The sequence below is a fragment of the Rhinolophus sinicus genome, chromosome 16 (genome assembly GCF_057876585.1).
Source record: "Rhinolophus sinicus isolate RSI-liver-muscle chromosome 16, RSI-T2T, whole genome shotgun sequence".
Taxonomy (NCBI): Eukaryota; Metazoa; Chordata; class Mammalia; order Chiroptera; family Rhinolophidae; genus Rhinolophus; species Rhinolophus sinicus.
In genome coordinates this window covers 185,158,295-185,230,383 of record NC_142516.1, presented here as the reverse complement: position 1 = coordinate 185,230,383, position 72,089 = coordinate 185,158,295, and the positions used below count along the sequence as shown (strand labels likewise).

Genomic DNA, 72,089 nt, shown 5'->3' with positions numbered 1-72,089 from the left:
CCAGATCTTTGATAGACAGCACTACACAGGATTTCAGAATGGACTTTGACCCAACCCCTGGGCAGCCAGAAGGAGGACGCAACTGCCTGGGATGCTCTGGACAAGGTTGTCCTGCTCCTTAGAAAGCGATATGTGGAGGTAGTTCCTTTCTTTCCCTGATCACTGTTGGATCTGGATTTGAATCCTGGAACTGCTGTGACTATTTCACTAACATCAAGAGGGTGGCGCCAACACACGCAGGAGAACAGGTCAAAGAGAACAGGAAGTTCAAGTGCCCCGACATGTTACACCTGTCCCTTGATTGAGTGCTCGATTTCTTAATGTGCAAGAAAAATGTCCTCATTGTTTAAGCCACCTTGAATTGGGGTTGTCTGTTACAGATAAAGCCTCCTAAGTTATACCTCCCAAATGTACATGGATGCAACACACACACACACACACACACACACGCCAAAACATCTCTTCTCTCACCAACCCTTGCGTCTGAAGGCTTCTCTCTAGTAAGCCATTCTTCTAACTGGGGAATTTTCTTTCTACTATAACACACTGTCATGCAGGGACTCATGCAGAGTCTCTGGTCCTGCTTCCCGCATAAGAACGCAGGAGATGGTAAGGCCAAAAAGGAACAACTACGGAGCCATAGATAGGGGAGTCATACCGCTATATTCTCACTGGCAGCTGGGTTGGAGACACAGAAAGCAGGAGCCACGCTATCTGCAATCTGCCGTCTGCTTCTCTGCCAACCGACCCCACTTGCTAACTGCAAAATGCGCGCTTGCTAGCTTAGCCACGAGTTATACCAGTGGCTAATGGCTAACCAGTAACAGCTGATGGTCAACTAATCACAGTTGATGGCCATCTACTACCCGAGCCAGCACTTTTCCACGTGAGGTCGAGAGCCTGGAAACTGCTCTCTGGGGCTCTGTCCCCACACTCCAACCCTAAAGGTTCTCGCCTTACAACCTACGTGACAAGCATCTTCCGCAACAGGCCCTGTGTCAGGAACCTGGAGGTGGATGCAATATCTTGGGCACAGCCAGGCTTTCTGGGCACATCCAGGGTTTTCAGGGTACCACCAGTCTTTCTGGGCACAGTCAGACTTCCTGGGCACAGCCAGGGTTTCTCATAAGTAAGACTGCAGTCTGCACCGATGTCAACTAGGGCCAAAACGCTATGCACATTAGAAAGGGACCAATGTGTGGACAGTTCCATGTGGGGCCTCCAGCCTCCGCTTGTTCCCTGTGACCGGGTACCTTGGCCCCACCCCTAATCAAGCTGAAAGTAGTCAACCTCAAGTGCCCACATGAAATCCTGGAGGGACACAGGTCGCACTTTCCCAGACTTATCCTTTAGATTTTGCCAGAATTGCCGTCTGGATGCAGCTGTTTCCAAAGTTCCAACAAGAGTGCATTGGGTTGTCGGTCTATTTTTTCCTGATCAACTGCTACTGCCACGAGATCACGCCACATCTGTGCACGTGTTACTCTCTGAGGCCCACTACCTCGCCCCCTTACTTTTGGCTTGGGCTTCTAGGTCTTAACTTCTTGGACCTCCTGTCTTAACTTCCCTCGCAGCCAGATTTCAACATCCCCCATGGTGGCCATGGCAATGGTAACTTCATGGATCTGCCACCCCACATAGGGCGTAAGAATGGTAACCAAGAATCCAAAAGCACTTACAGGGGCAGTATCCAAACCCAGATCTCTCATGCTGGTTGCAAAATGCTCATGTGGGGACAGAGCCAGGAGTGCAGTTTCCAGGCTCTCAGCCTCACGTGGAAAGGTGCTCACTCGGGTAGTAAATGGCCATCAACTGTGATTTGATGGCCATCAGCTGTGGCTAGTTGGCCGTCAGTTGTACCAGTGAGCCATTGGCCACTAATATAACTGCCATGGCTTCGCTAGCAAAAAATGGGGGCTAGCAAGAAGATGGTGACTGAGGTAGCAAGCACGGATTGCAGCTAGCACAGTGGATTGCAGCTAGTAAGTGAGGTTGGCTGGCAGAGAGAAGTGGACGGCAGGTTGTGGATCATGTGGCTCCTGCTTCCTGTGTCTCCAACCCAGCCGCCAGCGAGAATACAGTGGTATGACTCCCCTGTCTATGGCTTCATGGGTGTTCCTTTTTTGCCTCTCCATGTCCTGCATTCTTGTGTGGGGAGCGGGACCAGAGACCTCGCAGGCCGCCCCACATGACACTCGTCGTCTGGCCCCCCCATATTAAGGTTGAACGTAGCATGTCTCATACCCATTTCACGGATGATTTGAGTAAGTTCAGTACACGATTGCCATTTACTCACAGTGTCTGGCAGCTCGCCAGCCTCTCCCCATACTGTGCGCACCGCAGCAGTGAGCCACTCCATTAGAGTGTGGTTGCCCTGGTCTTGGGCCAACCTATGGCAATTCTATAACCTTTGTCACAGGGAAGGATGCACTGTCATGAAGGCTAGTTTTTCCATTTTGCCTGGGGAGCAGAGAATGCTGTCTGCCCCCTCATCCCATAACGCAGTAGCCAAGCTGAGACTGGCTCTCCAGGGTGCTATCGGCACTGCTTCCCCAGCTCCTGCAACTCAGTGGGAGTGTAAGGTTGTGAACTCAGTCACAACTGGGTTACCAGCAGCAACACTCCCAGGGCCCAAATGTGTTTATGCTTTACCTTTTGCTTCACTATGGGCTGGGTATGGGGGTTGGGAGCTACATTGTCTCCACTTGCGTCCACCGCCTCTGCCTCAGAGTTTCCACTATGGGGTTCCTCCTATAATAGGCAGACCCGAGCTTCCAACGCCTCCCACCGGGACACCTGGTCCTGCACCTGGGCTATTCCAGCAAGCGCTTCCTCCGAGTTACGATGCACCGCGGTGAGAACCTGCTCCAACCGGCGGTCCGGAGCTTCCAGCGCCTCCCCCCAGGGCTGCTGGTCCAGCACCTGAACTATTTTATTAAGCCCGTCCTCCATGTTACGACGCAAGGTGGTGAGGAACATCCAGCCCACACAGCCTGCCGTACCCTTTGCTTCCTCTGGCAACCACTCAGCCAGAACCTAAAGGACCCTCTCCATGCTGGCTGGACAGCCATCCATGTGCTCCCACCCTTCCTGGGGGTCCAACTTCCGAGAACAGTGGCCACCGGGCACCACACACTGTGTGGGGGCCACATATCCTCCTGCCCAGTGTCAGACACCATTCCTACCTGGCTGGAATCCTGCTCGCCATGCCAGGCATCTGATTGGGTGGAGGCCTCAGTGTGAGATGTCCATAATCCTCGGAGCCTACAGCAGCAGCAGATCAACAAAAGGAAGGCCACACCTTCTGTGGCCAAGAGGGTAGTGTGCCGTCTGGAGGCTCGAGTATCCCGGGCAGACCACGTGTCCTGTGCCCAGCGCCGCTCCTCATGGGCCTCCTGAAGCTGAGCTTTCAAATGTATAATCTGCTCCATTACCCTTCTGGGCATTCTGGCCAGTGCCATACCCTGCTTGCTACGCCATGTGTCATGCGGGGTGTCATGCAGGGTCTCTGCTTCCACTCCCCGCACTAGAATGCAGGATATGGTGAGGCCTAGAAGGAACACCCATGGAGCCATAGATAGGGCTGGTATATTCTCGTTAGTGACTGGGTTAGAGACACAGGAAGCAAGAGCCACACTATCCGCAATCCGCCATCCACTTCTCTGCCAATCAACCTCACTTGCTAACTGCAATCTGCCTTTCTAGCTTAGCCATGGCGATTATCAGTGGTGAATGGCTAACTGGAAACAGCTGACGGCCAACTAGTCACAGCTGATGGCCATCTACTACCTGAGCCAGCACCTTTCCACACGAGGCCGAGAGCTGGAAACTGCTCTCTGGGACTCTGTCCCCACACACACATATCAGTGGGAGATCTTCTTAAAGTGTTTTTATTTAAAAAATAAAATTGGTTTAAATTTTATTCAGTGTTTCATTGAGTTCTGACCAAGTGCTAGACTCTCTACTATGAGGATTTTAGGTTAAGGAAAGGGGCCAATAAATAGGGGTGGCCTTGAAAGAACTGTATTTTTAAAATGAGGAGAATTACATAGGCCACCATCTTCTTGGATTCCCCTCATTTCATCACGAGGTACGCCATGGCTGATTAGCTCTACCCAGCTGAGAGAGGAAAGGTATATAAGGGCTCGCTGGAGAGGGAGAAGAAGACAGATTTGGCTCTGAGAATCTACTTCATTGTTACTTCAAGGGCATTTTTATTTTGCCTGCAGAAGAGAGAAAGCGATCCATAGCAACTGTGACTGAAGTGTGCCCCCTTTCTTCTTTCCCCTTTCTCTTCTCCTGCAGGAAAAAAATGGTTGGAAGAGGTATTAAGCTCAGTCTACAGAACGTGAAAACAGAGTTCAATGGGAGAAAAAGCACTTGAACTGTCCAATCAAAGTAGAATTCCTTTGAAGAATTAAGTCTTCATAAAGTCCAGAGCATGAGTTGATCCTACTGACCCCGAAAACCTTCCCCAGAAATGATTGCTGATGTGGGAAATGGCACCAAAACGGGTATGAATGAGGTAGAGCCAGGAAGGGGCTTCAAGAAAGCTTCTAAATATTGGTCAGGTCAAAGGGTAGCTGGTCTGACTGATTTCAAAAATAATGACACTACTCAATCCGTGTTGCATCTTTGTGACACGTTGCATATTTATTGTTTTACTTAAACCCTCAACCACACAAGATAAGTGACAGAGTTATAATTATTTCAATTTTATGAATTGAGGGTCTTATCCAAAGTTATGACACAATCACTGAAGAGACAAGACTAGATCTCTGATCTCCCCACATCAAAATTGCTCATCTTTCCCATCTGCCACATTCCCTGTGATGGGATTCTGTGTAAAGGCACTACACCTGAAAAACTCAGAATGCCTAAATGGTCCCTTTGGCTCCATTCCCCCTCTCACCCCTCACACAACTCCTTATAGTCCCTGTGAGAATTTGGGATGAAAATTCAAGGGGCCCTTAAGAGCCACACAACAAAAGCTGGGCTGTGGATGCTCAAACTTGACCGAGGACACAGGTGATTTCATCAAGCATGTATTCGATGAGCCTGTATGGAGTTCTCTGCACCCATCATCTGCCCAGCACCTTTGGGAATACAAGAGAAGCACAGAAAATGGACTCTCCCTGTACTGAAGCAGCTCCCTGTACTGTCGCAGAAAGCAACACCGATACTCAGGGAACAATTATGAGATGGTAGAAGACAAGAGACAACTGAGTCTTAGATTGTGTGGTTAAAACACAAAGGACGATCGGAGTTTACAAGGGATAGGTGACTGATGGGTTCATGGGGATGGTGGGGCTTACAGATGGATTTGAAGGGTGGTGAGAATCTGGCCAGGCGAGAAGTGGGAGGACATTTCAGGTGGAAGTAACTATATTAGTCACATTGTCTGAGACAGCAGGAGTGCAGAAGAAAGCACTGGTAGTCTTACATTCAAATAACACACACATACACACACGCACGCACAGTTAAATAGCTATGCCCCAGGATACTATCTATACCCAAGCAGCTTGCATGCTAAGGGGACATTTCAATTAACTTGTCTCTGTCTGTCAAGCTTACTCCATTGTTGAGGGCAGAAAACAAGGTGAACAAGTTGTCAAGTCATCTTTAAAAAATTAACTCTGAGCCTCTTGGATTTGTTTGAGGTGTTCAGGAAAACATTCTCCTGCTTGGAAACTGTCCTTCTTCTTTGTCTTGTCTTCTGAAATGAGGAAGAATGGTGCGAAAGCAGTGTTCAGAGGGAATGAGGAATTATGGGATGCTAAGCCTGGCTCCTATGGGGGTTTTTAGCCCCTATTTCAGACACAATCTAAGTGAAAGGCTGGGAAGAGTGAAAGGCAATGCCCTGGGGAGCAGTCCCTTCCTCACTCCTCCAGCTGATGCACTCTCCCAGCCTCTAGGATATTCTATCTCAGAGGCACACGGCTTCACATCAAGGGCCCAAGGTTCATTCAGCGCCAAAAGCTGCAATGTCACCTCTCTATTGAAAAGATCAGTTTTGATGCTCTTTATTATTGAATTCAATGGCAGTAACAATAGTCAGGGAATTTTGAAAACACCCATAATCCCATTTCTCTAACACAGCAACATTCTCGTATTGGAGACCCCTTTGTGGTCTGTGTCCAGGCATTCGCAATTTTAGCAAATCACAAATCTGAGGGTTCTGTGATATTCAGGACGCAACCTAGTAACTGTTCACCCAGTCTCAGCTTCTTCTCAGTGCCTTCCATTTCCCTCCTTGGAAGGCATAGTCCCAGAAAGGAGGTTATCAGGGGCACTGGCCCTATTAATGGTTGGGATTTGGAAATGGCTGCTTGGAAAGTAGAGTAGGTTGAATGGTGGCTCCCACACCCTAACTCCTAGAGCCTGTGGACGTGACCTTGGTTAGCAAATGGGTCGTTATAGATGTAATTAGGGATCTCGGGGTGAGAGCCTCCTGGATTAATCAAATGGGCCCTAAATCAATGACAAATATCCTTATAAGAAATAGAAGCTGAGAAGACACAGGGAGAAGAGGAGAAGGCCACACAAGACAGAGGCAGAGAACGCCATGGAGTCACCACAGGAGACTCTGGAAACCACCAGGAGCTAGAAGAGGCAAGGAAGGATTCTCTCCTAGGACCCGCAGAGCAAGTGGGGCCCTTGATTTCAGACTTCTGGCTCCAGAACGCTGAAAGAATACTTTTGTTTGTTTTAAGCCACCAAGTTTGTGGTAATTTGTTACAGCAGCTCCAGGACATTAAGGAAGATGACACTAATGGTTTCAGGGATAAGATTACATGGCAACTTCCCAAGTCTACGCCACAAGGGAGTCGTCCGCCCATCCGACCCATTCTGCTCAGGGACCACTAGCACTCAGGGTTCCTTCCCACTTAGGGTTCCCTGTATCTTGGCACAGAACAGCGCCCACACCCCCAGGCACCTGTGTTCTGACCCGCTTCTGTGGATCCTGCCAGTCTTCCTCCAGGGACACATTCTTCTTGAGCCTCTAGCCACACACGACAGTCACATCCCTGAACCGACAGGGAGTCTCACCCCCAAGTTTCACACCTATTCCATTCCCTTGGGCCCGACTCTCCTCACCTCTCCTGCACTACTGACCTGAGCATAAAATTGGATGGAACTTGCCTTTTGGATGATGGGCCACCTGTGTTGGCGATTTTGTGGACGAGAAGGAGATAGAACATGCTGTCCTATCTGATGCCCTATGAATGTCTCTATTCTCCTGCTATTAGAGATAGTATCGCTCTGAACTTGGGACCTAGGCAAACTCCTGTAAACACTCCTCCCTTATTTCATGACTTCTTTTCCTGATCGAGGTATTTTTGATAACTTTTGTTTATTATTTGTGTTGCCTCAGAGCTGAGTGTGGACTTTTCTCCTTTTATTTATTAAGGTCTAGGATGTTTTCCTTCTAAATTTGAATGAGCTACTTGAAACCTGTCCAAGTATCATCAATGCAGGATTCCTGACCCAGAGAGGGTTCAAGGTCACCACCTCAAAGCACAAGCATGTCTACCTTGAGGTCACGGCCGTGGCCTCGCACTTCCCTCTGCTTCTGATTCTGTAGACTGCTCTGTTCTGCATCTCGGTGTCTGGATAAACACTTCCCGTCCACACGCTCCCAACCAAAATGCAATGACAAACTCATAAGGATGCTGGTCATGTTACCAGAGATGTCATGGTCACAGGTATGGTTCTGTCCTCTCAACCCCCCACCCTTCCTGCCACCACCCACATGACCCCCCTACAGGCCCTGGCACACAGGCCCACCCTCCAGACACCCTCAGAAGGCTCCATCAGGCTGCTCTGCCTTCCTCTGCACTCTGGAACTTCAGGAGAGTATCATTTTTCCATCTTGTTCCAGGTTCACTAGAGAGATTAACTCTTTCAAACTGGTTCCTTTGAACTCCTATCCTTGAGCAAAACCACATTTACCATTAGAACCAAAGAGCAGGTACAATTCCTGGTAGTGGCTGTCGCAGAACCAGGATGCCCTGGTGTGGAAGGGGTGGGTTGGGGGCGGTGGCGGGAAGACTTCACAGGGAGGGGATGTATAAGAGAGCACATAACAGCCTTGTCCTGGACCTAATGGGATCCCATGAAAATACACAGCCAGCATAGACACATCACAGTTATTCAAACCCAAATATGATTTCATTCTTATTTCAATGGAAATAAGCCCTCACTTGGTTAGGTGGGTTTACCAGCACATTGCTTATGCTTCTGTTGTGGTGTGGATTTCCTCCTAGTTTAGTTATGGTTCGATTTTCAGATATTTATTTTATTCCTGGACTGTGAGTCCCTTGATATCTGTACTGGATTGAACAGTGTTGTCCAAAACTCCATGTCCGTTCTGAACCTGTGACCTTATTTTGGAATAGGGTCTTTGCAAATGTCATCAGGTAAGATGGGGTCATACCAGATTCAGGCAGACCCTGAATTCAATGTCTCGTGTCCTTACGAAGAGAGGAAGATCTGGAAACACACAGACATAAAGGAAGAAGGCCATGTGCAGAAACCGCAATATGACAATAGAGATTAGAATGCTACAGCTACAAGCTGAGTAACACCTAGGATTGTCCTCAGACATACGGAGCTGGAAGAGGCCAAGAAGCATCCCTTCCTAGAGATTTCTGAGGGGGCATGGCCCTGCTGACACCTTGATTCCAGACTTCTAGCCCCTAGAACTGTGAGAGAATAAATTTCTGTTGTTTTATGCCATCCAGTTTGTGGTGTTACCTCGCCAGCCCTAGGAAATGAATACAGTGTCTACCCTGGTGTCTCCCATAATACAGAGCACACACAATGCTTTGCTCAGTACAGACCCTGCACAGCAGCTAGAGACAAAGAGGTCAGACCGTGTGCTTGACCCTGGGGACTGAGGATGTAGAAAATGGGAAGGAAGGCCCCCTAAGCGTGGCTCCTACTTGTTGAGCCCCTCCCATGTGCCAATGGTCACAACTCTTTAACACAGATGGGGTGATTTCTGCTTCACAAGGCAGGAAAGTGAAGTCCAAAGATGGCCGCCTGCCCAAGGTTACCAGGCAGAGGAACTTCGTATCCAATTCTGGTTGATGCCCAAATCTATGATTTTTCTCCCAAAAGACGTTTGTGTCTCATGAAGAACTTTCATTCCACCAACCTTAGATTGTTGAGATTAGACTTTTGAGAAAATGAAGCTTCTGCAGAATCTATAGGAAAAGGCAGAAAATGGTTTTTGCCCAAGAGAGTGACATCTCATGATTTTAAGACCCTTATAAGAGAACTTGAAATATTTTTTTATTATTTTTTTAAGAGAACTTATTGTTTCTGAAACCAACCCTGTTCCCCAGTTAGCTCTGGGTGCTACTAATGAAGTAAATAACTTCTAGCTCATTCTTTGCCAACAGGAAAGGACATCTCTTCAAATTTTCAGAACAAAATACTCCATTTTGTTTTGTTAGTTCTGTTTTTTTAGATTCCACCTATCAGTGACTTTGTACAGTTTTTGTCCTTCACTGTCTGACTTATCTCACTTAGCATAATACCTTCTAGGTCCATCTGTGTATAATGATAGATGGTATCTAGACTTGGTGTGGATAACATTTTATAAGGAATATAAATGTTGAGTAACTATGTTGTATAGCTGAAACTAATACAATATTGTATGTCAACTGTACTTTAATTTTAAAAAATTACCGAATTTCTCTACAAACATTAAAAACCAATAGCAATACGAACAATGCTATGACTAGTCCACATCTGGTAAAATCAAAAGAGATTGTCATTACAAATAGCGAGAGTGCTTGTCAAGATGCAATAAAACAATCCTCTTTAAAGAAAATCAGTCAACAAAGGAGAGGGGAGGTGAAGGTAGATGATTAGAAAATAGGATTTTTAAATTACAAGAATAGAAGAGCAGAAGCATAAAAGTGTTATTAATCTAAAGGATAGATTTGTTTTATAGCTAAAATCTAACATTCGCAGTGTACAAATTTTTTATTGTAAAAAGTGACACAAGGCTAAATCGTAATAATGTGAATCAATAACTAACCAGCATTTACACATGCAGCTACTGGGAAACATATTTCAATTTCAGGAAGCCAGGAAGCAAGAGAATCAATTAACAAAGTCAAAAGTGAAGCAAGGACATGCTTGGCATGCCCAGGACACCACAGGCTAAATGAGGAACTGCAGGTTGAATCAGATTTGTGTCCCCAAAATGTACAAGTATAAGCCAATGCCACTATCTCAAATCAAATAACTGGACACAGAGAGAAAGGGGGAGGCATGAGGTGCCCAAGTTCCCACCTATGTCACTGGGAAAATAGATCATCTTCTCTGAATATTTTTCTAGGATAGCCTGAGGGATATGAATGACACAAAAGAAAGCAGAAGAAAGAGTGGGTGGGGGCGGGAGATGTAATCTCACTAAACAAGAATTGCCTCCTATGTGGTGTTTTGGAAAGGTGCAAGGGACCCTGACTCTGGTATAGTTTTGAAAGTTGACTCAAGAACATAGATGACTTCAAATTCTGCATGCTTTCCTTCCTTCAGATTTGGCATGTGTTGGGAAGAAGATTGAAATGGAATAGATAAAATGAGATAAAAATCATCTTACCATAGCATCCAGTGTGTGTTGGTCTCCTGACATGATTTTGTCACTTCTCAGCACATTTAGTGAGCTGGTTCTCAGGGTGTACACGATCTGGTTCCGTCTCAATCAAATGCAGCAGCCTCCTTATTCTCCAAGGGCACCAGAGAAACTAAATGGTCCTCCAAGGCAAGAGCCAGGGATTAGGGGGGAAAGGAAAAGCCAAAAAAGGAAAGGATTAAAACATATACAGAAGAGTAGAAGTGGAACAAGGGATGAGTGAGAAGAAAAAGCAGGACTAAAGAGCAGCATGTGAGTGGGAAAAGCAGGGTTTGATCCTGCCACTCAGCTCTAGGAAAGTCTTAAGCACCACTAGGAAAAAGACTTTTCCACACCTCCTGCCATGTCCACTAGCTACGGTTGCCTCCTTTGAGGCACAGACCAGTTTGCACCCACATTTCATTATGTCCTACATTGATTCCAGTAAAGCTCCGAAAATCCCTTTAATGTACATAAAATTCATATTACAGTCAAGGTCTTCTGTAGAGGATCTCCCTAGCCTTGCAGACCATCTGCCATGTTCGTTCCCCAGTCTGGCTGCTGCCACCATGTATGGTCTCACGAGATTCCTGGTTCTTTCCATCGCCAGACTTTGGGTTTTAGCTCATCTTTGAGAGATTGCAAGTCAGTTGACTCTCAGTTAAAAGAGTCAGGCTACCTCCTGTCCAGCCTGACTTCATTTCTAGGCCTTCTGTGAGCCCCAAGATTGGGTTCAATGGCTTCCTCTCTGCTTCCACGGCATGCTCCACATGGCCATACCCCAGAGCTCACCACAGTCATCCAAGATTGGCTGCCCACTAGAACGAAAACTCGTCAAGGGCAGAAAGAGAGCTATCGTATCCCCAGCGCCCAGGACAGTGCCTCGCATGTGGTTGGTGCTCAATACATAACATGGAACAAATGAGTGAATGTCATTCACCTTTGGGAATGACCGAATCATGTTATAGGAATCAAGGCAGCTAATACGGCTCTTAACACAAGACTTTGTGCCAGTGGAGAGTAGAGAAATTCTCCAATTGCTTATCAAAACGAATGTTCCTTAAACCAAGGCGCGGCCACTGGGTTATGCAACACCGACATCATATTTTGTACCAAACTGCCTCAGATTTACTGATAATTGTAAAACAATAGGTGGAGTTTGGTCAATGATTGAGTCCCGCCATCAAAGCCCTGCTGTTTCACATTTACAAGTTCTTCTTGGTAACATCTGCTATTTCTTTTCTCCCTCCATCCTGTCACAACCATCAAGAAACATTTATCCACAAATGGCCAAGTGCCTTAAATTATGGCTTCCTGTGCCTCCCAAAGCTGCTGGTTTTCTTATACCTCTGTCATGTGAGTAACAAACTGGGGTGGGACAGCTGCCTACATACGTTTCCATGAGGATGAGCCTCCAATCTGCTGTTAATCCTCCTTCACTGCGGTTAAGATATAAGATGTTCAGGGGGTCCTCCAGGTCAAACAGTTGTTCTAGAAGGAATTACGGACTGTTACAAAGTACTGTTTTCTCCTCCCAATCAGCAGAACAAAATTTTCTTTTTTGAGTGAAGAAGCCTGTTTTCTATCTACATTCTTGCATACAAATCCCTTGCAAATTACTTTTCACATTCCAATGTTCATTAATTTAATTGAATCTGTTCCTAATTTTTAATTAAATCTGCATTTCTCTCTGTAACTTTTGGAAAGATAGATGCCACATTACCATATTGGAGAAAAGGAAGGCAGATAGAAAAGAGAAGTACAAAATCACAAGGCAGGTTTTCTTATAAATTTATTTTTGTACCAAAAAAATTAACATTCAAAGGCAACATTTTTATTGTACAGTATAAAATAACTTCCACTAAATGAAAGATGGGACTTTTTTTTTCATTTTTTTGCTGATTAGCCACTGACAATGTCCATTCAAAAAATATATAGAATTTACAATTTGCAGCACTTGTAGAAAAAAACACCTGTTCAATAATTCTATAAATACTCTTGACAGATTCCAGTAGCCCATTATGTACCCTTTTTGGCAATGCCAGCTTTCTAAAGTCAATTAGCTTCTAAATTTGAAAGGCACCTGGTGGCCAACATCCTGCTTATTATTCAAGGCATCCATTTAAATTTTTGTGCACAAACTTGACAAGTCTCAAAAATCTATTAAGTTAAAAAGAATGAAGAAAACATAATACAGTTGATATTAGCAAACAACTTTTTTTTTTTTTCTCCTCAGCTGCAAATTTTCCCCAGGGGATTTACAAAGTGCACCAGTTAAATATGTCTGTACATTTAAAACATTAAATATGTCAACAGCAAGACATTTTTAAATATTTTGAATCAAATACTATAGCACAAATATAATTTACAATACTTTGCACAGAAAACATTACATCTGAAATATAACTTTAGATATTATATAAAAATACATATATTTTTCTCTCCTCATTAGAAAAAAGTATCTATTTGCAGGTCTAGCATGATGTAACAATTCAAAAGAACGTAACCCTTCAGGTTATCATCCATTTGCAATTAGATGACACCCTCCCTACTTCAGCTGCCTAGTGGCGCATAACCAAGGGCTACATCCAGAGAATTGACCCCTCCCATAGCCCAAATGCAGTTTTCCATATAGGCAACCACAATTGCTCCAATCAGGTTTAATTCTAAGAATTCATTACAAAATTTAAAAACCATTGTGTAAGAAAGACTTCAGACTGTAACACACTTTGAGTCCAACATCTCCCTTTGGCTGTAAATACACATGATGTCTACAGAGTCAAAAGCTTGGAGAGAGTCTTCTTATACCATTGTGGGTCAAACCTCTTAGTAGTCTCACACACCTATGTACATCTTTCTTGGTCTATTTTAGAAAAAGTTTCCATACATCAGGAAATACATTATAACACTCCACAAAATGGAGGTCAATCTATATCTCGAACTTTAAAAGCCCCAAAGTACGTTGCGTCTTGATCTGGATCCAGTAGTGAAGGGTTGGATACCTCGAGGCTTATTTCCTCACCAGACCGTAACTTAAAAAACCCTCCAACATTTATGGAGTAAAAATGGAATTCAGAATTCCCTGACCAGTATTTGGTACTTCCTCCTTTCATCAGGGTATGCGAACTTGGGATTTTCATGCTGGTTTTAGTGACATACACCATCAGCTGGAGATACTCCGTGGCGAGGTCTCCTGAAGTTTCATGATGTCGAAAGCAAATGTTGGCGTACAGGTAATAAAAGCCATCTTGGTTGACAATTAGTTTTCCATTGCTGAAAGTCATGTTGGAGATCTTGGCCCAACCTCGGTCATGGTACCAGGAGGACAGACTCACTTTGTGGGAACCTGAGAAGAGGAGAGTCATGTGATTTAAAATCCACCCCTTCAATGAGAAGGACAGACTCCTAATTCTACGAGGTTGGGGGGGGAAAAAAAAAAACCAACATAGCATCATAGCCATTATTCCAATAGGAGAATAACTTTTTAGGATTTATTTTTTAATACATTAATATGTACTCAGTGCTCTCTGATAGGCACCTGAGGTGGTACAAAGGCAAAAACTCATCTTTTCCTGCCCCCAGGGAACCTACAGAACACTAGGCATAAGTATGGTAGTTGTTCAGGTAAGAAGCAAGTCACGAACGCCGGTAGGAAATTTGCAGATAATTGCTATGGGAATTCAAAGGACGGTGCAATGATTTCCTCCCAGAAGGAACCAAGAATGACTTTGTTGAGTTGCTACTGAGCCTGAGCACTTAAAGGAAGAAAAGGATGCAGCCCACAGAAGCAGAAAGGTCATTCAAGGTTGAAGGAAGAAAATGGGCCAAACGCAGTTGAGACGGGAAGCAAGAAATAAGTATAGGGAGAGAACTTCCATACTGCATGACTCCACCTTCCCCTTGAAATCATGGAGAGGGCTATGGAGAAGGAAGGAGAAGAAACTCTGGGCCTCAGTAACTTTGCCCAAAAGGTCAAACTCCTAAACCTTGCTCTCCTCACCATAGATTTGCCCCTCCTCCAACAGCACAAATGCCTCCAGGCTCACACAACTGAAAAGTGGCTCCCAGAGAAGTTCACAAAGAAAATATTTTTGGCACTGCCCTCCCCAGCTTCACAACCTCACACAATTCTTTGTGACCAAAGTATCACAAAATCCCTCCCAGATTGACCAGAATTCTTTTTTAGCCCCTTCTCACCCTGGAATCGGATGACGACTATCCTCTGCCTACTGCTCAGGAACAGGGAAAGCTTCTAAAGAATCTTCGACCAGCAGTTGAGTCCAGTGATTTTAACATTTCAGGTCTTTAGTATACCTTACTAGGCCTTTAAAAAGTGTCACTACCCCTAGGGGATACACCCAATTCATCAATCATGTGTGCTTATGTGGACACCTATTAACCAACTGGAAAAGGTATCAACCAGTGGGGGAAAAGTTGTTATACTCTGAAAAATTAAAAAACACATTTTTTTCCTCCAGAAAATATTGTCAATACTTATGCTAAATTAAGGATGTCATCTGTTAGGATTTCAACAAAGCAAAACAGAGCTAAGGCATCTAAGACTAGCCTCTGCAGCCAAGGGGAAGTTCTTTGCTGCCTGCCTCCCACAAGAAATCATCCCAAGGACTTAGGTTTGAAGTAGATTCCAGGGATCCAACGTAGCTGACAACCCTCTGGTTAGAGTGGGTCCTTGGAAGAGCCTTATGGAACCAGAAACTAATTGTGGCGATCTTCCCAGACTGGGCTGAATCCTGGGGAGCCTGGAGTACCTGCAGCTTTCTGAAGAGAGCCACAAACAGGAGAATGCTTTACTGTTTCTGGAGGGTCACTAGGCAGCCTGAAATATGGTTTGGGGACCTCTGTGCAAGCTGTTCCAAGAACCACCAGGTGGTGGGGCAAGTGAGGAAAAAAAATGCACAGAGGCGGACCTACGGTGGGGAACCCATCACGAGGTGTGTGGGACAGTATATTTACTGAAATCCACATCTCATTCACTAGAGGGCGCTAGAACGAGCCGGAGAAACCCGTTACAGGCACTGCTGCCTCTAGGACCCACCATAGCACACGTCCTTTTTCATCGGAGGTCCTGCCTCAGGTCATCCCAGATCAAAGCATCCCAAATGTAAATGTCATCCCATGGTCCCAACTAAGTCAAGACGAGACTACAAGACTATTCATCACATCCTCATAAATACTAATAAAGTAATTCCTCCAGGCTGGTAAATAGCCACCCAATCCATTGACAAAGCTAACGAAATTCAAGATGCTTCCCATCTCAAACTACCCGATGTTTCCTTCCTTCCCACCCTACTCCTGCAGTCAGGTCTTTATATGATCAATTATTTGTCTTATAGTTCATCTCCTATGATGGCTCTTAGAGGGGAGCAGAATGACAAAGGTGCAGTCTACCCTCTCAATGGGCTAGGTCAGCTAGTGTTAAACCAAGGGCTCAGAGACACAGCCTGGGAAGGCAGGGAAGGAATATGAACTAGTGAGGGAAGAAGACAGGAACCTTGATGGCATGCCACTCCCATTGTAGGTTAAAGTCAAGTCGAGGGGGTGTCCTTATTGACTACAAAACATACTTCTGCTTTTATCCATTCACTCATCCATTCCCTGACCAATTCAGTTGATCAGTCATTCAACAAACGGCTGTTGTGCTTTCTATGGGCATTCCCTCTGCCCGTAATTAAGAATTATATCAAGCAGTGTACCCTCAAGGCACTTACACTAGTAGCGGAGAAAATAATTGGGCATAGACAATGAAAAATATAACATTTCCATTTCTGCATGTCACATAACCCACGGCTGAAGGTCAGTTAAAGCAACTGAAAGTGAAAGTTGCAGAAATTAACAGCAATCAAGAGAGCTCAGCCAGGGGAGGGGACAGAGGAACCAGATGACAGGAAGTACTTGGATCAAACGTAGGGGACTGAGAAAACAGAGAGTATTGCCCGTGAGGGAAACTGCTTGAGCAGAGGATGGAATGAATGCACACGGCACACAGAGCACAAAGGGAGGAATGCCATCTGCCTGAACTGGAGGACTTGTGAGCGGACAACAGTAGGAGACAAGATGAGGAGATTATGATGCAGTCGGGTTGAAGGGTCTCTCAGGGCAAACCTGGGTTTGCATCACGAATGAGACATGCGAGGACCTCTTACCTCGGCCCTCCCAGCCCGTGGTGATCACTGCCAGATGCTGGCGAAGAGGCCTCTGCAAATATTTAGCCTGAGGTTCCCCCTAAAGAAAGCCATGTAGTCTGACCTCACAAGATACTTCCCAATGCATTTTATTCAAGAAGCTTTGCCAATGCATAAGCTAACACTCACTGTAAGGCCGATTCTCATTTCTTTCTTATGTGCAAATAAGTATCAAACAGAGGCCCGAAATGAACATGGAAAATTAAAGCCACCTTCCTCTGAAGTATCAGCACTGGCCAAAACTGGAAGATAAATGACTCAAGGAGTTGTTGGTCCAGCCAGAGAAGCAAATTCTAGTTCCTTAAACAGAAGCATACACTAATTCATTTCACTCAGTCTCAAACTCAATAACCGTTGGAAAATAACCAGGAGTTTTGCCTTGTTCTTTGGCAAGGATGTGATGCTAGGGTGCCTGGAGAGAAAGCGTGGTGACTAAAACATGCTTGCGATTGCCAAACAGATTTTGGCACACAGTCTAATGCAATATTTATCATATGCCCTTTAAAATGAACTGAAAAAATAAATGCAGAATACATTTGATTGCCTTTGCTAAAATGCAAATTAGTGTTTCACTCAGAAAATTAGTATAGCTCTACCGTAAGGCACACAGACACAGAGAAAATTTGTTTATGAAGCAAGTACCTGGGACAGGAGAGATAGTTTAGGGAAATCTGAAAACCGAAGAGTTGATTTTTTTCCTTTCTAAGTCAGGAAAAATCCCTCCAAAATTGTTTACTAATACTTGGAATTTTTTAACTCCAAGAAAAACATGCATTATCATTTTTAGAACAAAGTGCTCTATGCATAAGTATTTCATTAAACTCAATAATAATAACAAATTATTGAGTTTGTAATTATTGGGTGCTTAGTGTATGCTGGTTTCCATAGAGGAATGTGAGTTCCTTCCCTCATTAAATCCTCATAGGTACCCCCGTCTATTAAAACTGCACTAACCACTTGTCTTATTGGGGAGACCACTTCAGGGAAGGTGTAGATGCCTGACCACTGCAGTGTACACCTGAAGCTGAAGCTGAATAATACTGAATGTCAACTATAATTTAATATGTATGTGGTCACAGGATGTGGAGTCCAGCATAGGGAATAGAGTCAACGGGATTGTAACAGCTGTATTCGATGTCAGAGGGTAGTAGATTGGGGAAGGGGGGCTATCACTTTGTGAGGGGTGTAAATATCTATTATATTGTTTTGTACACCTGAAACTAATAAAAAAAAAAACTGCATTAACCTACTTCTTGCAGAAAAAGAGGAATATAAGAGCTCTGAACTCATTTCCCTCTGACAAAGCCAACTGACCACAAGGTACTTATATGATGACCTATAGTATAAAAAGCACAGACTTAGGAATGAACTAGAGTGAAATTCAACTTCTAATCCTGCCACCATTGTGACCGTGAGCAGGTAAACTATGTGGACCTCAGTTTCCCTGTCTGCAAAATCAAAATCGAATGACCATCACTTACCTTGAAGGGTTGTGGTAAGGATTAGAGATAAAAAACAGAGCGAAACGCCTGATACATAGTGTGTGTTGAATAAAAGGCATAATAATAAGAATACTGTGCAATTGTCACTATCTTAATGTTCTTTGTAATTATTTCGATGCTCACATAACCAAGATGCACAAGCAGTGGGGACGTGTCAACTTTAGTTTGGGCAACTATAGATGAGTGTAACAAGGGACTGTCCTTCCCAGTTATGTAATCGCCACTGGCGATCATTGAAAATAAATGCGCTCTGATGCCCTGAAAGTAACGTCCTTTCTGGGATGACTGAGAATCAGTATTTCCACAGTGTGGGTCTTCACTGCAGACTAAATGCTCTTTCTTCTGATCTAGAAGTTAAGGGCTCTCAAAAATTTAGTAAAAGGCTAGTAATAGGGTTGAGTATTCAAAGGAGCTGATAAATGACGTGTGACATATTTTTCAGGCTGGATGCAAATGGAACTCACCTGATGGGATGTCAGTGGCATTAATAGTGAGATGAGCAAACGGTTGAGTTTCAGACTTGCCCCTCCTTGCCAGCTCTAACCACGAACCTTCTACCATAGCTGGAGATGAGAGAAGCCATGTTAGCCCAAAGAGTAATGTCCCCACAGAGACCCTACGGGGTTTCTAATACTCAAACAGATCCATACTTACGTTTTTCTGCTCGGATATGTTGGGATCTGACAATATGTTGTAATTCCTGAAATAAAAAGGACAAAAAGGGTCTTATTTATACACTCGTTCTTTTGATAAAGCAGTAAGAATTCAGGACTGCTGGACATACAAGAAATTAATCCTCTTTCCTTCAAAACATGAAAGAAGTACATATGGAAAAATGAAATTCCTTGACATTTCAGGTAGCTCTCAAGAGAAATTCGCCCCAAAGAATGATGTTGGTGTGCTTAAAAAGCAGACTGCACACAGTAGACAGATGGTAATCTAACACAATACTTTGGACAGTAAGAGGAAATAAAAGACCATGTAAATGATAAAACATGGAATAATTGAACATAATTTTAAAATTGTAGCAGGTAAACAGACGGAGAGGGAAGTTAACTAGGAAAATGACAATTACCACAGCATATAAAGGAACATGGTAAATATATATAAATTGCTGTTGTGAATGCAGGAGAAACCATACCAGAAAATTCCGGAAATCAGGGTACCACTGGGAATCCAAAGGTCATGAGAAGAGAATCTTTAGAGAGTCTTGTAAATCTTTAGGGAGGCTCTTTTTTGTGTCTGTTTCATTAGTAAATCCCTATTATAACCCTACAGCTTACAGGAAGAGAAGGAGGCCTAGATCCCAATGGTCAATTTTTTTTTACTTTAAAAAGTCACAGTGGGTTTAAAGTACGCCACGTATCTAAGAGCTTTTAGAGTACCAATATGTAACTTAAAATATTGCAGCAAACAGAGGTTAAGAAGCACGAGCCAGAAAAAGAAAGAACATGAAAAGCATAGGCAATTGCGTATCTCGATTTGAGCCCTGAGAATGACGGATCCAACAGGTAACTGCATTCCCACCTGAATCAAGACCTTAGTTATCATTAAGTAGTAAGGCAGAGTGGATGAAACCTTGAGCTTTGACCTCAGTTCAAACTTACTCAGCCCCTAATTATACCGAAGATATTAATAGATATCAATACTGAGGATATTAAAGATTCAATAAGATAATGCATGTAGGCACTTAGCAGAGTATCCGGTAAATTCAGATGTCTAAATACTAGAATAACCTGGAGCAATTCCGAATTTCTGTTATTGGGATGATCGTGCATGCTAACCATCCCCCCTCCATTATGTTTAAAAGATAAGCCATATAGCTTATGTTCTTTGACTGTCTGGAGAGAAGTGCTTTGAGATAGATGATGATAGATGATGACAGATGATAGATAGATAGATAGATAGATAGATAGATAGATAGATAGATAGATAGACAGATAGATGCAATAACACTTCAACTGTTAACAGTTGGAAAGATTCTAGAGATAAGACAACACTGATTCTTTTCTGTGCTTTTAGGACCCCCAAGAGACATGAGAATCGATTCCATTTTTAAAGACCATTAGAGGAGACAGCACAGCTGTCTTCAGCCACCTATTTTAAAGTCCTAAAGAAATCACAGTGCGACTGACTTTCAGAAAAGAATCTTGGAGGCTCATCCAGGCTGTTTTCTGCCCTGGCCTTGACCCCGGGCACTGCACTGCAGAGCTCTGGGGGCACCATTTGCAGGAAATTCTAGGCAAGGTGGGGAGGCCCTTTCATTTGTGCAGGGCAGTGGCCCTTACCAGACTTGTCCTTCTCTCCACTCCATCCAAGATTCAGTTCTCTCCCCTGCTGTCCTGCCATCTCCCAATTCTTTTCTCATGACCTTTGGATTCCCAGTAGTACCCTGATTTCTGGAATTCACAACAGAGATTTATATATATTTACAATGTACCTTTATACATTATATAAAACACATATACCTCCTTACACATTTATAATGGATATGTAAATATAGAATGCATGTACTTATAATACGTCTTTACTCATTGTGCATCTCCTTATACATTTATATATACAATGCACCTTTAATTGATTTCTGTGTCTTAAAAGGTTGGAATAGGAACCTTGATGACAGAGAAATTTAGAGACTTGGGCCCTTATTTTCCCTCTAGCCCTGATCTGTCTCAGCATCAGAGAAAACGGGGAGGAAGGGGAGAAGGAAGCAAAGCCAAGTGTAGCATTTGCCCACCAATTCCTGTTTCATGTTTTCCGATTGAGAAAAACACACATTATTGAGAAGACCAGGGAAGCGTCTTTCCCAGACCTGAGCATGTATCACAGTCTCTCAGAGGGCATGGTGACACAGTTTCTGATACCGAAGGTCTGGGTAGGGCCTGCCAATTTGTGGCTTTAACAGGTGAACTGGCGCTGCTACTCTGGCACCTCAGTTTGAGAACACCAATCTCTCTCATTTCCCAAAAGACCACAGAGGTAGGCAAATCTGAGATTTCCTTGAAGCTTGAGGCGCAGGCCAAAGAAGCAGCAGACTCAAGCCACTGATCAAGTGGGAAGGGAATGTTTATTCTCTCTCACCTGCGAATGAACTTCTCCTGTCCACTTAATCAGTGGTTTCTAGGTCACAGAACCTTTCTGTTACGAGAAAATTCAATAACCAGCCCCATTCAGATGCATGCTCAATGTCTGCTATAAAAAAAAAAAGTCACAACCCGGGATGAATTGAAACTCTAGCTAGAGTCTCATGAGGTAATGCTGCTTTCGTGGTACATCTGTTGTTCCTCTCAGAAACCCTATAGAGAAGTTTCCATGTGAAACGGGGAGTGCATGATGTGCTTACAGCCTAAGCTACAGAAAGCATATTCTCAATGTTTGTTCTTATATCACCAACCCCTCCCCCCAATTTTCTGTACTCTAACATCATTGTTATTTATCTGCATGGGTAACAACCACAAACATAACATACTTCTTGGACTACACTTTCAGGGTGCTCTGCCCTCCCCCAACTCAGCCAGTCTAACTCAGTTAGATATTGACTTAATAGTTTTAAAAAGAAGCTCCCCAGGTGATTCTAGTATGTAGCAAGTATTGAGAAAACTTACTGCTACTTGAGTGTTCCCACGAATGGTGGTTTGGTGACATCTCTATGTAGTCATAGGTTTATTATACTCTCACAATATATGTATATTCCACATATTAAAAATTAAATAACCCCTTACATTCATAGCCAACTAAGTGTTTCCCTTATATTATAATATTTGACTCTAGAATCAGAGGCTGGGTAACTCTTTCTAACCTCATTTTTGAGACTGGGAAATGGAGGTAGAGATAGAATAAGAACTCAGCTAATAAGGCTGGGACTTGACCCTATGCCTTCCAACTCTTCTTCTAGAGCTTTGAGCCCACACCCCTTTACAAGATGCCATCATGAAACATACTCCTGAAAGCTGGGAGAAAGTATCAATGGCCTGTGATGGGGTTCGGAACATGCTATTCCCATATAGGGTACCTTGGCATGTTGAATACTTTAAGGTGAAGGAATGTGAGAAACAGTAGGTGCAGGAGGGACTCCCTGGCCCCCACGTCCCCCCTCAAGCAGGTCAGAAGACCCTCCTGTGAGGTCCCCTCTCTATACCTGGAGGAAAGGAGCTTCCTTATCTTTAAGACCAAAGGACTCTGAGAAAAATCAGAATGTACAGGCCTTGAAGAGCCCCCCAGTGTACTGCCCTTAGCCCACACCTTTTTGTCCTATCACATTTTCCCACACCTTTCCACTCTTCATCAAACCTAATATAAGCACTCAGGTTAACCATTTCTTTAGGTCTTCATTTCCTTATGAAGGTTCTCATGTCACATAACATTTAAATAAATTTGCATGCTTTTCTCTCATTCACCTGTCTTGTCAAATTTACAGGGCCCTAGCTGGAGAACCTAGGAAGCTAGAGGGAGAAAGGTCTTTTCTTCCTTCCCTACAACTGTCAACAAATCCTGAGAGGGTTGGTTCCCTCCTTGGAGTAATAACACTGAAAGGAGACACAGCTTGACTGTGGATCTAACAAAAAGGGGCCTTTATATCAGGAAATGGAGTCTCAGAATTCCCAGGGGCTTCAGAAAACAACTGGTTGAGCTATGTTTAGGATGCGGCTGGTGAACCCCCAAAACTAAGCCCTGCAGATGTCAGGCGTGAGGGAGCCTCACATTGCCAAATGTGTCTCTATCACATCCACTGCACAGAGCAGAAGCCATTCAGTTGTCATTTTTCTCAAAGACCAATATGTTGCTATGTATACAGCAAGCATGGACCTTTCTTGAATTCCCTCCTAATTAATATTTTTCATTTTCAAGGTTATAGGAAATCCTTCTGAAAAAATACCCAAATGAACCCCAACTGACAATTCCATTTATTTTCTAAGCTTTGAATTTACATTTATTTCCATCCACGTTAATCCTCTACTTCTGTTACATTAATTGGAGCGTTTTAAAACTTGCAGAGTTCTTTATTGCCCAATTTTATCATTCAGGCATTGCTTCTTGTTACTTTGAATTCAGAAACTTCTAATCATCTAATTTGGGGAAAACAGTACAAAGAACATCCTAATTCCTGTCCTCTGAACAAATTTTCATATGCAAGGGATCTTTTTAAAAATGTTGTATGTATTTTATCTTATTTTAAATACAGTTACACATTAATTTTTTTAACTAGTTAGTTAAGTCTCTGGATAAATATCCAATGCACTCATATTTTGTCTACACTATCAGAATGCCCACAGATTTGCACAGAGGTGTAGATAGCTTTGACACACCTCCCAGCAAACAGTTTCCGGGGTGTGGACACTGGGCAGGTGGCTCCCTGCAATCTTCTGCTTCCCAGGAAGACCGGAGATCTGCCTTCTCAGAGTACAGCGTGTTTAGCATCTGTTACATGCTACGGACAAAAAGAGTTGTCTTTTGGGTTCTATAAATTACCCATGACGACTAATATCATTACCTATAAGTTACTGAGAAAATTCACATGAATGAGTGAACTTATTTCTTGTCACACTGTAATAAGTAGGCTTTTCAGGGAATTTATGCATTTTTTAGATAAGCATAATTCGGGCCTAAATTATGATAGCTTCATTTCACCCTTCAAAGCGGGGCAAAAAGGAAAACTGAACCACTTACAGACAGCCAAAGAAATCCTTGCCAATTCTAGGATAAAAGAAATCCTCTGACATACTGCCACCTAGTGGACGCTGGCCAACATTGACACGCTTGAGGCGCCACAGCAAGGTTTTGCAGATTTGCAACCGCCTTCTGGCCCTACTCCAAAGTCTAAAAACAATAAAGATGAGGAAATTACACATTTTTTAAAAGTCTTCTCATTGTGGCACTCTCCTATTTAGACTGTATTAACTTTGCATCTTTGCTGTCAGAGTACATTTGAACAGACAGGAAAACAACTGATGTGGTTTTTTTTTAATCTCAACTTTTATTTCACTCACATAAAAATGTTGGGATTTCACAATTTCTCCTCCAGGAAAGAAAGTATACGAAAGATCAATGTGATTGTGTAACTGTGGTCTCTAGGACTGCTTTTCTTCAACTTCTCCTGAACTCGGCATCCAAGAAGTACAATTCCCCCCGGGGTGGGGGGTGACAGGGAAAACTTGAAGAGTACAGGCCGTGTCTTCAGCCTGTTGGGACCAGGCTGATGTTCATCTTTTAAAATGTTTTAGGATCTTTTGCCAAACATAGGGAGGAGGGAGGCATCCCAGAACTGGCTCAATCTTGGTGAGTCAGGGACACTTAGGAGAGATTGTACTACATAAGAATAAATATAAACACCTATGAGGACTTTCAACTCCTTTGAGCAGTCGTGGGAATTTTGCTCCAGGTAATTTCAACATTTACAATTTACAACAAACACTAACGCTGCCTTTGCAAACTCAGCTGGATAACACCCCCAAACATGACTTTGATAACATTCCAATTCAAGAGTGAATGTTATTAAATTGGTCTTCAGTTGTTTGACTGCAGTGTTTGGGGTAATTTTTTTTTTCTCTTACAAATAATACAGATTTAAGCTCCCACTGAGGGCACCCCAGTTGTACACATGCCTTAAAAAGGTCAAATTGCTGGAGTCTGGGTTTATCAGACTGAAAATCCCACCCATGCCTTGTGAATTGCGTGATCCATGTGGTAGCTGTCAATCAGAGCATGGAGGAAGCAATTTGTACAGCCAGATGCTGTGGAAACCATTGGCACCAGCTCATAGCCCAGGTCTCAGGTGGCTGCCTCCCTCCAGCAGCAGCTGTAGGGACATCTGGCTGGTTGAACAAGGATTTAACACCCCGTTTGCCAGATATAATACAGGGTTCATACACTTGTTAACATATGTAATGCATTTATTCTAACATCTTAATGATACCCTTCCTGTAATTCTTCTCCAACCTAGTTACGAGAACAGTGTATTTATCAGCTGAGCTAGCACATGAATGCTACTCGCTGGTTGTTTCCGAAAGTGAACAGCCGGCTTCCTGTTCCTCCAGAGAAGTCCTACAGATTCCTGGAACCTTGCGAATCGCTCAGAAATCCATCCCCTCCTCTCCAGCCAGAGGACCACTGCCCCCCTTCAAGCTCCCATCATTTCTCACGAGGATTACAGTAACTGCCTCCTACCTCCTCTCCTGCTCTCCTTAGACCCAGAGTACACATGGAAGAGTACCCTGCTCTTCCGAAAGTCCTCTGCGGGCTGCCCGCAGACTTCAGGAACACATCCACATTCCTGACCGGGCCTAGAAGGCCTGACGAGGAGAAAATTCTGAAATGTTCTAGATTGAAATTACAGCGGCCCGAGAGTAGGAGAAAGAAACAGAACCACCAGCTTATTGGTGGCTGCGAATCTGCTCTGACAAAAGGCTGCTCACATTCCTGTGCGTCTTTCGGAATTTCAGGTTCATGCCCAGGTGGCTGTTTCCGCACATTATCCCAGCCAGGCACCAAGGAAGTCCAGGAACCTCCCCTTCTTGTTTTACAGGTGGGCTTTCTAGCCGGCTGTCCACTGCCACTTCATAGGAGGGGACATTTCTTGTTGGGACTCTGGGGCTATCGCAGAGCTGGCCCCGCTTCACTTTCTCCCACTCCTTTGCCCATCGCTCCTGTAAATTCTTTCAGGAGGCTTATGTCTTTCTCCCCCTTCCTTCACTTGATGTATAAACACGTTTGCAAACTGAGGCAATGGAGTGTTGTCTTTTCACCTAGCCATGCTGCTGGGGGCATAGACTCCAAGCCCCAAGATGGTTTTCTTTCCGCTAGCAATGACCTAATAAACCCTTCCTTTTGAAGAGACTTTCAGCCGTGGAAGTTAATTCTTTTCATTTAACAGGCCCGACAGGACTAGGCGGGTTACGGCTCTGGCCTATCCTTTTATCCTTTGCCTGCACCCCCAAACCGCACTGCCCCTAAGGACGCCACAGGTTCCAGCCACAGGGACCTCGTTATAGTCACTTGTGCCTGCAAGTCAGTGTTCTGCCCTCTGGTTCATAGGGATGCCGTGGACATCTGCTCCCTCGGAGAGATGCCTTACTGTCTTATCAATAGCTCGTATTTAATTGTCAAGATTTTTCTTTCCAGGGTATTCTTGGTTTACGAGGCACAGAAAGAATACCCACCAAGTGTTTGCAGCAACAGAGAAGACAGAATTTGGGCAGATGTCTCAGCCTCTTGCTTTCCTCCTGACCTTCAAATCCACAGAATGTGGGGGATATTTCATATGCACCTGGGTGGAGCTGGACACCCCCCAGTTCCATATGAAGACTCAATGGTGACCATTCAAAAACACCTTGAAGCAAAGAACTTGAAGAGCAGCATGTGACCTGTCTCATATATATATATATATATTATGAACGGTACAGCGGAGCCAATGCTTCTCGGCCCTAGCAGCACCCTGCAGCTTCCCAGGACTGGAGAGGACAGGAGCACTGGAGGAGGGGGGTGGACAGCTCCTCACAAGCCCCATTGGGGGAAGGGATCCAGCATCACAGCAAGTAGAGAAGGGAAGAGGGTAGATAGAGCAGAGGCCCCACTAATCCTCAAGGTAACAGCCATCTCCGACTTCAATTTGTAACTTTACATTTGGATCCCTAAATTCTTCATTTCTTAATATAAACTACTGATTTAAAAAAAAAAAAAAAATTCTCCCAAAGCCCAAGTCTTCGCAACATGTATTCTACCCCGCTGCTAGAGTACCCCCTCACGCTCCAAATCTCTTCATCTTCAAAGTGAAGTCAGCCACCACCATCCCACGACCATCTCTGAAAATTCTCAGTGAAGAACTTTACCAAGATATGGACTGGCCTCCTCCTCCCACCCTAAACTAAGTACAGTCACGGAGGCTCGTTTCTCCCAGAAGCCTGCTGATTGGAAGAGACACATCTTTGCAAAGGGATAACGTACTCTACCTACCAAAGGGCGGAAGAAGAGAGTGCCTCTGTTTCCCAAAACAAAGTGATGCTTTCCGGGCAGTGTGATGGCTATGCTGGGAATAGAAAATTCGTTTTTATTGTTTAAACTTCATGGTTGAAATGAGGAAGCTTCTGCTCCAGTTAAAGGTCCCCTTGGGTTTGTATAAAGTAGCCTTATGACAGCAATATTACTCTTCATAAACAGCCGGATTTTAAAATGTCTTGTGCTATGGTACTTGTTAAAAAGGTGTAATCTAAGGGCTTGGCAGAGTAACCGCAGTGTGGCATCTTGGGCTAACTGCTGCTTACCATGCCTCTGCTTTCTTCTGCCACTTGAAACACTATCACACCACCTCACACTGGCAGAGACTCCGACATTCACAAAGCCTCATTTCCTCTAAAGATCACTTACTCTCACACAGCCTCCCCAAAGTGTTCCTGACCACTAGGGTGAGACTCAAAGAGGAACAGAGGTACCTGGCCAGCCACTGTGGACAAATGAGGCCAGGGAGGAAAGCGGAGGAGGGGCCGGGAAGAGCCTCCAGCCTCAAAGTCCCTAAAGTGTTCATGTCCCAAAGGGGGAAGAAGGTCCCCTCTCGAAGAAGCAGGAAAAGCACCATGCCTGGGAGTGACCTCTGGGACTCGATGAATCTTTCTGGGCCTTCATAATGTGACTAGCTCCTGGCAATATTAAGTAACCAGCCACCAAAAATAGGGATGGGCACAGATCACTCCCTTATTCAGTAAACCGGTTCTTTAAACTTTCGTTGAGCACCTACTCTGTGCCTGCCACCTGGGAGAGAAGCTAAACATCACACAATCACACAGCGCCTATCCTTGGGAAGCTCACGTTCGAGTGACCCAGACCAATACCAGGCCATGCGATCGATGTGATGACAGAGTGAATACAAGAAGACCCGCGCGTGCACACGAGGGGCTCCTAACCAAAAAGGTGGGCAGCTGGGCGTCAGTGTAGACCCCCTTTGGGAAGTAACATCTGAGCTGAATGCCAAAAGACAACTAGAAAACTGCCTACAAAAGAAGAGCCTGGAATGGCATGCATGGGACCACGCACAAAGACCCAGAATTCATTCTTCCGTCCATCCCAGCTTACTGATGGCTGCTGAGGGCCAGGCATCCTGTGGCGTGCTAAGGATGCTGTGTTTCCAGGACAGGTCCCCTCTTTGTCCTCACTGTGCTTAGGATGCCAGCAGAGAGGCAGAGAGGGAGGGGCACGGCCAGGCTAGGGACCTTCAGGCACTTGACTTGGGTGAGGTCACTGAGCATAGCTGAGGTCAGCTGAGGAGATGGAGCACAGGCAATGAGCCTGGAGACTCAGGGGTTGGGATGAGGGTTTCCAGGACACAGAGGACTTTGTGTTCTGTGTACAGCAGCTCAGACCATGTTCTGGTGACTACAGAGGTCCACCGAAGGATTCCTGAGGCAGTAAATGAGGCCAGCAGCACGTTCAGATTTGCATTTAGAAATCACAGCTATGGAGAGGATGGACTAGAGGCCGTGAGATCATGGACAGAGTGGCCACTGCACTGGTCCAGGCGAGAAATGACAATGACACCTGGATTAAGGTGACAATAATAGTGACACAGAGTAGAAAGGAGTATTTAGAGGTTTTGTAAAGGGGTAGAATTCACAGGATGGGGGTGAGGTGAAGAGTTAGTACGAGTGTGAGGCCATCTCTGGCTTGTGGTTTGGGTGATGGAGATGCTGGTTACCAGTCACCATGAAAGCGTAGGTCGGATGAGAAGCAGCTACAGGCACTGAGGAGAAGAGAGTCTGGGGCCCCCCAAACTCTCTGATGAACATGGGCCTCACGGTTTATAATTGTCATTATTCCTACGACTGCTGCTGCTGCTGCTGCTATAACCCCAGTACCGCCAGTGCCACCAGTGCTACTTCTACCACTGTCACTGCTACCATCATCACTAGTACTAGTACTACCGCCACCACCACCACCACCACCACCTCATGTCCTCGAAGCGCAAAGGCTGAGGAGGGGTAGCCCCCTAGCGATGAGGAAGCTGTGTGGGAATGGAACTCTCCCAGACCGTGGACCTCAAATGTTGTCTGATCATCTCAGAACCCGCCTTAGGACACCACACAGCCTTAAACCTAGTTCTCAGACACAGTCATTTCACTCACCAATGGCTTCCCTGTCCTCCAGTGGCTCTCACCGCCTCTCAGGATGCTTAGATCACCTCCTTGGTCCCAGGAGCTATGAAACCCTCCTTTAAAGACAGACCAGCTGTTCTAGGAGAGGTTTTCCAAAATCATAGTGTCTATTCCTGAGCTACGCTACGAAATCAGTCTTTACGACAGATCTGGGAGCCTCCTATTTATTTACGTTTTTAAACAAGGGCCCAAGTGATTGTCCAGATGAGCAGGTTTGGGAATCACTGCTTTAGGGCACGTCCTCCTCTCCAATTCCACAGGCTGTACTCCTCCTAGGATAAGCCACTCCTGGTGGGGCAATGCAATCTATCCTTTACAACCTTCCTCTTCAACCAAGGACCCTCAGCTTTGTTCACTTCTGGCAACTTAGCCCAAGGTTCCTTGCCACATAATTAGATGCTCCTCTTTCAGGCATGGCCTTCCTCTTCTTTGTTTCTTTAAAAATGTCAGTCCAGAATATCTTTTCTTCCATCCTGGAGTACTTCTAGCGTAGAGATAAGCCCACCTCTGATGACATCACTCCCTGGTTATTTCCCTCTTGCAAACCATCCTACCGTTCCCCCTGGGTCTCCCCTGACACTGAGCACATCACAGCCAATAGCTCGTTGTTGAGCAAAAGGCAGTAGATGGCCTTGACGTTGTAGGAAAATTCTGTGGGTCTTACTTCAGCTTTCCCATAAAGACAGCTTTTATAAATGCTAGATGTGATTAGGGTTGATTGAATTGCAGTTCCCAAAACTGTTATGGCAAACAGAGATGAAATCCCATTGGAAAACCACTACATGACTAACATCTTGATTTGGGAACATCAGGGCCCCAAACCCCAAGTTTCCTTGTGGGTTTACAAGAAACTTTCTCGGGACACATACTCCTATATACAAAGGCAAAGAGATAATGAATGAAGTTTACTTTTTTCCCCTTGTTTTTGGTGTGTGTGTGTGTGTGTCTCACTAGAAAGCAAATAAGAAATAAATAATGGCTATATAAAAGTGCCAATGACTATCATTTCATAAGCAGTTAAAATATACTCAAGTTTTAGTTGATTTCTTATATTCTTTAGTTTTAAAAATGAAAATAACCTTCTTATAATAATGAACATTGGAATTCTAAGGCATCAGGTTTACATACAGAAAAAACCACCACTTTACCAGACAAACTTTCCGGTTTTAAATTAATGTTCTTGAATCCACAAAACCTACTAAACATTGTGCAGTTGACAATCAAGGTTTATTCAAAGATCACAGAGGCATATGCCTAAGCAGACTTTTGAAAGTGCCTCAAAAAGATGCATGCTGTTAAATCTACTTTTAAATTTCTCTCTCTCCAGCAATCTAAATAATTCCAAAGCATTTTAACCATTAGAAGATAAAATCATCACCATTCAAATTTTTCATGGGCTTGTGTATTTGCAGTTAACTTTTGCTCAGGTAGTGAGCCCACTGTCCTACCTAAATAGGGTCTAGTGAAAATCAGAGACTGCCCATTGTCCCCTAGAATTCATCCTCCCCTTTTTCCAATTAGTAATAGGCTACCTCCTTCCTCAAGCTTTGGAGGGCAAATGGCCACTCAGCTAGAGACAACTCGCAGCACATATGGTCTTGTGAGTAAGTTTCACCAGTAAGAGCAGCTAGCAGTGCGGCTGTCTCACTTTCCAAGTGCGGCCCTCAGTTTTTCTTTCTTCCTTTCCTCTGTCTGGAAATGGCAACAGATAAAGAAGCTAGCGTCATCCCAGAGATGAAAGCTACCTGTTAAAGATGGAGGAGCCTTCCCCCTAGCCCTGGCGTGCTCACCTCTAGATTATTGCATGCAAGAGAGAAAACTTCTATCTTACGTAGTTCACTGAATGATGGGTCTCTTTGTTACAGCAACATAGACCAAATAACAGTGAATATTTCACTGAGGATCAAAGCATTGTGCGTATTTGGGCACACCGTTCTTAATATCAGGGGATAATTGCATTTACATTGCGACTCCTGCGGGAGATAAGGTTAAATATGTACTGATCCCAAGAGAATTAAAAAAGAATTTCAAGTAAGAATTAATTACTCAATAATGATAGCTCTCTGGTCTTATTCACCATTTTCCAGTAAGGATTTGGAGGCTCAGAGGCTTACTGACTCCAGGAAATACAGTTGACCCCTGAATAATGTGGGGTTTGGGGCGCTGACCCTACCTCATGCAATTGAGAAAACCTATATATAACTTTTGACTCTCCCCAAACTTAGCTACTAAGAGTCTACTGTTAACTGGAAGCCTTACTGATAACAAAACAGTCAATTAACACATTTTGTATGGTATATGTATTGTATACTGTATTCTTATATTAAAATAAGTTAGAGAAATGAAACATTATTAAGAAAATCATAAGGAGGGGAAGATACATTTACACTGTTTATTGAAAAAGAAATCCATGTATAAGTGGACTTGTACAGTTCAAACCCACATTGTTCAAGAGTCAACTGTAGTTTGTCAAGAACATGCCAACAAAATAACTCATTGGTAGTTGTTATCATCATTGGCGTTTCATATTCTGGAGTGAAATTGGAGAGTTTTATACAATTGTACTTATAAACGAAGCCAGAGCCATATTTTTAGTTCACACTAGAGGCCTGACTCCATACAGGTTACAGGCTATAGAGAGGTGAAGAGACTTGAGAAAAATGTGACAAAAGGGAGAAGTTGGGATGAAGATGATTTTCAACCAAAATTAACCTGCATTAGTGCCTCAGGCTACAATATTATCGATTATCCATTATAACATTGGAAAGACACCAGATAAATGAGAACCAGGTTTACAACAATTCCGAATGGCTTTACGAGTTGGCCAAATTCCATTCTTATTTAAAAGTATTAGTTTATGAAGTTCAGTACGTCAGCAAACACTTATTTGCTCTTTTCTTTCATTCTTGAGACTAAATTAGGTGTGATGTGTTCGAATGTGAGCAAAATGGCTGAGGTTCTTGTCCTCATGGAGCTGGCAGCTTCATTCCATGATCTCTAAATACTTCTGACTATTCAGCTCTTTCAGGAGAAAAAAATTTTTTTTTAATATTCCCAAATGTACATATTTATTTATTTAAATAGTAAATGAAAACACTCCTGTGCATTAGGTACATTATAAAATATTCACCAAAACATAGCCTTTAAAATCTAATACTGAAAAAAAAAAAATGCATATAAGTCCCCAGGCTTCCTTCCCACATCCTAAGGATCAGTTTCAATACACTGAACATCTCACTTTGCAGAGCAAGGCAGTTGTGTAATTAGTATATTGATCGCTCTCCTGGAAATCATTGTTTCAAATGCCTTTGAAAGTAAGTTTTAGAAATCAACAACCTGGCATGCTAAGACCGAGCAGAGTCGCAGCCCCAAATGCTCAGAACGTATATAAACAGATGGCTTTCCACGAGGACCGGCCAGGAGGTCTGAGGGCCAAGGCCAAGTACCCCACCCCTCCCTCTATGCAGGCCTACGCTCACCACTCTGCTCCTCAGGCTGGCAGAGACCACAGAGAATGCCAAAGTTGGAAACAAGAATTGCTTTATAAATCGGACACCATATTTGTACTCGTGTTTTCTTTATTGTCACAGACTGTTATGATAGACTTTGCAAATTGTGGTTGGTAGGGCTGGATCACTAAGAGGCTTTAGAGTTCTGTGCTAAAGGGGAAAAAAAGCCAAGAAAACCCAGCCACAAACAGAAAAGGGGGAAAAAACAGCATTACTTGTCTGACCAAAGACGGGCTGGGTAAACACCACTTTTTGCACACACATAATGTGATATTGTGCTTATGTCTAGCATTTGTTGCCATTGGATGGCTTGAGCTGTCAATAACAATTGCAGCCACACATGTAATTTTGTTTCACGTGTTCACTCAATGTCTATTATACATTAGAATTAAAACTAAGATGCAGGCCTACTTATAAATGCCTGATACATCCATCCTATTTTCAGCATTGGCAAGTGAAATGAGAAATCTGATTATTTTGGCAAGATGTGTAGAACGTCCCATTAACCAATAAACCTTATCAAAGGATAACACATTTGGCAAATCGTCGTTTGGCAAGGATAAGAGGGGAGTAAATCATTAGGCATAGGAGAAGTTATGGCAAAGTGCCCAGCATAGTATGTGCACTTAATAAACACTAGTTGATCCAAATGATAAGGTATGGAAAACGCTCGTCTCCTTCCTAAAGATCCTCTTGTCTGGGGGAAGAAATCTTCTAACTCCAAACACTCATTGGTACATCATGACAGCCCTTGTTCTTTAAAAAGGATCACCTGTGTGTAATATTACTACCCATGCACAAGAGGTAAAATCCTATAGCACAACACAAACAAATGTGAAATTGATGAAATTAATGACATAATTATCTTGTGAGTCATACTAACCTATTAGTATAATTAAAACGTTGTGCCTTTAATAAGAGCAGTTGACTATTCTTGTCTGCCCACAAATCTTTCTCCTTCTGGCTTGTCAGCTACTGAATCTCTCATAGTTAACGTTACTCATTTAGAATGAGGCACCATGTCTCCAAAAGGCTCTGAAAATAGTTAAACCTCTGTCACCATTGCTCATCAACATCTTTAACTACAAAATGGTTTATCATGTTATCTAGGCAGTCACTCAGAAAGCTCAAAGGAAATGGGACAATGAACAGGTAAGTTGTGACAGGGCAGGTAGGGGCAGAAAAGTTCACTGAAGCAGCAGAAGGTGTGACAGCACTTCCAGGGAACAGCGAATGGCCACCAAGTGCTCTCTCCATCTGGGATTTATTTCCCCTTATGACATGTGATAAGGTTATCACATTTTTAAGATAGTAAACAAATTGTCCCAGCACCATTTTTGAATAATTCAAACAATGCCCACGTATTTAAAATAATTTTATATTATGTTAAATTATATACATACATACAGTCACACACTTACAATGAGTTCTACTCTAAGCTCTTTGATATCTTTCATGAATTAGGGCTTTGCATACTTGTTTTTACGTTAACAGATGCAATTTTAAAAGCTTCTGTAGAGTTTCCTAGTTTTATTTCCATAAGACTAGTTAAGTTTATATTGAGGGCTTTTTTGAAAGTCATGAATGGCATCTTTCACTAATGTTTTCTAATTATTATTTGAGAGGGGCCAGCTAATGATTATTACTTATTAATTTTTACAAATGCATTTATTTTATCTTGCTTGTAGCTTTTCGGTTTCTTTTGAATTTTCCCAAGAATATGATCATATCACATGCAAATCCTGTCATCTCCTCATCTCTCAATATATATATATATATATATATATATATATATATATATATATATACATTTTTTTTCTTTTTTCATTCTCTTGTGTAATTACACTAGCTAGTACACTCCGAGCAATGGTAAGTAACATGGGGACCCTGGGCATTTTCATTGTGTTCCTGACTTTAAGATAAAAGCCCCTATTTTTCATCATTAGCTATTATAACTTTTAGTTTGAGCAATTTCAGATAAAATCAACAATCTATATAGTTCTATTTTCTAATGGAGTTTAAACATCAGAAATAAAAGAAAAATTCTGTCAATCGCTTCTCAGTATTTATGAGATGATACTGTTTTTCTCCTTTGACCTGTTCGGATAAACCATTCTTGCATTCTCAGATAAATGCTAATGGTAGCTGTTCTTCTTAACATTAGTTATTTTCAAAATTATCTTGGCTGATCTTGTTCTCCCAGAAGAAACACAAAGGATAATTTTTAAGACCAGGAAGGCAATGAAATTAAAAGTTTATCTCTTCACTGTAAGGAAGATACAATATGGGTCAATCTAAAGAGAAAATTAGGAAACACTCATTTACCCAACCATAATTACCTTAATTAGGGTTCCATTTTGAACCAATAGACTACCTCTAGTACTCATAAATAATTGCTTGTAGGTAGATTACTGAGTATTTGGGAGATGGAATGAAAAGCAGACTAATGAAAATGAAACATAAAACAAAACAATAAAAATGACTAGACTAGCAGACTTGCTGTTACTATAGCTCAAAAATTACAATGTAAGAAACAAAGATCAAATTTAACCCACATTTTAAAATATGCATCTACTGCATAAAGCTAAGCACCTGCACATGAGTTCTAATAAAAATGTAATATTTACAACAATATGCTCTTATGGGTATCAGAGCAATATGTACTTGACTGATTCTATGATGCCCTGTTTCTACATTTCAGTATCTCTGAAATTAAGATGCAACCAGAATCGATGACGATCATGTCTAAATTTTAGTTATTTTCTTCTTTCTTTGTGATGCATAAAATAATGAAGTCAGTTGAAAACTGGTAATATCTTAGATTTGATAAAATACAGCAGAGTACCAACTTTGAGATATACAAAACAGCTTCCTCTCCCTAACTCTACCTCCAACACGTATCTTCTTTTTAAAAAATGCTTATCACCATATGTGGATTTCTAAAGAATAAACTGAATTAAGATTCAGTTTAGACTTGAGGAATTTGGGAACTTCAGGATTTACTCTAAGATGACCAGAAATAACCTAGAAGGTTGCAAACCAGAGGTTGGGATGTATGGGTGCTGCAAGAATCCATGCAGAGGAGCATGAAAGCATGCCAGGCATAGAAGTCTGCATGCACTGGAGTCACTGTGTTCTACCCAGTTTGGGGTGGAGTCAGTAAGTAAAACAATTCCAAGGCTGATGAATTCTCAGTTGCCTTTATCCAGGAAAGGAAAACAGGCAGTTATTACAGTGTTTCTCAGTTGGAGCTGTCAGTATAAGAGAAGTCACTGGTTTTCTCTGTCCCCATCTTCTCTCTTCTCACCCAGCTCTCCCAGAAAATGAGAAAATGGACACAGAATTTCCATCTCGCCCATCACATCATTTCCTGCTCTGCTGGCTTACTTCCTCACCACAAATGACAACAATGGACCAGTTACACTTATTCTCAACAGAGCCCTGGATCCAAAGAGGTACAACAGGGGGTCCTAGCTTTACAAAACCAAATAGAAAGGAAACAGCTAGCAGAGGGCCGTGTGACTGGGAATGGTTCTAGGGCAGCGAATTCAAATGAGCAAAACTGACCCACTGACTACCACAAACTATCTTTGTTGTCCTCCTTCCAAATGTGAATTTACATCCCTCCTCTAAAAAAAAAAAGAAAAGAAAAGAATATGAATGTCTCTGGTCACCACAATCAACCACCACCAACTTCAAAAGAATTCTGCTAATCCCTTACAACAATTCTCATTAACAGTTTTACAAATTCTTAAAATAAAAAAGAACAAAGTCAACAGCACTTAGCCAGTATCAATTTCATTATTAGGAGAGTCAGCGAGGCCCTTGACCTATAACCACCATGTGGACTGACCTTTCGCACAGCTGCTTGAAACGCCTGCTTAATTCTCTTACAAGAATCAGGTATTAATTTTGTGTCTTGACTCTCCAGACTTGTGTCTTGCAAATCTGCGTTTTCACGGAGGTTGAAAATTCTATTAATGCAGTGAGTGTCGTCTTCTGATATTCTATTAGGATCCATCTGAGGGGAAAAAAAGTGAGGAAATTATTAGAGTGTTTAACATTAATCATTCTGCTATTTCATAAAGTGTGACTTAAGAAAAAAAATTCATTTTTGCAAGTCTTTATGTCCCCAATGATTAACAGTTAATACAATTACCCTCAAATTGGTGAAAACATTGATTTCTGATTCATTTTCATGAGTAGCTGCATATCATAACAGCACAGGTGTACACGTGTGATTGATTCATGGGGAAATTGTCCAAATCGTGTGATGAGGGGGAAGTCCTCAAGAGGGGTGACAAGGAAATCACATGTGGTCAGTGCAGGTGGAGAAAGCTTTTTGACTTGAAGTCACATGCAGCATGCTACATAGGATTATGAAGCCCACCTAGAAATTCACAGCATGAAGCCAACATAAATCCAGTGAAAATAACATCATCTTTAGCCACCATGTTTGTCTGGCCTTTGTCCTTGATTAATATGTATTTTAATCAGCTGGAGAAGGGCAAGAGAAATCCATTTCCTAGTCCCAAAGAAAACCTGAAGCCAGAGCATAATTTTCCTTTTTGTTGAACCTCTTATCAGTATTTCTCAACCTGGAGTGGTCTGTCTGTCAGGGGGTGGCCGGAAATGTGTGTGGGTGAGATCTGGAGTAACATGTCTCAGGGGGGCTGCATGGGGCCGGCAGGCTACCTGGGTAAGTACTGAGGGGATGCTAAAACTCTTGTAATGTATGGGATTTTCCCACCCAAAATATCTCCATCAAATTATTAGCTGGTCATCTGATTAAAACAGGTGACAGCATAAGAATTTCTTTAAGTATTACTTTTTTTTTGAAATTTTCTGCCCACTCCTCCCAGGGCTCTGACAAGCCTTTGTAGTGGTTTCAAGCACCAAGTAAAGGGTAGAGATAATTAGCTATCAAATGTTTTAATAATAACAATTTAATTTGTTGTCCTTTTCTTTCAAAAATTCAAGGTACTTCATGTGCATTTGCTTATTAGCAGGTACAGACTAGATGAACAAAGGAAAAATTGCGTAAGTTTACATGACCAAAGCTCAGACAATAACACCAGATCCCTGGTTTAATTATCTTTTTAAAAGTATTCAGAAAGATGTTCAAGTTTATTTAAAAAAAACATCAAAAATAAACTGGAAAGTACCCTATCTACATCTGAAATTCTCAGTGAAATGACAGCCTTTCAACAAATGTGCATCCACTAATATGAATTTTATTATTCCAGCCTTGCAAAATACAAGGTGTGATAAAAAAAAAAAAAAAACATGGTGAATGTTTAAATTTTAAAAAATCTATTACAGTAAAAGACACATTGCCATTAATCACCCTCAAAATACTCCCCTTCACTTCAAACACACTTATCCCATTTTTCTTGCCACTTTCTGAAGCAGTTCTGGAAGTCTTCTTTCCTGAGTGTCTTTAGTTGAACTGTTGTGGCTGCCTCGATGCCCTGAATCATTTTGACTTTGGGGAAGAGCCAGAAGTCACACGGTGTCAGACCTGGTGAATAAGGTGGATGAGGACACACTGTAATGTTTTTATTTGACAGAAATTGCCGTACCAGAAGCGATGTGTGACACGGAGCGTTGTCATGATGGAGGATGAAGCAGACACTCACAAAAGAGGACTTCCAGAACTGCTTCAAAAAGTGGCAAGAACAATGGGATAAGTATGTTTGAAGTGAGGGGCAGTATTTTGAAGGGTATTAATGGCAATGTGTCTTTTACTGTAATATTTTTTAAACATTCACCGTATCTTCTGATCACACCTCGTATAAGTATTATCTATAATCATGGGAACTATTTGCAATCCATATTTACTTTTTATATTTTCTTTGAAATAATCAGTACGGATCAGAACATGTGAGTTTTTATGTAAGGAAAGCTTTCCATCAAATACTGTTTTTCAAAAAAGCTCACTTATGCCAATAAGTTTCCCACAAAACCAGAGAAGCCTGGGCAACTGATATGAAGGGTCACTGAGTTCAGACCTCAAGAAAGAAGACTCATGCAAGGGCCTCAGTTGGCTCACTGCCAGAAAACTGCTGAGCGAAAGGGACATGCCTGGGGACCCAAAAATGAGTTCAGCTCAAGTCCTGCCCACAAGCTAAGCATCATCTAACAGAAACAGCAGTCGCAAATGCTCTTGCTACTGAAAGCACAGCCCAGATACCTGCAACCATTGCAGGCTCTGGGGGAGCTCCTTGGGAATACAGACTGGCAGCCCCCACCCGGCTCACTGCCTGAAATCTGCAGTCTACCTAGATCCCAGGTGCTTCTCATACACGTTAAAACTTGACACGCGATGCTTTCAAATCTCAAATATGCAAATACAGGTTTTCTGCTAGTAAATGACTCCAACTTTCCTTGAAACTATTTTCACAAGTAACACCAATTAGTACCAAAATACTGCAGCGCTTCCTAATGGTTAATGATTTGGATGCAAAAAAATACAATGCAAAGATTTGCACCCAGCTTTCACAAGAAATGTCCATTTCCAGACCCCCTCCCCCCAGCCAATTTAATCAACATCCCTACGGTCGGGGCCAACTGAATCTCACCCGTGTCTCAAATGTGCCTTTGAGAACCACCGCTGCAGAAGGTAACATTGGAGCTAAAACATCACAAATTATTTTCCCGAAAGAAATCATGAACATGTGGCATAATTGATTTTGATATACCCACATTTATTTATTTATTTTTTACTTAAGGATCATACATTAGAAATTTATTTTTATCTACAAACAAAAGTCTCCCATTCCAGTGCTCTGACAGCTCTCATTTCCTGAAAATGGAGAGCAGGAGAAAAGGGAAGGGCGGAGGGGCAGGGAGCAGGGCCAACCACAGCACAGATAAACCAGGGCCTCAGCCCCTGTGGTCTCCAGGCTGAAGGAGCAACAGAGCCAGGCGTGGGATTTCGTGGGATTTCGGCTGGACACTTCACCATGCTCATCGACTGACTGACCGACTGCATCTCCTACCCCACAACCTATCTCCTGACACAGCAGTCTGGAGAGTTTGCATGACTGAAAAACGATACTTTGTAGTCTACGTTACCCAGTAATTAGATGATTTGCATATTAAAAATTGGAAATGGCTATATTTCTAGTGTTGCAAATCATTTGATGAATTTTATCCAGTAAATTAAACCTGCCAAGTACTGGGTTAGATGCCGCGAATAAGGGGGAGCCTAACAGTCAGTCCTTACCTCCGTGGAACTTACATTCGACAGAGAAACACAGAAATTCATCCAAAAATCACAGCAAACTGAGTTACAAATGAATTCACTGTATCTAGAAATGTCTGAAAACATTAAATAAATCGTGACTATCTGATTTAAAACGGACTTTTACAATGCATTTATCAGATGATGTAGTTCATATGAAATGAATCCAGTCATTTAAAAATAACTTCCTTGAAACTTCATCATTTTTAGGGTTAAAAGAGGCAGGATGCTTGACATTTATGCTACTCCCTTATCTGTTCTTTCAATCCAGCAGTCTACACACCTCTCATCAGATTTTCAGTAGTGACTGCTCTCCTGTACCGGCAGCAAACAGCTAGGGAGGTAGGTGTGCATATTGGAGGATTGGGGGAAGGAGTTAAAAGAGCAACAGAGATTGAGTTTTCTGAAAAGCTTATCTCTAAACTCTGAATATGGTTATAGGGATGTTAGAAAAAAGTACACATAAATCTTACAAGCAACCAACTTTTTGGAAAGTTTTTTCTTTTTTTCTTTTTTTTTTTTGGTAAACCAAAGTATGAATACTATGTGGTAAATATATAGCACAAGCCACCTGCTATTTATTCTTGGCAAGGCTGGTGGGGGAAAAGCCAATCTATACTGGATCTAGTAGTTTTTTTTTTGCTTTGTTTTTGTTCTTGTTTTTTATCTAGGCAGTGGCAACCTGCAAACATTCAGGAGGTGGATTTATCTTTATTCAAATATGAGTTAAAAAGGGGAAAATTTTTTTAAGTCACTGTAATTTTTACACTATTCTGGGCATTCTTATAAAATGCATTTAAGACTAAGTCGAACTGTTTTTTCTTAAGGATTTATATAGCTCCCTCCCCCTGCTAAAACAACAATAAAACTGGCCCCTTGTTCTCATTTTTTTTCCTGTAAACTGCAAACATGTTACCTGATACTAGATTATTTCATTCTAATTCAAATGCAATCAGAAACCCCAAGCAGTTGACCCACGACTTTAGGGGACGTCAAAAAACTGTCTCTTAATCTTATTTAGTACCCAGTTCTAATCCAAAGGAGCTGATATAAGTGAAAAATGTTAAATCAGTGACAGGTCAACGTGAGTCTATTCTCTTAGCTAGAACTTTGAAAGATGGCCTCCAGCATATGTAAAAGTGGAAAGAATTGTAACGTGAACTCCCACATACCCACCTTGAGCGTCAACAATTGCCAAGGCAGAGCCAATCTCATTTCATCTCTAAACAACCACTTCCCTTCCCTCACATTCCCCACCTATTATTCCGAAACAAACTCCAGACATCATAGCATTTCACTTGTAAGTACTTCAGAATGTATCTCTACACGATTAGGTTTCCTCTAGGTATCAAACTTGGATACCACACTCAATAAAATGCAACCAGATCTGGGGGTGTATTATTATGAACACATTCCTCCTAATATTACTTCTTTTCTGAAGAAGATGACCTTACAAAAATGTGATGGGGTTCAGAGAAATGGTTAATACATTTTGTACGTCTTAGAGAAACCCAATCTTCATGCCATTTAGGAAAATTGTACCCAGAAATCTGATGACATTACATTCTCCAAGTGAAAATTTTCTAGCTAAGCTTACTACTTACATGTTTACCTTGGAAAAGGGTTTTGAGAGTTTCACTATTATCCATGTGACATCAAGCCTGTTACATTAAGATAAGTGATCATCAGTAAAGCCTAAACCTCTCAGCCCGCCAGACCATTATTATTGGGAATTCCTCCCGAGAAAACTGAACAACTATAATAAGAGCCCAGCGGGTCATTCTTTCCTATGTGGCCACATCGATTTCCATGGTTCCTGCCAATCTAAGCTGCCGTGGCCCCGAGAACTCATTCATTCTCTGCCGTTCTTTCAATGCTGAACACTCACTTCACTATTACTGCTATGAAAACCAAATCTCTAAGGTGTTAGAAAAGATAAAAGGTAGAGAACAAATGCATCTTCTGTTCCTTTTTTAAATGCTGCTCTCTTGTTTGAGAATTTTAAGTCTTCCATTGTAGGCTTCTTCATTACCTAGCACCACGCCATTCACGTAGTTGGTGGACACTGTCTTTTGAATAAATGACCCTTAACTCCTATTCCATTGCATTTAATAGTGCCATGTGCGTGGCAAGCACTCAATCCCCACACATTAAAAGGGGATGGGGGGGAAACAACATGCCGGATGGGAAAATGGTTAAACCACTCACTCTTGACTGCAGCATACTCCAATAAAAGAAAAACGTTTCATCACTTTCATATAGATTTGTGTAATCTATGTTGCAAGTAAACCACTGAAAAGTTATTTTTTTAGGAAAAAAAAACCTCAGTGGATAAAGATTATTTTTATTACTGTGCAAGTACACATTTTCTAAAGTATTGCTCATATTATTTCTACCTTTGTTTTAATCAAACTTGTTCTATAAATTGCAAACTAGTGGATAATGACGACTTAACAAAAAGCCCATGATTATCAGTAGTTCCAGACTCTGGCACATGTCAAAAACGCGTACAACCCAAACAATGCCATGTTTTCATGCATCTAGTTTGGTTTAGTAATCACCTTTGAATCTGAGAAACCAACGAAGTCCAAACCCAACTCTCTTTTCCCATAAAAAAATGCACAGTCAGCCCCCCACTTCCTCTGAGAAAGAGTTCACAGCACCAGACAAGAATATTTGAATGAATCCAACCAACTGCTCTGCAATTTCCAAGAAAACACAAGAGCATAAACCACCAGAAAGCATAATATTACAAATTTACCCCTTCCTTTCTATCTCTCTGCAGTTCCAAGCTGTCTTCCTCATCTTCTAAAAGGGTTATTTGCTACATTGTAGTGAAGCTTGTCAAGGGAGATAACTCCACCACCGTCACACACACCTTGCTTCCTTCCTCTGCCCACCTCAATGGGAAGGCACATGGGTCCTTCCTTCACCTTTCACCCTGCGCCAAGCACCAAGCGGAGTCCGGGTCAAGCAACCAGGCTTCTCCGGTCGCGCTATGTTATTTGACCCATCTGATGTCTCCGGCATCGCCACCCGGGGCTCCAGCGGCTGCGGGCAGCGGATGCATCGCGGCCGGGAGCACACCGGAAAAGCAGCCAGCCCCAGGCACCCAAATCCTCCAGGCGATGGGCAGGAAGGATAAGCGTCGATGCCTACGCGAAGCTGCTCATTTTTTTCCTAAATGGACACAAGTTAATTCTTAGCTCCTAGTGAGAAATGAAAGGGGCGGAGGGGAAGCGTGCGATCATTTCCAGAAGAGGTGAGCGGCCAATGCTGTCTCGCCGGGGGAAATTCAAACTAACCAGGACGCTCCAGCCCAGCCTGCCAGCGCTGCAGGGCCGGCGGAGTGCACAGAGACCTGAGGCCAGTGCGCCCCGCGCCTGGCTGTCCGGAGCCTGACGCTCTGTCTTTAGAGTCACTTTTCTCTCCTGAATATCAAGATCTAGGGAGCTGAACCGGACGACCAGACTCAGCGCAGGAGGAACAAGGTGGGTGCGCCCAGCCCGCGCGCCCGGAGGAGGCGAGCACTCACCTGCGCTCGGAAGTACAGGAAGAGGGCGATGCTGCAGACGACCTGGCCCAGCCCCAGCCCCAGGAGGGCCACGAACATGGAGCGGGAGGTGGCTGCCGGCTGGTGTGGCGCGGGCGGCGCGGATGGCTGCGGGGCGTGCAGGGAGCCCTCGTGCGGGGCGCCGGAGCCGCCGCTGCCCATCTCGTCGGAGCCTCGCAGGTACTTGGTGTAGTCTCGGCTGGCGCGGCGCATGGCGCTCGGCCCGCTCGCTCGGGCGCTCCCCTCCCACTCACTCGCCGCTTTGCTGGTCTGCCCGCGGCCAACTCCAAAGGCAGCGCAGGGCCGGCGCGGGGCCAGGCGGGCCTCGACGTGGGGCGCTCAGAGCCAGGCGCTGCTCCAGGGCGCGCGGGTGAGCGGGCAGGGCGCCCGGCCGCCCCAACTCTTATAAACCTCTTGGAGAGGGCTGGCCTGGGGAGCCAATCAGCCCTGGGCGAGGCTGCCTGTTCCACTCCCACCTCTGGCTCCCCTTCCTTCCTTTCGCCCTCCCTCTCTTTCTTACTCTCTCACTCCAAGGCTTCCTCCCCATCGGCCCTTAGAGGAGGAGGTTGTGGACTGTTCCCGCGGTTCCATAGGCCACTTGCCCATCGTCCGCTTCCGCTTTGGATCCAAGAGATGGACCGGGGAGATGCAGATGTGTTTCTTGGTTAAGGATAAATTAAAGGTGATATCACAGACATCCTTGGGCAGTTCTCTTTCCTGAGCCTCAGTTTCCCGATAGGATTTATAAAGATGGGCCTGACCTCCTACCTTCCTCTTTGTCCCTTCCACACACACCCCAAAATCAACAGGCAATATCGTCTGGGATCCTGAGGGTGCAGTCTCTACCATGGTTCCAAATATAGGTTCTGAACTCAGTATTTTGGCAGACTTAGAAAACCTGAACCCCCTTCCCAAATCTGTTTCTGCACCCTCAGAGTGGCTTTGAGTGAGGCAGCCGAAGGTCTATAGGCACCAATTCTGACTTGAGAAAAAAAAGGCTAGAGAGAGAGTGGTGGGAGCCAGCAGCTTCTTCTATAGGACCATGGACGACATTCCTACCAAGTTCATCATGTGACATCCCGGCTGCTTGGCAGTGATTTTCCTTCAGCACCCTAAAGATAAGAGGGTGGTAGGCAACCCCAGAGGTAGGCAACCCCAAGAGGACTCTTCCAGCTGTCAATCAGGAAAGAGGGATGTTACACAAAGCTGGTGGTGTATAGTTAAATGTTAGTTTCACGGCGAAAGGAAACTTTCTAGGGCTTTTTAAAAGTCTCTCTTCAAAATTCTGCCCCGTGGTGAGAAAATGAAAATATGAACATTGCTCAGAAACTCTTATACATCTTCAGCAGGAAGTAAGGGAGCATCTAGCCAATTTAAACACCTATAAAAACTTAGGATGTTTCCATGAATGCCTTTTGATCTGGTGCCCTCTTTCTGCATAGTTCTCTAGTGGACACTTCTATAGGCAAGACGTATCACAAGTGACACATCTCTGAGTTATTAAAGCTGGTGCTCTCAATTGAACACTTTAGAACTCAGCACACATCGAAAAAGAAAAACAGCCAGGTTGGATTAAAAAGCACCCATGTAAATTAAACAATTTGTTCAAATTCAAAAGTACTTTTAGCATTTATAGGTGTGTGTGTATATATCAAATTTGACAGGGGAAGAGGGAAACCATTTTTTCCTACTTCCAATATAGAAATAATTCACACTAATTTTCCTGCAGTCCTGGGCCTCTTCCTACATTCTGTTTGATAACTTGGAGCAGTTGGGGTTGTTTTCCTTCTTTTCCTTGTCCTTTTTCTTTTGGGAAATAATTCTATATTTCAAACTTTTTCTAAATCTTTATTAGAATCAAAGATTTTTAAAATGTGTTACAACTAAATCCACAATGACTTCATTGCAGCCCCTTGCTGGTTTTTTTTCTTCAATGTTTTATATGTGTTTTGTAGGCCATCACACCTTGATCCTCGGATTACAAAAGGTTCCTCAAATCTCTGTAATATTTGACCTGGTAGCTTCATATGTAGGGCCATACAGTCCATTCCTGCAGAGTTCCTCATGTGATCTCCTACTGCTGGGCAGTGAGTTTCCTTTAGTGCCACAGGCTGGCTTGGAAACTCCACTGTCCGTCCACTTGTTGCTCCTTCGAAGCAAAAATAATGAGCCTGTCTGGCCTGTTTATTTCCATATTCATTTGTCAACATTACACTCCTCAATTAATATATGAACCCTTATTTTCCAGGACTTTATCTGTTTTGTTCACCACTGTATCCCCATTTCCTAGAATGTTGCCTGGTACATAGTAGGTGCACAGTAAATATGTGTTGAATAAAAACTGATTGAAGGAATCCACGAAGCCTCTGCCACTATCCCTGTCCAAGCCACCCTGTTTCTTACCCAAAGTAATCACATCACCTAACTTGTCCCACCACCTTCAGCCTTGCTTCCCCTGAACAGTTCTGTGCACACTGATCAGGATTGCCTCTTAAAGCATTGAGATCAATCATTTCCCTATTTCCAATCTTTTAAGGACTTCTAAGTGTTCTTAGTATAAAGTCTAAATTCTTGAGATAAAAACCTCAAATGGTCCTTGACAAATAGCTCCAGACTCCTTTTCTATATCAGCCTGAGCTGCAGCATAAGTCCCACATTCCTCCCATCTCCCCACACCTGGCTGACTCTCCAACTGTCCTTCCTCTCTCAGCTCAAATGCCTCTTCTCCAGAAGCCCTTCTTGGTTTCTCCAACCTGGGTGGGCTCCCTCTGTTTTATGCTGTCATAGCACCCTTGACTTCTCCTAGCATGACACTCATGTATGTATCCATTCACTCTACAGATACAGAGGGTGCCAAAAAAATGTATACTCATTTTAAGAAAGGAAAAAACTATTAAAATTGTAATACACAATATATACCAATAACAAAAGATGAATACAAGTCACGTTTGACGTCTGCAATTAAAAGAGGTGCTCAGAGTGGTTCCCATCATCGTCCAGACACTTCTGATTACGGCGAACCACATGCTTGAGCAACGTTGACCAAAGTGTCCACTTGTCTACATTTTTTGCCTGCCCCCAGTATATTAGTGGGAACCCACTGTACCCCCAGCAATAAGCTGGACCCTAGGGACAGAATGGCGATCAAAATAGAACATGGGGCTTACACTCTAGTGGGAAAATAACACATATTGAACAAATCACCAAACAATTAACTAAAACTATGATGACTGTTTTGAAGGCAAAGTGTAAGAACAATGAGAACATTTTAATAATAATGGGACCTAACCTATTCTGGAGAGTCAGAGAAGGCTCCTTGGGCAAAATTAATGATGAAAACTAATCCCTAAGTAATAGCTACCCAAGGAGAAAATGACCAAGGGGCTATCTTAAACAGAGGCCGACTGTGTTATTGTAATTATTTATTTAATATAGCTTCCCACTTGGATATATATGTCTTACTGTGAGTTCATTAATATATTTGTCCTTATATTAATATACCAGTTAATCAGTTAATTTGTGACCAAAATCAAGATAATTAAGGCAAAGCCCTAGCAAACTACTAGATATTAAGAGATGCCAAGACCAAGAACACAACGTAAGATTCGAGTTTGTATCAATACTCAACTACAAACAACACATAATTAGATCAACGTTCCTCAAACTGTACTTCCTGGTACCCGGGTGTATTGAGATGGGATTCTTTTATAGACTGTGTGATGTTTGGTTTTCCGTCCCCAATAATGCGATCACACCATTAAAACTATACAATAATGAGCTCTGTGTTTATTTGTCTATTATTTATTTTGTCAAGACTGCAACAGTCATTTCTGGCAGAAAGAGAAGAAAAATGTGATTCTCCAATCTCTAATAAATAAGCTAAAATGCATTATGATGTAACACTTTTCTGTATAAAAGAGTGTTTCAATGCAGGTTACCATACGTATAAGAATGGCATAACTCAAGACTCCCACTGTTCTCATTATTCTCCATTTGCCTAACTCCACATCCCCACAAGCTTCATTCTCTGCCCCGCTCTGTGACCTGCCTCACTTGGGCTCCCTGGTCCTATGACTGACTTTGAGTTCAGCCAATGAGAGGCACTGGCTATGGTCTAGAAGCAGGGAGAGAAAGCGGGGTCTTGATTCTCTTCCCCACCCCAACCCAGCTTCACTGAGATTCTAGCCATAGCTCCTGTCTGGCCTTCCCTCCTCCATAGTTTCAGCTCTTTCTAAGCTCTGGGAAACACTTTTTCTCTCCTTGTCCCTTCAAGTGAACATTTTTAATTTGGGTAACCCTGGCCAAACCTCTTCAAATGTAAGTCTCTTCAGTTAAATCCCTTGGGTTTGTCACCCATTCCCTGCCAAGACCCTGCATGATATACTTACAAAGTCTAAAAATAATTACAACTAATTTATCAGCACTGGAATTATAAAATACATACACATCCTTTATTGCTAATAAATTTTAAATGTATATTACTGTGATGATAAGTACATTGTGATATTGTGATTTATGATGAGAAGTCTATATTTGGTCTTCATCCTGTTTCTGACACAGAGCTCCTAAAACCTTTGGAATATTCAAGTGATGACAGTCATAAAGGTATCATTTACTACATTAATGAGGAGATTTTGGACTGTACGTGAGAATGGTGGCAGCTTGCCAGAGGAGCCAACCATGTGACTAGAGTGTGGGAACTTTCATTCCCACCCTCTGACCCCTGAGGAGGAGGGAGGGGCTGCAGGTTGGATCTGTTGCCAGTGGCCAATAATTTACTCAATCACACCTATGTATGAAGCCTGCATGAAAACCCAAAAGGAGGGGGTTCAGAAAGCTTCCGGATTGGTGAACACACAGAGATTCAGGGAGAGTGGAATGCGAGAAGAGGGCATGAAAGCTCTGCTCCCTTTCCCATACCTTGCCCTATGCAGCTCTTCCATCTGGCTGTTCCTAAGTTATATCCTTTCATAATAAATTGGTGGTATAGTAAGTAAAATGTTTCCTGAGTTCCGTGAGCTGCGCTAGCAATTTAATGGAAACCAACAAAGGAGGGGTCATGGAAACCTGATTTACAGCCAGTCGGTCAGAAGGGCAGGTGACAACCTGGATGAGCAAATGGCACCTGAAATCCAAGAAGGGGATCATTGGACGCTCTGACCTACAACCAGTTGGTCAGAAGCACAGGAGCTAACCTGGGCTTGCAACTGGCATCTGAAGTGGCAGGGGTGGGAATGGGGGCTGCTGTAGGACTGAGCCCTTAACCTGTGGACCTAGTGCTATCTCCAGGCAGATAGTGTCAGAATTGAATTGAAATGTAGGACACCCAGCTGATGTCCGAGAATTGCTTGTGGGTGGTATGAGGAACACCTTCAAAATTGGAACTTGGGTCTCAGAACCCCAAAAGATTCATGAAAACATCTTACCTTGGAAATAGGGTCAGTCCGAGCAACCTTATGAAGCCAGAGTGGTTTATCTCTTGTACTTACCAATTCATGTTACCTTCACTCATATTGCTCCTCTGTGTCCTCTGAGTGTCCCTGGCTCTTCTGATCTGAGGTCCAGGTTGTTTCTGCTCACTGAGGACCCACAGAAATCTCTCACTTAGGTCTGGCCTCCCTAAAAATCTAACCCAGATTTTCAAGTATCCTTTACAAGCAACCTGTTCTCATCACATTCCTAAATTGTTGCAACTAATAAATTATAACCATTTAACTTTGACTTGTGTCAATGGACCGTTGATTAAAGTTTTACGTTTGTGTTGTGAAGTATACTGCCTTATCCCTGACGGAGTGCATTTCTAATGATAGGCTCCGGGACATATTCAAGGAACTAAAAGAAGTTCCATGTAGCTTGATCAGAGTGTAAGGAAGTAATGGGTAGATGAGACTAGAAAAATACACATGAATTGAATCACCAAGTCTTTGTCAGTCAGGATAAAAAAAAATGAATTTTATTCAAGAACAATGGAGAGCCATTGAAAGATTTTCCACCCTCAGGAAAATGCATTTTCTGGTTTGCAGTTTTGAATATGTGTTGGCTACAGTGTGGAGAATGAATTTGGGGGAAGGTAGTGGAAAGAGATGAGCTGAGAAAGCCTGGAGGCTGAGAGCCAGTTACTAGACCATTGCCAGCTACAGGCAAGAAACCATCTCCGTGGTGGATGAAGTGGTAGAGAGAAATGATGGATTCCAGAGCCATTTAGGGAGTGGAATGCATTGGGTTTGGTGACTGATGGGCTGTGGAGGGTGAGGAAGAGCATGGAGTCAAAGATACCCCCACAGGTTTCTGTCTTGTGCAACTGGTGCCATTCACTGAAATACAAAACCCCCGAGGAAAAATTGGTTGGACACACTCCACTTTCACACTTGTAGGTCTGAGGTACACCACTTCTGGTCATGCAATTGACTCTTAGTCAACGTTGAAGTCTCAGCCCAAGTGATATCTCCTTCTGGCTTTTCCCAAACCCCTAGATTTTTCTCAAAGCCCTTCCTCTCTTGTCCCTCACTCACGTTTCTCCTTTACACTTTCTTCATTACAGTGACTGTCTTTTTATATGAGTGTCTTCCTCAGTAGACTGTAAGAGGCTTGAGAATTGTGGCTCTGTATTATGCATTATTGTACTCTCATCACCTAGCAAAATGCCTGGCACACAGTGGGCACCTAAATACGGAAGCAGTAGTACAGATGCAAAAATTTGCATGATAAGATGTTTCCGAGCAAATGTTTTTCAGAAATAAGCAGTATGGCAGACATCGTCCCCACCACCACAAACAACACTCAGATGCAGACAGGCATTAGCATTCTATGAAAAGCAGAAGGGAAGGACTAAACAGATACTCAAATGGGACTTTTTTCAAACTAATGTGTACTAAATCCCTGAGCAATTGTCATATCAGTTCTCTCTGACGACAGATCTACGTTCTTTCTGTTATACCAAGCTGCCTCTCATAAAACAGTTCATGGATTTTACCAAAGTCCCCACGCAAATGGAGGACAGAAATAAGTGATTGCTTAAGATGCACATATCCATGCTCGATTACAGCCTGAAACCTGTAGAAATCTATCCTAAAACAAAATGGTTAAAAACAGGGACTCTGGGGCCATGTGTCCTGTGATTCAATCCAGGCTCTGCCACTTACTGATTGGGTGGCCCATGTTTCTATGCCTTAGTTAACTCATTTGAAAATAAGGAAAGCCATATTTACCTTATGGGGTTGGTATGAATACAATGTGACAACATTTCCACAGTCCTTAGAACAGTGGTTAATATATACGTATTACTCTTCTTATCATTCTTCTCCTTATTATTGTTATTGCTGTTGCTGTTATTACTATGACTTCTATCTAGCATCATTATCTGCCGGTCAGATTTCTGTAACATCAGTCAGCATGAAAGTAAGAGGAAGGGCCCTCAGACAAAGAGTTGTCCCAAAGTCTATGCATTTTCCTTAGTGGCAATAATTAGGGATTTTAGAAGAATAGTCATTTTAGAGTCTTCTCTTTAAACAGAAAAAGACAAAAGAATTGAAGCAACCCAATCTTCTCTGCAGTAAAGGATAGCCAACTGTAGTGAAAAATGATCAGTGAGAGCAGAAGAGTCCGAGGGATTACCCAACAAGTAAGGAAAACACACAGTAGGGCGGCTGCAGGTTGGCACACCCATGTGCCTCCATGGTGCACTGGCCCAGCTCAGCACCACAGAGCGGCCAATGACCACACCTGGAGAACAAGTTGGGGTACACCAGTATGCCGTGCTTACTCAATGTTTCTATCATGACTGATTATCATTCCCTAGATGTGGGTGTTATAAAAGATAAATGCCATTGTTTATCTGGAAAATGCATTTATTTTTCAATGGTGAGATGTTTTGAAGAAAGAAAATTATTGAGAAATGTGTCAGGTAACTGTTAGTAATAAGTCATCCATTTGGCTATGTTAGTAGCTCCAAACTTATGTTTTATTATTATTAGCATACCACAGAACAAGTGGGCAGACAACTACATAACCTCATTTCATTTTTGACATTTGCATTTGACATTTACACTTTCTATACACAATTGTAATGGAAATCGTGTGACTCATCTGTAAAGGTATTTTGTAAGAATATGGAATTCCTCAATATTTTCAAAGAAAAATTAGCACTTCTAAGAGCCAACCATTTTGGACTAAGGGGAATGCACCAATAAAACCCACTGCCTTGAAAGGTAAATGTCTCTTGTTGGAATTTTCGAGCCCAACACAGAGCCTTGATAGGGATATTATGGAGTGGATTAATCACCAGATGGGCAGTTAATCTGGGTAATCTTTAAGTTGTTTCCATAAATTGGCAAACTGAACTGGCCCTACCAGGTGTTTTAGACTGCATTTGCAAAATGTTTTAAAATAAAAATATTCCACATGAACCCATATTTATTTGTTTATTGTCTACATGGGCAGTGTCCAAGAGAATATCCTGCCATGATGAGAATGCTCCATATTTGTGCCGACCCATATGGTAGGCATTAGACACGTGTCACTACGGAGACTTAAAACGTAGCTAGTACAGCTGAATGTCTTTCCTCCAGTCACTGAGGCTAGAAGCTACTGTATTGGAGAGCACAGATCTATATTCACTTTTCTTTATCTTTGATTTATATCTGCTTATCAGTATTTTGAATTTAAAATGTTGCTTCACAGAACCTGAGGATCAGTATTGCCCAAAGGCTCTAGAGGCTGCCCCAGTGGGTAGAGCTCCTACAGAGCTGAGAAGAAAATTTCCTTTCACTCCAATGCCAGAGCCCAGCACAGTGCCTGGCACAGACTAGCCGTCAACAAACGTTATGCAAATTTCTTTGAATTCCTTGAATCTCTTAATTCAAAGGCAAACATTTAATTCATTCAATCCCATAGGCTTCTTTTAATGATAGTACCAGTTTCGTATTTCATTTTCACTGTGCCAAAAGTCCAAGGATAGTAAAAGTTCAAGAACTTCATGAACCAACTCAGCACATGAACTCAGAGATTAGTCAACAGCTTGAACAAACAAGGCTGGCCAGCTGGTCCCTGCTCTATTTTACCACAGTCTGGGTAGGGACAAAGACATTTAGGAAAGAACTGGCAAGTGTTTCTCTTGCCTCGTCACCCATCCCCTCACTCCAAACCCATCAGTTTAATCTGCATCAGTTTGACTGATGATAAGTGAGACAGTTGCCCCACAATTGTGCTCAGGAAGGTCTCTCTCCATGGGACATGGTGAACCCGTGTCATGCAGAGCCCCTTCCCCGTGAGACGCAGCCTGTCTCCCATGCCTTCCCACCACAACCCTGAGCTACAGGGTAGATGACGACTGCTGCATGGGCTCTCACTTTCTTGTTGTTTAATGTCCAAAGGGGGACAGCTCTGCAATACCAAGAAGAGCTTAGACAAATAAACATGATCAGGAGAAACTATAATTAATGGGCTCCACCACATAGCCAAACTGCCCAGTTTCATACTTTCAGACTATTTTGGATTCACCATAGAACTTTGCTTTTTCGGTAACTGCTCTGTTTAGAAAGAGAGCAGGTCCGATCTAGACAGGGATTGAATAGGTGGTTCATTCAGTACCTGTTGTTAGAGCGGAGTCTTGCATGCCATGTTTGCTAGTTGATTTTCTCCATCCCTCTCTCACTGGTGTAAAGAGTTGAGGACCCCAGATCTACAGACACTAAAGACGGGAGAATATTCCTATGCCAACGTTTACCATCATCAGAAACAAATGGGCTTTGTTATGGGTTGAAATGTGTGCCCACCCAAAGTTGTATTTTTTTGAAGTCCTAACTTTTTGAAGTCAGAATGTGACTGTATTTGGAGACAGGCTCTTTAAAGAGGTGATTCAGTTAAAATGAGGTCATTAGTGTGGGCCCTGATCTGATATGACTGGGGTCCTCATAAGAAGAGGAAATTTGGACACAGACACATCCAAAGGGAAGATGACATGAAGACACAGAGAAGACCGCCACCCACAAGCCAAGGAGAGAGGCCTGGAACAGATCCTGAATGATCCCTCCTTATCAGAAACAACAACCCCTGCTAACATCTTGATCTCAGATTTCTAGCCTCTAGAATTGTGAGAAGACCAGTTTCTGTTGTTTAAGCCACCCAGTCCATGGCGCTTTGTGCGGCCCTAGCAACCTAATACAGGTTCTTCCAGCTCCACCTTGCAGGGCCACAGACTTCTTAGCAGGGGTATAATCTCTGCCTGATCTTTTTTACTATCATGAGCATATAGCCGGAAGGAGTACCAGGGCACCTCTGTGCCTCGGGATGGAGCATTTATCTTCCCCTGGACACCTTTATCCAAAATGTACCAGCTAAGTTGTGGCAGTTCATTTACTATCTCTCCCTCTTTACTCCCTCCTTTCTCATTGCCCAGGACGAATGAGTCTTTACAGCCTCAGAAAACATCTCCAGGATGCAGTTGGCCCCCAGGGAAGCTCGAGGGGTTCCCAGAGTTCAGGCCAAAGTTGGCCTTAGGAAAACCCAGGCAGCCGAGGAAAGTAGCTCTTACCAGATGCTTCTGATCCGAGGAGTATTTTGTCAGGATCCTTGGGAATAGTATACCTTCTCCATAAAACACCCTCTTCCATATACCGTCCCCAAATAGTCAAAACTACTAATGAAATGAGTTGTACTGCTTTTGATTTTGCTCAGAGGAGGAGATGTCTTTATTTTCTTTCCCATCACAAGTATGTGATTCCTTTTGCTATTCAGTATTGCCCTATCATTACCACTCTATTAAAGAGTTGGCCATATTTTAAGAAACCCAAAGGCCACTGCAGATCACAGGAGACTCTCCTGCCCTCTCCTGAGACCTATCTTAGTTTAGATCTATATCCCTGAGAGAGTTGGACCTCAGAGATTGAGAGTAGGGGTCAGAGCCAAGTGCAAGGTAAGAAAACATTCGGGCTCTGCTGTCTAAATCTGTCATTGAATCCATCAGCATGTAGCACTGCACCGTGTGTGGGAAGCCATGAGAGAAGTAGATCTACTCCAGCCCTGAAGGCTTCCACCATCCATAATGGCTGTGGTGGGGGGGAGGGAGGGGAATGGGGGGAGGGGTGGTATACTGAAAGGGGACTTGAATGGGGAGGGGTGGTGAAAAATAGGAAATTTATTATGAAAGTTGGGCCTGTAGGACAGGTATTTGAGCCACCTCACTAGTAAAGCACTTGCCAGAATAACCATGGCCATTTCTTGCAGCACTAAGCTGTTCTTGCTCTGTCCCCACAATCTAACAGATATTTAGAACACACAGGGTATTGACTAGTCCAGACTCCCCATTCCTCAGCTTCACTAACCCTTCAGGGAGAAAAGGGGTCATCCTTTCCCCATAATCCTCAGGGAAGAAACACCTATACATTTTACCCCAGGAGCTTATTTCAAGTATTTCAACGCATTTTCTTTCAATAACTTCTTATTATGTATAGTGACAGATGTTAACTAGACTTACTGTGGTGGTCCTTTCACAATATATACACATATCAAATCATTATGTTGTACATCTGAAACTAATATAATGTTATATGTCAGTTATACCTCAATTAAAAAGTATATCTGACCAGTACTCCTCAAAACTGTCAAGGTCATCAAAAACAAGGGAAGTCAAGAGATATGGCCCTAATGTCATGTGGTGTGCTGCACGGGCTCCTCAAACAAACAAAAAAAACGAAGGATGCTAGGTAAGAACTAAGGTAATCTGAATAAACTACACACTTTAGTTAATGACATTGCAACAATCATAAAAAATATACCGAACTAATATAAGAGGGGAAACTGGGTAAAGAGATATATGTGGGAACTCTCTGTACTACCTTCTCAATTGTTCTGTAAATTTAAAACTGTTCTAGAAATAAAATTTATTTATTAAAAAAGTTTTTCTTTGCAGTTAACCCATTCCGTAACACTGTAATTTTAATTACTTTCAATATTTTTATTATGAAATTTTACTTTAACATAAAAGCAATATGTACCTATATGAATAAATATATATAAATATTAAGAATAAAGTAATCATTCATACTCTCTCACTGCTGAAAATCCATGTAAATAATTTAGCATATGAATGTCTGTATATATTTATATAAATATGTTTATATTATTTAGATCTCAGTGTACAAGAATGTTTGTGTCCTAAATTTGTACTTGACATATTTGTAAGTATTCCTCCTCATCAGTAAGTATACTCTTCATAAATATCACCCACGTAAAAAAAGGTTTGAACCTATTTCTTTGGTTGCCATATTTATTTTAACATCCACAGCTATTTGGTGACACTGAAAAAAATATTAAGCTTTTGATTTTAAATGACAAATTATTTGTACATCAAATAGCCTCATCCTATCTCTAAAACCCGCTCTATCACTAAAGGTCCTGGGGTACAGTCAAGGTAGGAAGAAGTAGGGTTCTAGAGATGGGGCACATGTTAAACACATCATTTTTTTTTCCAACTTATGTATTCAGTGGTTTGTTCTTTAGGGACAGAAAATATCCATGGTATCAAAACAACCGCAATAAAATGCCCTACTTTCCACTTGAATGGCTGCACCCCATAATTTACTTAGCCATTGCCCATTGCTGGACATTAAAATTGTCTCCAACTTTTGGCTCTCATATATAATAATGTGATGAACTTTCCTGGCTGTGGTACTTTCACTTTCACTGATTTCCATATTTTATCGTTAGGCTATATTCCTAGAAGAATTACTTGATGAAAAGGTAACACTGTAAGGCTCTGGATTCATATATTAAGCTATAACTTATACTCTTGCAGCCAACATCACCTTCAAAGAACATAACCTTTCATAATCTTCAGGTGAGCCATTCGGCTTCGTCCTCACCAGATCCAGTAAGTTCACTTTCTTTAAACTTTAAGTTCCTCTGTAAGGACTGATAAGATTCTAGACCCAGGGGATGTGCAATCTATCTTGGATGGAGAAGATTGCAGACTCCAAGACTCATCAAATGTGACGGAAGTGCCTAATGTGACGGAAGTGCCTAATGTGACGGAAGTGCCTTTGGAGTCCATTCTCCCTGAATCACACATGGCCTTCCTCGACTGCTCTCAAATATATTCTCTCCCCAGACCCTGAAAGCTAGCTGTCCTTGTCTCCACAATAAAGAAGGAAAACCAGACACAGTGATCAACATTGACTAAACAAGCCACTACCATGGTTATATACAAATGTACATACGAAGACAATGGGACTGACGAGTTTAAAGCCAGACCACACTGGCTGATAGGTATTTATTCTATTAATTGCCATTTATTTATTATTCAACAAATAGGCACTAAGAGTCTGATCTGTGCCAGGCGCTGTGGTAGATGCTGGCCATACGATGGCAAACAGCATAGACACAGCCTCCACCCACGTGGAGTTTAGTTTATGTGGGTGAGTGAGGATGTGTAAGAGGCTCCATGAAGTCAGACGGGGAAGGCTTGGACCACACAGTGCAACCTGACCTTTCAGTCCCAGCCCAACCAGCCCCACTCCCAAGCCCTCCCACACACGCAGAAGAGAAGTCTGTGAGTTTATCTTAACTTCTCCACACTCAACATGCTGTGGAAGAGAGGTGACACAGACAGAGGAGGCACAGCCCTGGATTTAACTGATAAACCAAATCTGGAAAGAGGAGAAAAGATGGTCCTCCCTGGCCCACCTTCGATGCTTCCATGATGCTAGATGGTAAACAGGAAAACTCACTGCCACCCTGATGTGACCTATTGTCTGCAAGGGCAGACTGGCAGGTTTCCTATGCAATAAAGTCTTGTTGCTATGTGTCTAGGACAGGTTTTTTTTTTGCAGAGCAACGGACCCAATGCTGGAGCTCTGGTAGAACTTTGTGGACCCCACGTCGTCCTGAGCATGTCTGCTCATACAGCTAGTCTGTCCAGAGGTGTTTTCTGTCTATTTCTTTGCTTCTCTGTTTGTCTTCCCTCCAAATCTTTAGCAATTCAATAATAAACACCAGAAACTTAACTCCACTCAAAACATTCACAAACACACTGCAACCATGTTTAATGGCATTGAAGCGGAGGAAGTGGGGCTGGGGGAAACAGGGTGTTGGTGGGTGTTCCCAGTTTCTATGGTCGCAGTCTAGCCACAGCCTTAAAACACACGGTATCGGGTTCTCAGCCAGCCCCCTCGGCGGCAAGAGCTGGGAGTTTCTGACCTCCTTTGGGGTTACGGCTGCTGGTCTCAGTCTGTGCGTAAGCGAGTGGTCAGAGTCCTTAATTGCAAAGGGGAAGTGGTCAGAAAACATACTCTGTCCTGGTGAGATTGATAACTTGTAAGATATCTTGGAAGGATGTCAGGAAGTAACAATGAGGTTATATGTGAAACTAAATATACATGCATCACTTGTGTATTTGCTTATTATTTCCAACATATTCTGAAAAGGAAAAAAAAAAAAAAAAGACAGAGGGAGAAGAGTTTGAGATGGAATCCATAACAGAAGCCAATATTATTTTCTGCTGTTTCCTTTCTATGGTGAAGAGACCACTTTGAAATAGTAATGCATATCCAACACTGATTCTGGTTCCTAGTCAATGCACTTTCTATGTATTAATTCAGTTAATTTATCATAACAGTCCTTTAAAACAGTTCTCTCTCCCCATTTTACAGGCAATGAAACTGAGGCCCAGAAAGTTAAGTCACACCCAAGGTCACTAAGATCTAGTAAGTACTAGTATAACCAGTATTTGTCCCCAGGCAATTGGTTCCAACTTCCATGCACTTAATCATTACGCCCAGCTGCCAAAGAACTGAATAATTGCCATCAAGTTCAAAACCAACTTATGCCAGAGAAAAGGGATATACGTTTTTGATCATTCTGGTAATGAGGTTGTTGCTATCAAGATCAAGTTACAAGGATCAGGAGTGGTTTTAAATTTAAAATTAAAAGCATATTTCTTTTGAGCTGCCTTTCTTAAGATGACGGCAATCTAGAGAAATGAAATAGATATTGACCATATGAAGCTTCCAACTTGATATTGAATGTTGTTTCTGTTTGGGGCCATCACGTAATCTGAGCAATTGTTTCCTTACCTGACCTAAAGTGAAGGAATTGTTCCCAGATATGCTGTATTATCAATTCCTAGAGTTCAAAGTAGTTAAGTCCAGAAACAAAATAAAACCTCATAATTTGGTAGACAATGAAATTGAGACCACAAAGCACACTTGGGGACTGTAGGCCCACACTTTGTCTTCCAGTAAAGACGTGAGAAAGAGTTTCTTGGCCTTTATGAGCTGGTTCTGTTTAAAAGGAAAACCAAGGGCAAGGCTCCAGGTCTTTGCTTTTTGTTCCTGAAGGTTGGTGAATTTTTTGGAGCCTGTTTGGAAACCTTCATTGGGGTGACCTAGAGACTGTATTGCCTCCAGCAAAACCTTATTTAGTACCTACTGAATAAAGAAGACCATTCTAGATGGTGTGGAGGACACACAGAAATGAACAAGACAAAGGCTCTGTCCTCCAGGAATTCATGTTGATAACAGAGTCATAATTGTCTCCATGTGAAGGCAGACTAGGAAATAGGCCCTGGGACTTCGAGTTAAAGGGGAAATAATTCTGTGTGAGGGGATGGGAGAAATGTCCTTGGGGAATGTCAGGTTTGCACTGGACTTTGCAAGTGAGTAGGCTGCCAATAGGTAAACAGGGAAAAGAAGAAAGTTTCCCGTCCAGGAAACAGCTAGACAAAGAGCCCAAGTTTGAGAGAATACACTCTGAATCCTGGATGAAGGGGTAAGCCAGTCCCACCGGAAGCCCAGGTTGTGTCTGTGCGTCTGCAAGTGGCTGCATGGGGCACAAAAGTGTGGGTGCTCTAGGGCGGACTAGAACCGTAGGCCAGGGCAATGTGGTGTGAGGTAAGGGATTAGCGACCTTATTCTGCATGTCATGGCAGAGATAGCCATCCAAGTTTCTGAGCAGTTGAATGACTTGATCAGGACTTTCAGAAGAGTTGACATGTCTTCCAGGAAGTGTGCCCCAGGTGCCCGTCACAGTGACCCTAACCGTCAGACCCAGACAATGACTTTGACAACAGCATCCAGTACGTCTGTTTCTGACCCCTGTGGGCTTCCAGGTTGTGGGACAGATAGACAGGGTCAATTTGGCCCTGGTTTCTCCATGTGGAATAATAATAGAATCAATATTTCACCAACAGTATGACATGGCAGACAAGCGTGACTGTGATTAAGGTTATATAGGAACCACTAACCCCACGCTGACGGCCTCCTCCATTTCAATGGAGCATAAAGCCCAGGAAGAGATGTCACTATGACTTAGGAGCTGTAGAGAGTGGTGTGAAATGGAGCTCAGACTCCAGACACAGACATCAAAGTTCATGTGTGAGCTGCACACCCCTGTATCTCGGGGCTCCTTGGCAAACGGCGTGACCTCAGTGGATTAGTTTGCTAGGGCTACCTTAACACAGTACCACACACAGGGTGGCTTAAACAACAGAAATGTATTGTCTCACAGTTCTGAAGCCTGGAAGTCCAGGATCAAGGTGTCAGCAGCGTTGGTTCCTTCCAAGGGCTGGGAGGGCGATTTTCATGTGTAGATGGCGCTCTCCCTGTCTATCTATTCCTGTGTCCAAATTTCCCCTCCTTCTAAGGACAACAGTTTATTGGACAAAGCCCCACTCTAATGGCCTCACTTTCACTTGATTACCTTTAAAGATCCTACCTCCAAATACAGTCACACTGAGGGTTAAGACTTCAACATATGAATTTTGAGGGAACACAAGTCAACACATAACACTCAGTTTCCTTATTTGTGAGATGTCACTATAAGACTACCTGCCCATTGTACATTATGAGAAATAAGAGCTCAAGCTTATGAATTGCTTTTAACAATGCATGACCCATAGTAAGGACTCTGTGAATAATAGCTAGTGTTACACAAGTTAACAGAGGGATGTAGAATGTCCTGTATCCCCATCCCTCTGTCCTGATGGCTCACGCCTTGCTCCCAAAGGAAAGGTGGGCTGAGACTGATGTATAAGCAAACCCTCAGAATTCCATGACAGTTCATAAAGAAGGTGGTCACAATGGCTCCTGAGTCACCTTCCACAGCTTTGTACATATATATTCTTCACTGAGCAAAGTTTCCTGTGACAAAATGAACAAAAGGAAGCAGGTGATACTTTTAGATTTGTCTCTCAGAAAACATAAATCTCACTGCACTTTGAAATGCAGACTGACAACAGTCTGATTGATGAGCTTGTATAACCAAGGCCAGTTGGAGTTGGAGGGTTGCAGCCCACACTGCCTGAGCATCCCTCCTGCTGGATGAGAGAGCCAGGACAGCCCTGGGAAACAGACCGGGTTTAACTGCCAGTGCCGACTCAGCAGCAAGCGTGCAAGGATGGTTATTTGTGGGAGGCATGAAGAGTGGCTATTATTTTAAAAGAAATTCTCATAGAAAGAATGCTGGATTTAAAACAAATAAATGGGCTCATGGAAGCTGAGTAAAACTGTAATGGAAGTCAAATGCTAAGCATTAGACCATGTCCATCCATGTAGGCATGAAAACAGCTGTCACGGTTCTGGACTTTCAGTTCTGTCAAGATTCACATGATAATAATTGCAGTAAAAAAGGATGCTTCTAAACCAACAGTTCCTTTCATTGATAATGCCTACTTCCTAATTTTTGGACTGTAGCTTGGGTTGCGCGTGGCACATCACTGGTTCTACAGACAGGTAAGATCCACGAATTTGATGCATAGTTTTTTTTGTTTGTTTGTTTGTTTTTTACATTTTTTAACATCTCCAGAATTGGCATGTACATTAAAAATGATGTGATAGAAAGCATTATGTCATAGTGAAATTGGAAGCAGTATTTTTCTTCGTGGTACATAAATACTGCTAGGCTAACAATGGTGGCACAGATTCAAGGAAATGTGGTAGCGATTGTAAACTTATTTGAGTTCCTATTGGGATTAAAACCACGACTTGCTTCATCCTCCTTATATTTCCCTATCTTTGTCCTTCTAGAACTATACTGTGGCATAAGTAAGAACATCCTCAAGATGCAAAAGTAAAAAAAAAAAATGGACACAGAGATTAGTGATCTAAATGATATCATACTGCAAATTAGCAGTGAGTAATTTAGACTCAAAAATAGTGGAGTGGCTCTAATAGGTCATGCAGATGAAGAAAGTGAGATTGTAAAAGAGTAGCCATGGAATTTCTCATGTGTGTGTCGTGTTGGTGTGTGCTAATGATATAGCCTGGGAATTGGAAAAGACAAGGAAGCTGAAGCAATATAAGAAGGAAGTGGTAGATATGAGAAGCCTGAGCAGCAGAGACAGTTGTTGAGGACGTGAGCCTCAAAGGACAGTTAGACCCCAGCCTTTTTATGGTGCAACTATATGGTCCTCAACTATATTGTTAGCAATCCAGATTTCAGCTCCACAAAAGGGACCATGCATTTCCAGTTCCTTACATCCTGAAGAGCTGGGCTTCCAATTAATTAGTGCTTAACAAACATTTCCTTTCTTAAGAGAAATTTTAAAACATATTTCTGTTATGCTATCTACCACATGGGGCTGGAGAAGGAAAACAAGAAGGATAAACTTTCACAACCAAGCTCCAGGAAAATTCTTCTAGCAGATCTGAGGCACTCCAGTGTCAAGGAAAGTCCAAAGAACATTTTAACTTGTTCACCCAAATTGAGCACTGATGACTCCTGTAAGTACAGCTGCATCCTTTAAGTGAGTGACTCTTGACTCTTCTTCAATCTCTCTCCTGAAATAACATTAGGCTAGAGTGTACCGTGTTTCCCCCAAAATAAGACCTACCCCGAAAATAAGCCCCAGTTAAGATCGTCAGCCAAATGGACACATTTAGTACATTATGACAATGTTTCAGAAGAAGATGACATGACTGTATTTGAATAAATGTAGATTGTTGTACATGAAAAAATAAGACATCCCTTGAAAATATGCCCTTATGCATTTTTTGGCGCAAAAATAAGTATAAGACTCGGTCTTATTTTGGGGAAAATATGGTAACATTTTCAATGGCACAGCTTTTGTCCCTGCCTAATAGCACTATCTAACAATGTTAGACCAACATGACTCTATTTAAGATTAAAAAGGAAACAAGCATATTTTAAAACAGAGAAAGAATTGAACAGATTTACCGTATGACCAAAGGAATCCACTATACGTGTTCTTCTTTCTCCAGCTATAGAAAAGTGTACATAATAGAAATATGAAAAGGTGTCTTTAAAACGGCCTAAGGACAATATAATTGGAGAAGTATTTAAAAATAATATAAACTCATTTGTTACCACTTTGCCTCATTTTTCACATTTTTTTCCTTTTTCCTTCCCATCTACACAGGAGGCCTCTCCCCCATCTCTGTGTTGTGTGACTTGCTACACACACAGATGAACATACATTGACTAGGAACATTGAATGCCAAGCACTCTGCTAGGTTCTAGGGATATGATGTTGAAGAAAACAGTCTATGCCATCATGGAGCTTAAACCAATTAATAGGTCAGTGGCCCAATTCCAGCACCCCCTCCACCCCCAGCTAGCTCTTCCATGAATTTTTTCAGTGAGCATTTCCTCTTGACTTTGTAAAACCAACAATAATGTGGCAAGCTATTTTCAAGGATGCAGCATTGACAGAGTAAGGTGCAGTTGAGACCATCTAGATGGTATGCATGACTGAACCCCATTAAGACCTCTACATAAACTTTCAAGATTCTGGGGGGCGATGCAAGATCTACTCGTCCTACAGCCACGAGAGACGAGCCTCATAAGGAGACAACAAGGAAGAGCAGTTCTCCCATGTTCTTAGAAAACCAGGAGAGTTGTTATTACCTCCAAGAATTATAATAAAAAAACAAAAGCCCACATAGGATCATTGTGAAGATAAAACAAGAGAACATGAGCAAACTGCAGAAACCTGATAAACTGTAAGACAATCAAATACTACTTACTATTTAAAAAATTAGGCCAAATCCTCAGCCAGTCAACCTCAGAGTCAATCCCACCTACTGACATGCCAAGAGCAATCAAGGCTCAACCACAACAGGAGGGCACACACAACCCACACAAGGGACACTCCTGGAGCACCTGAGCAGGTGACCAGGAAGACTGCCACTGGGCCCCACAGGACACCTACTACATAAGGCCACCTGGCCAAGGCTGAGAAACATAGGAGATTACATAATAAATAGAAACAAACACAGGGAGGCAGCCAAAATAAGGAAACAAAGAAACATGTCCCAAGTGAAGGAACAGAAGAAAACTCCAGAAAAAGAATTAAGTGAAATGGAGGCAAACAACCCATCAGAGACAGAGTTCAAGAACGTGGCCCTCAATGTTTATGATAGACATACCAGTAAAATGAAATTCCAGCTGAGAACACCTCACATCCCTGCTTGGGGCCTTCAGACTTTGCCTGGCACCCACAAATGTCATGGTGACGCAATCGTGGATGTGACAGTCCCTTATAACTTATAGAGATCTGTGACAATTCCTATTGTTATTCCTGCACTGTGATTATTAGTTCTGTGCCTCCAACACTGCCTTGCCCAGGCAGGAAGAGATCCTGCCTTCATTATTCTTTAGTGTAGAACACTTTCTGAAGCCTTCATCTGGAAATGAAGAGTGAATTTCAACAGCCTAAAGGGACTGAGATGGAAGAAAGACAAAGTGAAAACCAGGAAAGCTCGTTTAAAGTGGAACCATACAGAGGAAATAGATCTAACTGGAGCATGACGTGTAAGGTCTTGAATCAATCTATTGAGTAAGACACATTTTTACTAACACATTTACCTCCTGTGAATTCCATGTATCGTCTTGAGAAATGTGATTTGCATTGAGGAGGAAGGATGAGGCTAAGCAGTCTATTATTTTATATGTCATTACAGACTTGGGATAGAACCACAAACCAGAAACAGAGGAGCCAGACAAGTTCATGACCCATTGGCAATACCACTATCAGCCATTATCATTAACTATACTTCTCTCACCTACCATCAAGAGTCCTGCTAACGCAGAGTTTGCCTGAAAACTCATGCAATGATTTTTGTTTTTTGTTTTATTTTCATTTATTTATTTATTTTTATCATCAGCTACACAGGCTAGAGCCCTTGGCAGCATTTATGGTTGAGAGATGATAGGAAGACTCACGACCCCCTTTGCTTTCAACAAAACACTAGGGTGTCTTTTTTTCTCACCTTGAAGGGATCCCACAAAGAGAGCTTTGGGTGGCATCTTTCCAGCAACTCAATATTCCTTCAAAAGATTTCTTAGCCCACAGAAAAGGAGGGAGAGTTAATAGTAGGTTGCTAGAAAGGGAGATCAGTTGAAAGATGACTAGCTGAAAGCAAAGATGTAGTATTTGTGGGGGGAGCTAACGATGGAGCTCAGCAGACTCAGGTGGACTTGGTGCACAAAAAATGAAGAGTGGAAGAGGAAAAAAAAGAAGATGAAGAGGGGAGGGAGGGAGAAAGTCAGTTACTTACATCTGACAACCCAGAGTAGGAGACATCAGTCTCTCTGATGTAAACCCTCTAGTGTAAAATCACAACTGTGATCAGGGCTGGAAAGGACACCTCCATACTGATCCTAGTACATTTGGCAGGAGGAGCCAGAATCCTTCTCAGCAGTCACAGAGGCTTTCCCAAGGAAGTGATGCTCAAGCTGATAGAGGAGCACGATGCTTCAACCAGTAGAACATGTGGAGGAGAGAGTCTCAGGTAAAGGAACAACCTAGGCTAGATGCAATCACAGCCCAGCTAAAGAATAAAAGAGGAGCAGAGTAAAAGGCGCTAAATGGGGGAGAGGAATCTTCACAGAAGTTTGATCATGCAGCACTGGTCAGATGGCAAAAGATTTTGCCTTCATCCTAAGGAAATGGGAAAGCCCAAAGGGTTTTAAGCACAACACAGACATTTTTAGAAGGTCACTGTGGTTTCAGTGTGGAGACTGATTTTTGGAGCGTAAACGGGGACACAAGAAAACAGGGTAAGAGCTGCAGCACCAGTCCAGGTTAAAAAAAAAAAAAAGACTGTAACTTAGATGAAGATGTTGGAGATGGAGAGGAGAGGGCAGCTTTGGGAGAGGAGGGGAAGAGAGGAGAGAGGAAAAGGGGAAGTGGGGGAGAGAGAGGAGAGAAAGATCCTTTCTCAGTGGGAGATTTCAATCTGGTTCAGTCTAGACCAGTAGTTCTCAACTGGGGGTATACTGTGTGCACCCCACCTCCCACAAGGAACACTGGACAATGTCTGCAAACATTTTGTATTATTCTACCTGGGGTAGTGGTGCTACTGGCATCTAGTGGGTAGAGTCCAGGGATGTTGCTAAACAATGCACAGGACAGGATTATTAACCAATGCACAACAAAGGATTAGTAAGCACAAAATATCAACACTAGAATGCCAAAGTTTAGAAACCCGAGTCTAGATCCACCTTGTTCCTTTTCAGCCCCACTGAAGGTAGACAGATCCCCCACCCTCACCTGACCTGATGAGTAACTGAGTCATAGAATGGGCCTTGTCCATAGGAAAGCAATGAGAATGACCTGCCCGTGGCCACTCAGCATCCATCAAGCCGCCAACTCTGGCAAAGGAAGCTGCTTGCCATGGATGGGGGATGCTGTGCCATCCCCCTTCTTTCCTCCCCTTCCTGACCCCGTGCATCTGTCTCAAAGCCTATGAGAGCTGGGAAAACTTGCCTGCCCTCTGCTTCCAGACATGTGTCTCTTACCTAGCTCTTGTCCAGTGTTGGTAAACTTTGCTTCTGCTGCCACAGTGGGTGGCTAACGAATGACTCTGTCTTCAGGCTGGAGGCACCTCAGCAAAGGGACTTCTGAAGTGCAGGGGGAGAGGAGAAACTTACTAATTAGTACTTTGCATCATGATCCCAATATATGACTTCTAATAAAACAACAGATCACCTTTCATATTATTTCTGATAAAAGAATAGTTCACCTTTGTTTGCTTGCTCCATGGTACTCGGCAATAATACCTTACTCGACCCCATGGAATCAGGCCAAAGACCAGACCCCAAATTCTTGGTCCTTTTATACTTTTCCATTTTGCTCCCACTTTACCTCCTCATTAGCCAACACTCACTTTCTCCCATTGGCTCCCAGAAAAGTTACCTCTCAGCCACTTCTAGGGGTAGTTAAGCCTTCTCCCAGACACTTAGTTCAGTCTCCTCCCACAAGGTCAGTCTTGGGCACAGGGGAGTAAACCTTTCTCAGTATTTCTCTGCCTATTCCTCTTCTGCAGACTTCCTTCCTCATTCTCACTGAGGGGACTGCCTGAGTCACCTGATTCTAGTGGAAGATACTAAATCACAACCTCTGCTGCTTGCTGCCTGTGACACCTGTGATCTCACAAGGCCGATCAAAACCGGGAGAAAAGATCAGATGACTAAGCAAAAATGGACAAGGATAAGTGATTGTCAAAACACCAGCAATAAAAAAAGAAATACGGTAACTGTTGTATCAGTGCATACAGATTTTCTACATTTTCAAGCAGAGAAAACACCATCCTGTAATAATGGTCTGCATGTAGAACCCAGAACCATTTGGTAGTTGATCACATCGCAGGTGGAGTTCATGTCTTTTCCAAAGTCCACCTTGCTCCTACATTATCACCATTTCTGAAAGAATGTGATATTACCTTTGGAAGAACAATTATAACTCTGGCAGATTTATTAATGACAGTCTTCCACATGAGAGGCTAGAAAAGAAAAAGACTTTGATTTTAGATTGATTGATTTTCCTGCCCTAATGTAATGGGTAGGAGATTGGCTTTACTCCAGGGAGTTTCAGAGACACGTTTGATTTTGTTTCTTTCAGACTCTTAAGGAAACAATGAGCCATGTTTACCTGCTGTTGTGATGATCGTGAGGAATCGGTAAATTACACCACTCGCAGCAGAGGCGCAGAGCAGTATGAAGGCTGTTTTTATTTGTGTATGATTTCCAAGTATTAAGCCAGACAAATAGAAATGTGTGTGGTACGTGCTAATAGCGAAAGTCATTTCTACATGTCCCATGCATAGCTTCCCGGGAGGAGGAAATGCATGAGGCCCATCTCATAAATACAGGCCATGGACCATATGAAGTGATTTCAAGGTCATTGGCAGATACTTCTCTACCCTCAACTGGCTCTCTGATGGTGTCATGCGGGGTCTCAGCTCCCACTCCACACACAAGAACGCAGGACATGGTGAGGCCAAAATGGAACACCCACAGAGCTGTGGATAGAAGAGTCATACCACTATATTCTTGCTGGCGGCTGGGTTGGAGACACAAAAGCAAACATTTGCCAGTACCCCAACAAGGGGTCTTCCTGCACCCCAGTCTCCCTGGTGGCTGGGCAAGACACAGGAAGTAAGATCAACACTCTCTGCAATCCACAATCTGCTTGCTAACTGCACTTGCTAGCCGCAATCTGCGCTTGCTAGCGTAGCTTCCGTAGTTACATTAGTGGCCAATGGCTCACTGGTTACAGCTGACAGCCTACTAGTCACAGCTGATGGCCGTCCAATCACAGTTGATGGCCATCTACTACCTGAGCCAGCACCTTTCCACGTGAGGGCAAGAGCCTGGAAACTGCTCTCGGGGACTCTGTCCCCACAGATGGTGTTTACAAATATTCGTATTGCTCACTTTTTAAAGTTGAGCTCTTGTTAAAATGAAAATGTTAATGAGGAAGCTAAGACATTTAGCCATTATATGTATTAATACTGTATTAGTTGGCATTCTTTAGAGAAATAAAACCAATAGTATATGTATATATATATATATATACATATACTATTGGTATATATTTATGGAGAGAGAGAGAGAGAGAGACAGAGAGAGAGAGAGAGAGAGAGAGAGAGAGAGAGAGAGAGAGAGAGAGAGAGAAACAGAGAGAAACAGAGAGAAACAGAGAGAAACAGAGAGAGACAGAGAAAGATTTATTTTATTTTAAGGAATTGACTCATATAATTGTGGGGGCTGGCAAGTCTGAAATTTGTAGGCCTAGAAATTCCGTCAGGAGCTGATGTTGTAATCTTGAGTCCAAGGCAATTTGGAGGCAGAATTCCTTCCTGATTGGGAGGATCTCAAGCTTTTTTCTTAAGGCCTTTTACTGATTAGATGAGGTCCACCCACATTGCAAAGAGCAATCTGCTTTATTTAAAGTCTACGATTTAAATGTTAATCACATCTTTAAAAAAAATACCTTCACAGCAACATTTAGATTGGTGTTTGATGAAACAACTGGGCACCGCAGCCAAGTTGACACATACAATTAACCATTACAAACACCTGGACTTAAATTAGTCCACCATATTTTTTGTCAGTTTCCTGAGGGGTCAGTACTTGGAAAAAGCTAATTTTGACAAGGCATAAAAGAAGACAAAGGAGAAAAGAACAACAGGACAGGAATACCTGACAATAGGAAGCATAAGTCAAACATTGTGGAGGGGACTCCAAAAGCAGGAAGGGAACAGTGAGGGGACAGAGTGCTGGGGATTTTGCTGTAGGAAAGGAGAAGCCAAGCTTTGGAAAGGGAGTCCCTTCACAAGTTGGAGGATGAGAAGGAGTATGAAAGTAACCTAAGACAGAGTTAGTCCAGGGCCTCTCAGGTCATCTGTAGTGGCCCTCAGACCACTCTCGCACTAGTGCTTTGCTGGACCCTTAGTCTCTATTTAACATTAATATAAGAAATAGCAAGAAGAAGACAAAGATTTATTGATGGGCACTCACCATGCACCAGGCAGTAATCTAATTTCTTTACGTAATTATTCATTTAACCTTCCTAACAATGAAATGTAAGTGGTTCGACTATTGCATCCATTTTACAAATATGAAAACTGAGACCCAGAGAGGCTGAGCAACTTGCTCAGTGTCACACAAGTAGAAATCGGCAGAGCTGGGGCTTAAATTTATGCAACCTGTCATCACAGCTTGGACTTATGGGCACTATTTCATTGTCTCCAAAACAGCTGTTGAAGATACTGTCTCGTAAGAGGTTCTGTGTTCCTTCTGTTGGGACATATACATATGCAATGTGTTCCTTTTAGTACCAGGAAAAAGATTGTATCTCCCAAGGAATTGGTTTATTTAGATGTATCAGATAATGTAACCCATTTGGTTTTCTCCTTCTGCATAGTTTGTCATTTTCCTTTTCAATTCCAGCAGCCTCCACTTATAAATGCTTATCTTTCAAATTACCTCAAACCTTATTTATAAGGAAGAAGGATATAAATCCTAAAAAGTATGCAGCATGTATACATTAGTTTGTTGCTTAAAATAATCAAATAACTATGGACATAGAAAATGTTCATATTTTTGAAGAAGTCCTATTGTCCCAGAAAATGAGGCTCCAAGAGTGGTTTCTCTGACAGGAACAGCTGATGCTCAAACAAACACCAAGATTTCAAGAACTTGCATTCCAAGATTAAGTGGGTGTCCGTAGGAATAATCCACTGGAAATTCCAGGCTTGGGGAAAACCAGCTCCTGCTTTCCTTTCAGCATCCAGAGGAACCAAACTTCCCACATGGGCCCTCTAGGGGTCCATCGAGGAATACTGAACAGCACACAAGGTTCTTGAGAAAAAGTGATTCCGAAAGAGGTGGGACCTTATACTTCTAGGGCCTAGAACAATTTCAGGAGGGGAGGAAGGGATGATAAAAGTCCACAGTTGCCCACAGTTTCCTGGCAAAGCAACAAGCCTGCTCGTGGGGATTGACCCCTATTCTGCTTCTGATCATGCTCCTGTGTCTACTGCTTCTCCAGCCTGATTTAACTTGTTGACCAAACCTGGGATATGCCGTCCACTCCGTGGGCTTGATTTTTGTGTACAGAGCCCAGCCTGTGTATCTAGTCAGGGGCCTCCATCTGACACTAAGCCGTCACTCAGCCTCTGCCAGGGGGTATGTCCACACCTCTCCGTTGGTGCCAAATCCGGCCTTAGCTCCAGCCCACTGTGACTCAGCTTGTTGACTCCACAGCCAAAACATGGCCTTTATTCCAGCACTTTGTAGTGGGATGGCAGTTCCCATATTGTTTGTGGGACAGGGCAGAAGACCATGGACATGAACCAGGTCTATTACCTGATACTCTGTGGCCAGAGCTTTCAGGACCATCACACCGAAGCTGTAGGGTCCCAGCCCTATTTCCTTTCTCCAAGTACCGGAGTCAAGTACAACAGGACACAGCAATGCTTAGCTTATTTCCTATGCCAGGCTGAAGTTTTCATGGAGCTGTGCACAAGGCATCTCTTTCCTCCATACTGAGTGAGCTTTCATCTGAGCCAGCCAACTGGGCAGGGCTGCCAATGGGTTACACACCTCATGTGTTCTAAACCAGCAACTGCAGAAAAAACCAGGTCAGAAAACACTAAGGCCAAGCTTATGAGACAATCTGGAAAGTCCAGAGGCCTTCACTGAAGTATATCTCACAAACCACACATGCATTCCAGGCAATAAAAATCCAGCCATGTGGTGCTACTTGCAATAGACTGAATGATACTCAGGGCACAGGGGTCTCAGAAGTTTTCAGTGACCACTGGTAACCATGGTTTCATCGATTGGTTGACAATCCATTTGAGGCTTCAAGTCCCCTTTTTCCTTCACAGTCCTTGGAATCCCATGTCCAAGAATCATACCTTGTTTGGACATCCCATGGTCTTAACTCTGCATTTGAATGCTTAGGCGTCCTTCAGGGCTACTGGGCCTCCCCACACCAGAGCCACCCATTTGAAAGACCATCTATATCCAAGAAGTGCTGTGGTTAGTAGAAAGTGTCTGCATTCCAATGATATATTTGATAAGGGGTTAATATCACAAATTTATAAAAAACTCACTCAACTCAACTCCAAAAAAACAAACAACCCAATTAAAAAATGGGCAGAGGACATGAAGAGACATTTTTCTAAAAAGGACACACAGATGGCAAACAGACATATGAAGAAATGTTCAACCTCACTAACCATTAGAGAAATGCAAATAAAAACCACAATGAGATACCACCTCACCCCAGTCAGGATGGCTATCATCAATAAATCAACAAACAACAAGTGCTGGCGTGGATGCGGAGAAAAGGGAACGCTGGTGCACTGTTGGTGGGAATGCAGATTGGTGCAGCCACTATGGAAAACAGTTTGGAGGTATCTCAAAAATCTGAAAATGGAACTACCTTATGATCCAGCAATCCCACTCCTAGGTATCTACCCGGAGAAATCCAAAACTCCAATTCAAAAATCTTTATGCACTCCTATGTTTATTGCAGCACTATACACAATAGCCAAGACCTGG

General features: G+C 42.8%; 1 protein-coding gene across 1 annotated transcript; it reads right to left on the bottom strand.

The window, feature by feature from the left end:
- Positions 1–12,419: 12,419 nt before the first annotated feature.
- Positions 12,420–44,319, bottom strand: TNFSF11 (TNF superfamily member 11). The gene is made up of 5 exons (XM_019749784.3): positions 43,764–44,319; positions 36,836–37,003; positions 18,990–19,035; positions 18,800–18,898; positions 12,420–13,976 (listed from the first exon to the last, which is right to left on the bottom strand). Exons 1-5 carry the CDS (start codon positions 43,992–43,994, stop codon positions 13,555–13,557), a joined length of 966 nt encoding a protein of 321 aa, XP_019605343.1. The 5' UTR covers positions 43,995–44,319; the 3' UTR covers positions 12,420–13,554.
- Between the last annotated feature and the right edge of the window lie 27,770 nt (positions 44,320–72,089).

Coding starts and splice junctions, on each gene's coding strand:
- TNFSF11 (XM_019749784.3), bottom strand. CDS start 43,994: ATGCGCCGCGCCAGCCGAGACTACACCAAGTACCTGCGAGGCTCCGAC. Junction 18,899..18,989: donor ACATATCCGAGCAGAAAAAC/GTAAGTATGGAT, acceptor TCTCATCTCCAG/CTATGGTAGAAGGTTCGTGG. Junction 13,977..18,799: donor TGCCACTGACATCCCATCAG/GTGAGTTCCATT, acceptor TCCTCTTCTCAG/GTTCCCACAAAGTGAGTCTG.